Raw genomic sequence first — 72,089 nt, 5'->3', positions numbered from 1 at the left:
GTTTTATTATTAAGATTCAGATTAGCATAGCCACTTTATTTATTTATTAAACACACTAAGCAAAAGATATATATATAAGCACAAAATCTTTATTTGGTTTTTCATAGTTTATGTATTTTAATATTCTAATATAATATAAGTATAAAGATAGGTAGAAATACTTAGCGAGATAAATGGGGGTGCTCTCCCCCAAGCTGAATTTTGACGTAATTTCTCTTGATGTAGCTAGCAGGTGGCAGAGGTGTATTTGAAAGTCAGCAGCATTCTGACAGCGATTAGAATGTCCTCCGTCTGCTATTCTTAAATTCTGTGGAGCTCAAATAGACAACAAAGCTTGTGGAACTAATTAAGTGTTAGCATAAATATCTAGCCTTCATCACGTTGAGCTTCCTCAATAAATATTACTCCCTGTTTTTATATTTTTATTTTATAAAGTAGAAAAGAAATATTTATTTTATTTTTATGCCACCACAGTGATGGTACTTATGGGTTTTATGTCACTCGTATACTCACATGGGGCTTAGTATTTTTTAACATTTTTATTTTCTTTTCAAGATAGCATGATTAACTAATAATCTATTTAAGGAAAGTAAATAATTAAATGGAAAAGGGAATGCAGAAAGGATAAATATGGATAACTACCAATCTTACCTTTTGGCGAGGGTTCAATGTTTTAAGTCTTCTTGTCAAGACTTCTCATCGTGTTCATTCTTCAGGTGCGTCATTTGATTCAGGTGCGGACCTTGACGTCTGCACCTTTTAATATAGTGTCACCCATGTTCTTCGTTTGCCCAGCAGTTCGAAGTGCGGTGTTAGCAGTATCTTGCTCAGTGTGTTTGTGCTCGTAGTGTACCTGCTCATAGAGACAAGGCAGAGATCAAGTGCATGGGCCCTGTTGGTGGAAAACACCAACAGAACCAAAAGTGTATTTGTTCTTCTCTAACCTTAAGCATAGTGAGCAAGACAAGTTGACGGATGATAAGTTCATGAGTGTAGCACTTATAACATTTGTCAGATCAGATCGCTCAACCTTATGGAAAGATAATCTATCTATGCATATGTCTTTTTCTTTATATCTCTCAATGATTGAATGTGTAACATTTTAGCTCATATGATTAGGAGTGTGGGATCATGGAGGTAGTACTAAGAACAAGGATTAAAGGACTAAACATGTTGAATCAGTTGGGTTGGTTAATCTAGAGTTGTAAATCATACACGTTTGTCTCTTTTATTTATATGAACGCCAGAACCAAGGAGAAGCTTATAAAAGTGATAGTCAAGTACCTTAAGATGTTACCTTGCTCGAAGAGTGATGGTACAGTATCATCTTGTGGAAGCTTTCCTTTCTTAGCGGTTGTGCGTCGTGTTTGTGGCACCCTCCATGGATCATCTCTCTATGATGAATGAGCTATGTCCTTCTTGTGCAAATTGTTAAACTTCATGTGTCACTCTCTTCGTCTCTGATGTGAGTTTATCTCAGGACTTCCCAAATCGACATTGAAAGTTTTTCTGCAGGGGTTAGTCCGACAAAATATACCAATATCTACTCAAGCAGTTTTTTTAGTTCAATAACCAAACTAGACTCCATGTCTAATCAGATTAAGGAAGGCTATTTAACCTAAGCACCATGCTTAATTTAAATGCCAATGGAAGTATGGCGAGTACTTCCAAACCAACACTTGCTAGTAAATAGACAAAGGTAGCATAACAGCGTTTATAGAGATCAACTCAAGTGGAGATGAAGTAGTGTGATTAGTATTTAACAAATTGAGCATGTATCAAAGGTAGGGACAACCAGCATAGCAATATGGCAAAGGATGTTTTTATGTAAAGTACTCCCCCAAGCTTGAATTTTGCAAAATTCAAGTTTGGATGAATTTAATTCGATGTTGTATGATGATTGGTTGGACATACCTTGTGCTTGTCATTCATCTGATCTTCTTGCTCCAATCTTAGAAAGGTTAGTGACAAGAATACCCGAATGAATTTTTTTTTACAATTATCCTTATATGCTCAATACACAAGGTAATGTTGCAAATAATTAAAGGCTCATGTTACGATCTGATCAATGCTTATTTTAAGACACTAAGCTTGTCCTTGGGAAACCATCAGTTTATGTTGGCGAAGTGGTTTCCCGTCCGACGCCAACCTATATCTAGATCAACTCAACGAGATCTGCAATATTTATTATAGACATATGCATTGACAACCGCCCTTTTAAAGTTTTTATAAATAGAAAGGAAGAGGGGGTTGGAAATCTCAAGTGTGGTGATGTCGGAGAGACCAATAGATTGGGAAGATGTTGCATATGAGCATGCAGTAAACGAAGTGGCTATGAAATAAATTCCATGCTCATTAATGTTATCTTCGTCTCTAATCTGAATGTTCGGAGTTTCTCCTGGATTGGTCTCACCTATGTCCTCTTCTGTAGTTGGATGAATCTCATCTTCAAAGGGAGTCAAGAACTCACCATTTGAAATTGAGCCAAAGTCAGAACCCATTAAGGCTTCTTCCTTATCCATCCATTCTACACATTCTAGCCATTTAGAACTTGTGATCAAAATAGGGGAGGTGTTAGAATTTTCTATATGGCTTAGCTCTCCTTCTATGGCATTACTTGACATGCCATCCTTATGGTCTTCATGACTCCTATGGTTTGGTCGTCTTGGTGAATTGCTAGGATCATCATGAGACTGAAAAGAAGAGGGATAAGAGGGATCTCTAAGGTCAAGGATGGATTTAGAACTTGTGAACATGGAAGGGGAGTAGATAGAATTGTCTATATGGCTTAGCTCTCCTTCACTTGATATGTCATCCTCGACTTCTTCATGATAGGAACCAGGACATTCTCTAAGAGAAACATTATTGCAATGATTTGAATTATCCCTGCTTGAAGGTCTCTTATAGAACCAGAAGTCTAAACCATCAGCATCTAAAAGATTTAAGGTCGGAATTCCTTCCTCCCTTGGAGAATTTTGGGGTATTGATGGTTTAGGATCGATAGCTAAAGTTTGGGATTGAAGTGGTTGTGATCTGGCTATCGAAACTTCTTCTTCTTGTCTAGGAACAGGTTCCTTCTCTTTCTCAGGGATATAAAAGCTAGGAGACTTTCTGCTCATTAAATCAATCAAATTCCAAGCTTCACTAGCGGATAGGTGGTGGAAAGATCCTCCAGAGGCCGCATGAAGGGTTTGCTTATTTTTCCTACTAAGGCCCTCAAAAAAGTGAATTAGAAGAACTTCTTCTGGAATAGAAAGTTTTGGGCCAGTGAGAGTAAGGTTAATAAAGCGGTCCCATGATTTGCCAAGAGATTCTTCTTCCAGTTGTCTAAAAGAAAGAATCTCACGCCGAAGTTCCACCACTTTGGAGATTGGAAAATATTTAGAAAGAAAACTACTATATAACTCCTTCCAATCTCCATGAACACTCCTTACTTTGAGTTTATACCAATGTCTAGTTTTTCCCGTTAAAGAGAACGGAAAGAGCTTCCATTTTAGGGTCTCATTGGACATGCCTTCTATGCGAAGGAGGTCACAGACTCGATAAAACTCTCTTAGGTGTGTGTATGGGTTTTCCTCACCTTTTCCTGAGAAAGGTTGTTTTTGAATAAATTCTATGTATTCGGGGTCTATCTCAAAACTAGATGCTATGATAGGCTTTGAAGATTTTGGTGGTTCGAGATGTGTGCCCACAGGTCTATGAAATTCATAGATAGACAAGTTTGAATTCATAATAGACCAGGGATCAAGGATTAGATAAGCAGAGATGAGGCAAAGGATAAAAGGAAAATATTTTTTATTTATTTTTTTTTATAAAATGATTAAACTAGTTCGTAGTCAACTCAGCAACCGTTTCCCCGGCAACGGCGCCAAAAATGCTTGTTGACACTTGCTAACACCACTTGAATACTAGGTTGTCATCCCCAGCGTGGCACTAGAGTGTACTATGGTATTTATACGCACACAGATAATCCGCAAGCGCACGGATACCGTTGAAGCTTTTACCCGGTTAAAGGTTTTATCGTATCCACAGGGAAACGGGAGAACTGATCTACGCTCTAACTTAACCAAGATAAGTAAATAGGTGTGAATAGGAAAGATGGTAGAATAAGAACAATATTAAAGGTAAGATAACAGTGAGTGATAATATGGGAATAGAGAGTAGAGCAATTCTAGTATATGGGCGATGGTAGCAGAATATAGAGGATAACTATGGTTTCTCTACTTCAAAGGGGTATGTCTATGTCTGGGACGAACCACGTGATAAGAGTACACCACAAAGGATGCTTATCCATAGGCCGATAAACCCTACCCGTCCTGCTAACGAGAGGTGGACTACAGGGGACCAACGTAACTGTCACCTACACGGCCTACCACACGATCTAGCTAGTCAGGGGATATCCACAAGTAATCTAGGTCTAAGCACCACGCTTACACCTATACTACAACTCTAACCTATAGGGTCCTATAGATTAGAAGTACTCAAAAGAGTTGTGAACCAGAACATACATGATTAGTAATTGCATAATGAATTAGAAGTAGATTACCAGAGTCATCCCATGAGCAAGGTTGATTAGAGCTTGATCAAGGCGAAGTACAACCGGAGGAAGAACCGACAGGCCGGCCTCTCCTCTAATCCTCCTTCGCTCTCCATCTCGCTACTATCTAGATCTACTCTAGTTTAGAGAAGAGAGGAGCGCTCTCATCTCTAAACCCTAGCTTTTGCTCTGTCTATGAATAATGAATAATGATCAAGGGGTGCCTCCTCCAGGGGCCAGGGGGTCTAGTTTTATAGTCCCCTCAAGTGAACCTGGGCCGTCGGATCAAACCGACATTGATTGAACGGTTATTCTTGATCCTTTAGGTCGGTGGAGCACAATCCGCGAGATTGAGCGTGATTGGCCGAAAAAGGTGGGCGGGCGCCCTAAGGACTTGGGCGGGCGCCCTGTCCCTGACTCCGTTCGGTCTCTGCTTCCTTCCCGTGGCTTCTGGAGTCTTCTAGATGTAAGATAATTGCGCGGCACGTTGATATCTCTATGTAATCCCGACGTGTGGGCCTTTCTTCCTTATTTCCTGATAACCCCCTGCAGAAATAGACAAACACCAAAACTCGTGGAATTCTGTCAGATAAAACCCTAAGTCTCGATGTTGATTTCATTTGGATCCTTTTCTTTGTTTATTTGATAGTTAAATTTGATACTTAAGGACCGTCAACACTAGACAGGGGATATCTATGAGTACCCTAGCCCAAACACCACGTTTACGCTAGCAATGATTACTCTAAACTCAACCGGAAGAGATTAAAGTAAACTCATAAACCAAAGAACAATAAGAACAAAGAACTTACTAGAATTTAGAAGTCGAAATACTGAAGAATCCTAGGAGCAAGCCTCGGGTTAGGAGACTTGATCCCGCAGGTACAACCTTAGAGTAGACACCGATAGGCTGGGCTTCCTCCGATCCACACCTCCACTCTATCTCTCTCAATCTAGTAGAACTAATTCTACTCTCACATTGGATGCTAAGCCCTATGAGGTTGGAACCGTAGAGGGACCTCTCTCTCTGAATCCTCTCTGGAAAAATATGCTAATGAATAATGGGATTGCCCTCCTCCAGGGGCCAGGGGTCCTGCTTATATAGTCCCCTCTAGTGAATCTGGGCCGTCGGATCAAACCGACATTAATCGCATGGTTTTCCTTAATCCTTTAGGTCAGTGTAGCATAATCCGCGAAACGGGACCTGATTGGTCTCTGTAGCAGGGCGGGCGCCCTTCCCCTGGGCCCGCTCGGACTCCCGTTCGTTCTCGTGGCTTTTGGAGTCTTCTAGATAATAGAAAATTGCGCGGCATGTTAATATCTCTATGTAAACCCGACATGTGGGCCCTTCCTCCATATTTCCTGATAACCCCCTGTGGAAATAGACAAACACCAAAACTCATGGAATTCTGTCACATAAAACCCTAAGTCTGGGTGTTGGTTGCATTTGGATCCTTTTCTTTATTTATTTGATGATTATATTTGGTACTTAAGGACCGCCAACAACTCCCCCAAACTTACCACTTGCTCATCCCTGAGCAAGGATGGACTCAAGAGTTTCTACAGTGGTTTTATGCCTTAAAAGTACACATGCGTTCAAGCAAGATCTCATCTCTAAGCTAGAGTAAACTGTTAAGACTTAAAACTTACTCATTTTACCTTTCACCATGGGGCTTGCAACCGTCACTTGTGTCTTGAGCAGTTAAAAGATAGAACAGTCTAGTCAAGCACCATGTCTCTTGTTCTTTAATCAGCTATAGCTCTGGAGTTTTTGCAGATTTTCAAATAAAACTCAGTGATTCCTTGTATGACTCTCTCAATTCTCTCTTTTGTGGTATTTCTGGATCCTCACCAAGGCAGTGATGATATATGCCTTCTCTCAAAGTATGTAGTATTTGTGGTATGAGGCATAGTGATATTGCCTTCTCTCTCATCCTACTCTAATGAGGTTTTAATATCTGGAGCTCATAGGTGGGAGATAAAGCATACATACTTACAAGACATTTATTGCATAGTCAAACCATGGATCCAGAGAAACAAGTCAATAAGTCAAATCAAGATGTGCATGTGTGGCGAATGAATGGTGTATGGTGATAATAATGGTGAAAGTCTAATTCTACTTTTGCTCTTTTAAGAGGATACATACCTTCCTTGCACTTTGAAGCTTTTTGAGGAGAATGAGATGCCCTATTTTTTTTTCTTTTCTCTCAGGTGGGTATCTTGTACCCCTAATTCTACTGTCGGACACTTGTCCATTTTTACCTCTTGTCTCACTTTTTCTTTTCTTCGAGGTTTCGGGCAGTTGCCCCTTTTTATTTCGTCGTATTCATCATATTTTTTAGAGCACTCACCCTCCTGGAATAATGTAGCAAGTGGTAGTAACCAAGATAACTCGAGCATTTATTTCATAGGGAAAAACAGAAACAGGAGAATGTTTTTGGCTATTCTCTCCCGGATTAGGAGTAGAATACTTTTGGGTGGCTCTGGAGATGGAACTGAGTGGATGTATGTGGATGCGTACTTTCGGAGTAGAAGTAGCATGTATGAGTGAACGTGCAAGTGGATCTTGATTTTAACCGCATGACAAGCTCCTAAGGGTCTACATAGCTTGACCACACTCAATGCTCATAAGCAGTAAAAAGTAAAAGTATGGTTCTTAGTCTAATAAGCATGTATGTATGGCTGTGATAGGAATTTAAACTCTTATCATACAAGAACTCATCATGTGTTATTTTAAAGATTTTCAAAGATAAAATTCTCCAGAATTCTAGCATCTCTAGGAACAGATAAACAGCAGCTCAACCTTCCCATATCATATCCGTTAACGACTTAGACTTTAGATCAAGTACTCTTCCCACAAGTTCAGGTTTAGAGCAGGTTTAAATTATAATAGTTATGCCTAAACTTAAGAGAGAGCTCAAACTTGAAAACTAGGTACATGGCAGAGCAACTATTTATCATATCCATGTAAGAGTTTATCATTTAAGTTCAGTTTGGCCTAGACACTTTATTTATTTATTTAGCAAACTAAGCAAAGATATATATATATATAAGCACAAAATTTTTATTTGGGTTTTCATGATTATGCATCTTTTTATTATTTGAGTAAAGTATAAACGCGAGTAGAAACACTTAGCTAGATAAATGGGGATGCTCTCCCCCAAGCTGGATTTTGACGTAATTTCTTCTGATGTAGCTAGCAGGTGACGGAGGTGTATTTGAATGTCGGTAACACCCTAACAGCGATTATTATATCCTCCGCCGGCTAGTCTTCTTTGATCATTGAATTCTGTGGAGCTCAAATAGACAACAAAGCTTTGTGGAATTGGTTAAGTGTTAGCATAAAATCTCTTAGCCTTTATCATATTGAGATTCCTCCTAATAAATTTTATTTATTTAGCAGGATCATGCACTTATTATTTTTATATTTTTATTGTAAGATGAAAACATATTTATTTTATGCCACCACAGTCAATATACCTATGGGTTTTAAACCACAAGTCTACTCACATGGGGCTTTAGATTTTATGATGCAGTGCGACGAACAAATATTTTTGTTTTCTTTTCTAATGCTAATGTGGAAAAGTAAATATGCTAATGCAAGTGATGGAATAAAAAGGAAAAGGAATACAGAAAAGATAAATATGGATAAATACCGATTTTACCTTCCGACAAGGATGCTTCTGGACAAGACTTCTTAATGTGCTCATCCTTTAGGTGCATCATTTGATTAGGTGTGGGCCTTGATATCTGCACCTCTTGATACGGTGTCACCCATGTTCTTTGTTTGTCCAGCAGTTCGAGGTGCGGCATTGGCAGCATCCTGCTCAGTGTGTTTGTGCTCGTAGATCCAAGTCCTTCACTTGGTAGAATCTGGGAGTTGTAAAACTCCTTCAGGTTTTGCTCAAAGTGTACCTTCTCATAGAGACAAGGCAGAGATCAAGTGCATGGGCCCTGTTGGTGAAAAACACCAACAAAACCAAAAGTGTATTTGTTCTTCTCTAACCTTAAGCATAGTGAGCAAGACAAAGTTGATGGATAATAAGATCATGAGTGTAGCATTTAAAACATTTATCAGATCAAATCGCTCGACCTAATGGAAAGATAATCTATCTATATTTATGTTTTTTTATATCTTCCAAAGATTGAATGTGCAACATTTTAGCTTATATGATTAGGAGTGTGGGATCACGAATGTAGTACTAAGAACAAAGATTAAAGGACTAAACATGTTGAATTAATTGGGTTGGTTAATTTATGTTTGTCTCTTTATTCATGTGAACGCTAGAACCAAGGAGAAGCTTATAAAAGTGATAGTCAAGTACCTTAGATGTTACCTTACTTGAAGAGTGATGGTACAGTATCACCTTATGGAAGCTTTTCTTTCTTAGCGGTTGTGCACCGTGTTTGTGGCACTCTTTGTTTCATTCCATGGATCATCTCTCTATGATGAATGAGCTATGTCTTCCTTGTGCAAATCGTTAAACTTCATGTGTCTCCTTTGTCTCCAATGTGAGTTTGTATCTCAGGACTTCCCAGGTTGATATTGAAAGTTTTCCTACAGGGGTTAGTCCGACAAAATATACCAATGTCTACTCAAGAAGTTTTTAGTTCAACCAAACTAGACTCCATGTCTAATCAGATTAAGGAAGGCTATTTAACCTAAGCACCATGCTTAATTTAAATGCCAACGGAAGTATGTCGAGTACTTCCAAACCAACACTTGCTTGTGAATAGACAAAGGTAGCATGACAACATTTATAGAGATCTACTCAGGTGGAGATGAAAAATAAGTTTAGTGTTTAGAAAAATTGAGCATGCCTCAAAAGTAGGGACAACCAACATAGCAACATGGCAAAGGATGTTCTTATGTAAGGTATTTCCCCCAAGCTTGAATTTTGCAAAATTCAAGATTGGATGAATTTAATTCAATGTTGCATGATAATTGGTTGGGCATACCTTGCGCTTGTCATTCCTCTGATCATCTTGCTCCAATCCTAGAAAGATTAGTGACATGAATACCCGAAGGAATATTTCTACAATTATCTTTATATGCTCAATACACAAGGCAATGTTGCAAATAATTAAAAGTTCATGTTACGATCTGATAAGTGCTTATTTTAGGACACTAAGATTGTCCTTGGGAAACCATCAAATTATGTTGGTGAAGTGGTTCCCCTCCAACACCAACCTAAGCGTGCCTACATCAAGATCGACTCAACGATATCTGCAATATTTATTATAGACATATGCATCGATAACCACCCCTTTAAAGTTTTTACAAATAGAAAGGAAGAGGGGGTTAGAGATCTCAAATGTGGTAAGGTTGGAGAGACCAATTGATTGGGGAGATGTTTTATACGAGCAAGGACTTGGTGAGATATTTATGAAATAACTTCCATGCTCACTGTTGTTTCTCTCATTCTCAAACTCCAAGGATGATTCTTCATGAATGCTTAAAATTCCTCTAGGATTGTCTCTCAAGTTTGTTTTATCCATCCATTCAATGATGATAGCACATAGATTTTTAATGCCCTCTAGCCATTGATGTTGCTCTTCTCGATCCTCCTTGTGGTCTTGGTGAGTCTTATGCATGGGATGTCTGGAGAGATTCATAGGATCATCGGGAGGTTCAAGAGAAAGAGCATAGTAGAAATTATTAGGCTCAAGGACGGGTTTAAAGATAGGTTCGAATGAGTCATCAAAAGTGGGCGTAGAAGGGGAGAAGATGAGATTGTCTTCTAAATGGCTTCGCTCTCCTTCTATTGCATCACTTAAGATGCCATCCTTGAGTCTTTCTAGATGTCCATCAAAGGGATTGGATTTGATATGCTTTCTAAGAGATCCCTTCTTAGGAAGGTTCAGACTATATGCACTCAAAGGTCTCTTATGAAGCGGTAAGTTTAAGCTCATCCCAAAATGAATTTCCAAAGGTAGAATTTCTTCTTCCCTTAGATGATTTTGGAGCATTACTAGTTTGGGTTGGATAGCCAAATCATGGGATTGAAATGTTTGGAAATCGGCTATTGAAACTTCCTTTCCTCGTCTGGGATATGATTCCTTCTCTATCTCTAGGATTTTTTTATGAAGACTAGTGCAAGAAGGATGTCCACGAATGAAGACATACCTTGCTTTACTAACAGATAAAGAAAGAAAAACTCTACCAAAGGTTATATGATTAAGACCAATGTGAAAATATCGAGGAAAAACATGGTCTTGTAGGGCTAGGTCTAAACCAGAATTTATAGAAAGATTAAAAGATTCCCTAGGTGTAGCTAAAAGTTCATTATCTTCTTGATTAAAAGATAGGACCTCGGCTATAGAAAAGGGTTGGTTTTGACCTATTGCAATCAACTTCGGACACATATCATAATTAGGGGCAAAGAAAGGACTTGTTGACTCCCATGGTCTATTGCTGGTCTCCGAAGGTGCAAAAAATTCAATAATAGGTGTGGAATTTGAGTTATCCATGGAAAAAATAAAAAGATAAAAGAATAAAAGTATAATACAAGATAATAGCAAGACTAAAAGTTATCTCAGCAAACCGTCTTTCTCCCCGGCAACGGCGCCAAAAATGCTTGTTGATATTTGGTAACACCATCAGGAAATGATCTGCAAGCGCACGGATATCGGTGAGCACTTCACCCGGGAGGTTATCCAGAGTATCGTATTTATATTTTTACCACTGGGAGAAAGCATGCATCTGACTAACCAAATCTATTGCTACTACCCTTTAGGCTACAAACAATGTGATTCGATGTGAGCGATGTATAGAGAAGACTACAACCGCACTCTCGTTCTAACCTTGGTAAGGATGATCTACTGTTCTATTGGGGAGGCTTACAGAATCTAGACACCACAAAGGATGCTCGACCCGCATCTATAAACCCTATCGATCCTGCTAACCGGATGTGGGCTACAAAGGTAGCTCGGAAATGTCACGTTCCTCGCTACTACCACGGTCTGGCTAGACAGGGGATATCTATGAGTACCCTAGCCCAAACACCACGTTTACACTAACAATGATTACTCTAAACTCAACCGGAAGAGATCAAAGTAAACTCATAAACCAAAGAACAACAAGAACAAATAACTTACTAGAATTTAGAAGTCGAAATACTGAAGAATCCTAGGAGCAAGCCTCGGGTTAGGAGACTTGATCCCGCAGGTACAACCTCGGAGTAGACACCGATAGGCCGGGCTTCCTCTGATCTACACCTCCACTCTATCTCTCTCAATCTAGTAGAACTAATTCTACTCTCACATTGGATGCTAAGCCCTATGTGTGGGGGGATAGACCCCTATACCCTTACGGCTAGACTTGGGCCAGGAGGCTTGGCCCATTACGAGACGAGTTCAAGGCTTGATCCGACAACCTGGAGTTTTGCGCAAGGAAACAAGATGTGGAGATCAAGCAGGATTCTAGTCGGTTAGAATAGGAATTGACATCGAATTATCCATGGCAATTGTAACCGACTAGGATTAGTTTCCAGATCTGTAACCCTGCCCTTCAGACTATATAAGGAGAGGCAAGGGACCCCCCTAGGACATCATATTCTCTCAACACAAATCAATACAACCAGACGCAGGACGTAGGTATTACGCCAACTCGGCGGCCGAACCTGGATAAAAAGCTTGTCCGTGTCTTGCGTCACCATCGAGTTCGTAGTTTGCGCACCGTCTACCGATAAACTACTACCGAGGGTATACCCCAAGGTAGACTGCCGACTAGCTTTCGTCGACAGTGGCGCGCCAGGTAGGGGGTGTGCGTGCAACTTTTCCGGCGAACAAGATGGTCACGATCCCAGCTTCCGCGACCGTGCCCGAAGGCCTCACGTTCACCGTCGGCCAGATCACGTGGACGACGTGCAGCGGCGGCTTCGCGACCACGGTTCCGAAAGAGATCCAGATCCAATCTGAGATCACGCCGTCTCCGACCACACGCATGACGGCACCAAGCTCCCGACCACCGTTCCCACTCTACAAGGGAAAGGAGATCGACTGCTCGGACCTCCTCCAAGCGCTCGATCGCGCTGACTCCAAGCTACTCGAAGTCTCCCAACTAATAGATGGAGTTCTGCGCCGGCCCGACCAAGCTGCTCGAGCGGATTTTTCGAAATCCCGCCGGCCAACTCGTGTCGCCACACACGAACGGCTGGGAGCGTCCCTGACGATAACCTCAACCCCCTCAGGACGATCCGTCGAGCTCAAAAAGGAAGACTATCCTTGCGGCCTGAACAACTCGGCCTCTGTTTACTCACAGCATGTCCAATCCGTTTTCAGCAAGGCGGGTTGGTCGCCGACAAGGAACAATCGTCACCATGTCAACATGGTGACAATCCGAGAGCTACGGGACGACCAGGTTTCCAGCACCAACTCAAGCACCGGCTCCGTCCCCACCGAGGTTATAAACACCGAAGACGAGGGCTACGACCTGGATTTTCCTTCACACCCTCCGGGTTTCGACCGATTCCCGATATTCCCCCCCCCCCGGCGAGGGGATATTGTGTTCAATGTCAGCGCCGACGAACCGGCTGTTGACGGAGAAACAGATGACCAGAGGCAACTCCGCGAACAGCGTAACGCCGATCGCGCCCGACGGCGTGCGGACGAGCAACAACAGATGCCACCAAGTAACCTCAACGATGCCTTTGACATGGTCGGGGACCAGCCGGTCTACAAAACGCCAAGCGCCAACGTGGCTGTCGCCATGGCCAACCTGGATCGGCTTCCTGACACCCCCGAATGCCAGGGAGTCCGGACCAGCATCCGAGCACACCTGATCGCCGCAATGGGACAGACAGCCACTCTGCTCAAGAGAGTCCAAGACGTCTCTTATACGGAAGCCGCCTCCGACCAGACTAATCGTAGCCAGGTCTCACCCAGCAGGCGTCACCGTAGCCGCTCCCCCGACAACCGTCGAGGGGACTCGCGGCGCGACGATGGTGGTCGGGACGCCGATGGCCGCCGCAAGCAAATTCATGGCGTACGCGGCCAAGAAGAAGATCAACACAGGGATCTCCGCCACAACATCCCTCCCAAAGATGCCCGGGACCGCATCAACAGGCGCGCCGCAGAGAGAGCAGTCCACGAAAACCTGCGCCGCATCGAGTACGATGCGACCCACGGTCCTCCGGGCCTAAGACAGTTCTCCTCACACCTCCGCCAGGTCGTGTGGCCCCGCAATTTCAAGCTCGAAAAACTTAAAAAATACGACGGCAAGGAAAATCCAGAAAACTGGATCACTCTCTATGAAATCGCCGTCCGATCAGCGGCAGGAGATGAGCACGTCATGGCTAACTACTTCCCCGTAGTCCTCGACCAGGCTGGTCATCAGTGGCTTCTCGGCTTGCCCGAGGACTCCTTCGACTCTTGGGAAGAGCTACGCCAGGCTTTCATCGACAACTTCATCGCCACATGCGAGCAGCCCGGAAACAAGTATGACCTTGAAAGGATAAGAGACAGGAAGAATGAACCTCTGCGCGATTACATCCGACGATTCTCGGATATGCGCCTCAAAATCCCGAAGATTTCTCATGACGAGGCCATATCAGCCTTTATCAAGGGCTTGCGTTTCCATGAAGCGCTGAGGAACAAGCTGTTGCGTAAGCGCCCATCAACGGTAGCAGAGCTCCTCGCCACGGCTAAAAATTATGCCGATGCTGATGACGCAGAAAAACTAATCCGAGACGATGCGAGAGGCCCCGACCAGCCTTCCCGGCGAGATGACGGTCGTGGTCGCTACGACAACAGAAATCACCGCCGCTCCGACAACCGCGATCACCGAGAGGGTTGGGATCGGCGGCGCGACAGCCGCGACGACTTCAGAGGAAAGCGCCCTCGCGAATACGACCACGAAGTAAATACGGTCAAACGTCCCAATGGACGATGGGACTACCAAGACGACTACAACAAAACGTTGAAGGGACCGTGCCAGCTACACCCAAAGTCTAACCATACCATGGAAGAGTGCCGCGTCCTCAAAAGTATCTATACACGGCGGGCCGCCCAAGAGGACTCCGCCAAGAAAAATAACAAGCGCGACGGGCACGACCACGAAGATGAGGATGAGGACCAAGACAGGGACCCCCGACACCAATACGTCAGCCCCACCGACGTGGTCCACTCCATTTTCGGGGGCAAGGTCTCCACTGAGTCCAAGCGAGAAAGAAAGCTGTTAAAGAGAGCCTGCCTCAACATAGACAGCACGGACGGGCTGATCGCAGATCCGAAATTTCCCGCGTGGTCCCACAGGGAGATCTCGTTCAGCAGGAAGGACCAGTGGGCCGCTATCCCAGAGCCGGGTCGTTTCCCACTGATTCTTGATCCCTGCATCAACAGCATCAGATTCGAGCGCGTGCTCGTGGACGGGGGAAGCTCCATCGACATCCTCTTCCGCAACAGCCTGCCCGCCCTCAAGATATCACCGACACAACTAAAACCTTACGACGCCCAATTCTGGGGGGTTTTGCCAGGTCAAAGTTTGGTGCCCCTCGGACAGATAACATTGCCTGTCCAATTCGGCACACCCGATCACTTCCGGACGGAGTTCATCAACTTCGTAGTCGCGGATTTCGACGGGACCTATCACGCCATACTGGGCCGCCCATCGCTGACAAAGTTCATGGCAGTCCCGCACTACTCATACCTAGTCCTTAAGATGCCCACGGAGAAGGGTGTCCTAACCGTCAGAGGCAACGTCTACACCGCGTACACCTGCGAAGAAGAAAGCTTCAAGATCACCGAGGCAATCGACCTCTCAATCCGCATGGCGGAAACAGCAAACCAAGCCGCACAGCTGCCTCCCGACCAGCTCCGATTACCTGAGCAGGAGACAGCCAGAAAGAACTCGAAATCCAAGGAGTACAAAGAAGTGCAGCTGGTCGAAGGCAACCCCGAGAAGACAGCCCTCATCGGGGCTAACCTGGATCCAAAATAGGAAGATGCGCTCGTCAGGTTTCTAAGGGACAACGTGAGCGTTTTCGCATGGAAACCCGCAGACATGCCTGGTGTCCCACGAAACCTGATCGAGCACTCCTTAAATGTCTCGAAGACCGCAAGACCAATCAAGCAAAAACTGCGACGGTTCGCTCGTGACAAAAAGGAGGCTATTAGGACAGAAATAACACGGCTTCTAGCAGCCGGATTCATAAAAGAAGTGTATCACCCCGATTGGCTCGCCAATCCGGTTCTTGTACGCAAAAAGAATAATGAATGGAGAATGTGCGTTGATTACACCGATCTCAACAAACACTGTCCTAAAGATCCTTTTGGTCTTCCTCGCATCGACGAGGTGGTCGACTCAACGGCCGGATGCGAACTCCTCTCCTTTCTAGATTGCTACTCTGGTTATCACCAGATCTCGCTAAAGGAAGAAGATCAGATCAAAACATCCTTCATCACACCCTTCGGCGCATACTGCTACACTACCATGTCTTTCGGACTTAAAAACGCCGGGGCCACTTATCAAAGGGCCATCCAGCAATGCCTCCACGACGAGATTCGCGATGACCTCGTCGAGGCCTATGTGGACGACGTGGTCGTAAAAACAAGGGACGCGAGCACCCTAATCGACAACTTAGACCGAACCTTCAAGGCACTCAATAGGTACAAGTGGAAGCTCAACCCCAAGAAATGCATTTTCGGTGTTCCTTCCGGTCTACTGCTCGGCAACGTCGTCAGTCGCGACGGCATACGACCAAACCCTTCAAAAGTCAAAGCCGTACTCGACATGCGACCACCGAAAAACGTCAAGGATATTCAGAAGCTAACCGGATGCATGGCCGCCCTCAGTCGTTTCATCTCAAGGCTGGGAGAAAAAGGCCTCCCTTTCTTCAAACTATTGAAAGCGTCAGAAAAATTTTCTTGGACAGAGGAAGCCGACGCTGCGTTCACTCAGCTTAAGACCTTCCTCACTTCACCACCTGTCCTCACAGCGCCTCAGCCCAATGAAGACCTACTCCTTTATATTGCTGCAACCGACAGGGTTGTTTCCACGGCAATAGTGGTCGAGCGAGATGAACCAGGTCACGTCTTCAAGGTCCAGAGACCCGTTTACTTCATAAGCGAAGTCTTAAACGAGTCCAAGGCCAGGTACCCACAAATACAGAAGCTTATATACGCCATCCTGATAACGTCAAGAAAGCTGAAGCACTACTTCGACGGCCATCGAGTCCTGGTGACAACCAGCTTTCCTCTCGGGGACATCCTGCGCAATAAAGACGCCAATGGCAGAATCGTGAAATGGGCAATGGAATTATGTCCATTTTCCCTGGAGTTCCAGAGTCGCACCACTGTCAAGTCTCAAGCCCTGGTCGATTTCATTGCCGAATGGACGGATCTCAACGAGCCTTCCGTTCCCGATGTCTCAGACCACTGGTCAATGTTCTTCGACGGGTCCTTGAACATCAACGGTGCAGGCGCTGGGATATTGTTCGTATCACCCAACAAGGACAAACTCCGTTACGTCCTTCGGATCCTTTTTCCGGCGTCAAACAACGTCGCCGAATACGAAGCATGCTTGCATGGCATACGACTAGCCGTTGAACTGGGGGTCAAGCGCCTCTATGTCTACGGCGACTCCGCTTTGGTCATCAACCAGCTCAACAAGGAGTGGGACGCAACCCACGAGAAGATGGATCTCTATTGCAAAGAAATTCGCAAATGGGAAACTAACTTCTATGGCATAGAGTACATCCACGTGGTCCGGGATAAGAACCAAGCAGCAGATGCGTTGTCAAAGTTAGGCTCATCTCGGGCCCAAATCCCGTGGGGTATTTTCGTCCAGGACATCCATGAGCCGAGCGTAAGCTCCCCCCTGGTCGACAAGCAACCCACCGAGGCAATGGTCATAGATGACGCCACTCCGACAACCGGTGGACGTGACTGGCGTACCCCGTTCATCAAATACATATCAGACGGGACAGGCTTTCAGGACAAAACAGAGAACGAGCGCCTCATCCGACGATCAAAGAACTACATCCTGGTCGACGGAAAACTCATGCGGAAAAACGCAAGCTCCGAAGTACTGCTCAAGTGCATACCCCAAGATGATGGTATCAAGCTCTTGGAGGACATACACGCTGGATCCTGCGGCAATCACGCCGCATCTAGAACGCTGGTCGGAAAGGCTTTCCGAGCAGGTTTTTATTGGCCAACCGCGGTCGGCGACGCAGAAAAACTGGTTCGGCATTGCGAAGGATGTCAGTTTTTCGCTAAGAGGACCCACGTACCTGCCCATGAAATTCAAACCATCCCGTCGTCTTGGCCCTTTGCTTGCTGGGGGCTTGACATGATCGGACCATTTAAACCAGCCCCGGGCAATTTCAAGTTTGTCTTCGTGTTAATCGACAAGTTCTCCAAGTGGATTGAATACATGCCCCTGGTCAAGGCAACCTCCGAGAAGGCTGTGGAGTTCCTCAATCAAATCATACACAGATTCGGCATCCCGAACAGCATAATCACCGACCTGGGCACTCAGTTTACTGGCACCACTTTTTGGGATTTCTGCGATGACAGAGGCATAGTCATAAAATATGTGTCAGTGGCACATCCACGTGCCAACGGTCAAGTCGAACGTGCTAACGGAATGATCGTTGACGCCCTAAAGAAAAGGCTGTACACCGAAAACGACAGAGCACCCGGTCGATGGATGAAAGAATTGCCGGCAGTGGTCTGGGGCCTCCGAACCCAGACCAGTCGAAACACAGGGGTGTCTCCCTACTTCATGGTGTACGGTGCAGAGGCGGTCCTGCCGTCTGACATACACTTTGGATCTCCTAGAATCGAGCACTTCGACCAGGCGACCGCCGACAACGCCAGAGAACTCGAAATCAATTGCATGGAGGAAAAGCGTTTAGTTTCATGTCTCCGAACAGCAAAATATCTCGCGGCAGTCAGGCGATACTACAACAGGAACGTCAAGGACCGTTCCTTCGTGGTCGGCGATCTGGTGCTTCGATGGAAAACAAGCCAGGAGGGAATGCACAAGCTATCCACTCCCTGGGAAGGACCCTTCGTGATGACCGAGGTCACACGACCTACGTCCTACAGATTGGCATACCCAGACGGAACACGAGTGCCTAACTCTTGGCACATCGACAAACTGCGACGTTTCTATCCATAAAGTTTTAATGACTTTCTTTTGTAAGTATCTTATAATTTTTGATAATGAAATTCTCTATTTTTTGCCTATACCTTGTCACACACAGCACTCGGCAAAACTCCTGCAATGGATGCTCTTAGCGACAACCAAGACAAATACGGTGACACGTCACTCAGATATTCTTACAGCGCTCAAAACAACAGTCATGACAAAAAGTAAACTTTATTACAAACTTTACATACAAAGTTTACAATAAATACCCTGACGGGCAGACACTAGTCTATTCCTACAGACTACTTTATTGGCCTAGCTGCTCGGGCTGATCACCCGCCTGGCCCTGCTGCCCGGACGAAGGGGTCGGGGCCACCGGCGCCTGGCTGGTCGAGACCGCAGGCGTCGACCGCCCATCTCCCGCAACGGACGCGCCCGACAACTCCCTGGCCGACCTATCTGAACTCGGCTGGTCTGGAGGAGTGGCCGTTCCGCACAGATTGATGTCGCCGATCACTGTCGACGACAAGTCCAGCAGACTACCCCGAAGCTCGTCCGCGTCCTGCGGGCCGACTTCCTTCGGGTACCCCTTCTCCAGCCTGCTCAAGTCGACCAGGGGGTAGTGGGCGCGCACCATGCTGAGGACGTGCGCGCCGGCAAACTCCCCGGCGTCCTTCACAAACTGCTGGAGCCAGTCCCACGCCCGTTGCGCCTTCTCGACCGGGGTCAACTGCGGCGCGCGGGGCTGGCTCTCCGGGAGCTCGGGACTGATCAGGTCTAGGACCGGGGACACTCCTTTCCAGATCCTGCAACAGTTGACCTTCCAGGAGTCCCGGTCCTTGATCAGATCATCCAGGTGCTTTTTGGCGTTCACCTTGAGCACTGCAAACGAAACGAAGCGTTATTTTCGGCATAACAAAGGGGCAGGCAGCAACCAACAAGGCGGCACCCAGATAGCTCCCGGTCTTTTCGACCCAATTCCTCTCCTGCTCGCCGCCCGGACTCCAGCGCACCGGCGAGCTGTTGGCTGAGCTGCTCCTTCTCTTGTCGGAGGCTCGCCACCTCCTCCTCCAAGTCTGCGTGAATCCTAAACTGGTCCGCAAAGCAAACTATACAAGTACGTGAAGCTGCTTGGAGCGTGTGACTAACCTTCTTGCAGCCGGTACTGGTCGGCCAAACGACGAGCGAGGTCGAGACGACGCTCCTTTTCGGCACTCATCTCGACCACCTTCTCCCCGACCTCCGACCGCAACCGGTCTACCTCCACGGCAAGGGCCTTGTTCTCGGCCATGACGCCTTCTATCTGGTCAAAGCACCGTTTCCGGTACTTCGCCGTTTTCATTGCGCCCTACAAAGCAAGCATATAACGACCATGCAAGACAAGGCAAAAGAATGTACAGCAGTACAAAAAGCCGCTTACCTTGACTTCGTCGACGAGGCGCTTGGCCGCGCGCTCCACCCTGGCGGCCTCTTCGGTCTCGGCGAGCTCCTCATGCCCGATAAAGTGATCCCCGCGTTGGCGCCACACATACACGTGTTGGCGGCCATCACGGGGACGACCCTCAATCTCTTCCACCTCATCATCGGAGGCCGCCCGGGTTTCCTCCTCCTGTGCTGCGTCACCCCCGGTGGTGGTCCCAGGTATTACTGGCCGTTGGACCAGACCTGGGGAGCCCGCAGCCGAAGAGGCTCCTGCTCGGGACGGCGTGGGGACTTCACTCCCCCCGGCAGGAGGGGCGGTCGGAGATCTTCCCTTCTCTGAGGAGTCAGTTGGGGGAGCCTCTCCAGCCCTGGTCGGGCTGCTTGTCGTAGTCGGTGCCGCGCTCGGGAGCCCCTCGGTGCTCCCAGGCGCGACTGCAGCTGTTGGCTGCTCTGTGGTCTGGGGGGCCGCATCCCCAGAACCGCGGGCAGGCTCGCCCGTTCCCTGGCTGGCAGTTTGGCCGGGGTCGACATCCGATGCCGCACTACAGGAACAAAAGTTAAATTTCAAAAAAAAAAGTCAAAGAGGAGTCCAAAATACGTAAGTCGAACACTTACAGGTCTGACCGACGGTGGGTCGCGGTGAACCTCCTCCTCGCCCGGCCGGTCGGCACCTGTGCCCCCATCTCGACAGCTTGTGGGGCAGCGGCGCCGCTGGCCACTTGATCAGTGGTGACCGGCGCATTGTCTGGGCGGCTCCGAGGCCGTCGGACCAACGACGGCGCAGCCTCCTCGTCATCGTCGTCGTCGACGATCCGCACGAGCCGACGACGCTTCGGTGCTTGGCTGCTCTCCGCCGGTAGATCTGCCGGCAGCTCCGGTGTCGGCAAGGGATCTGCCGGCAATGGCCTTTTCCCCGCTACCCTCTCCTCGGAGGTCGGGACGAGGCGGGCTTGGTCTTCCTCACTGCTGGTGTAATGAGTACACCGAGCAGCGTCCTCCTCTGGCGGGACCTCTCCCGTAGGATTTTCCATCCCCGGTGCCAGTGATACATACACTGTGCACCGGTCGACATCGCCGATCTGCAAAAGCAACAGAGATGAGTCAACTGCAGACGATATACGAATGCTAAAACAGAATCTGCTACATACCTTTGGTGCTGGTCGTCCTAACTTGAAGGCTTGCACCCGATCACTGCCACGGATGAAGCCCCCATCCGCGAAGTTAAACAGCTCGTTCAACAGCTGTTGTACCTCCGCTTTCTCCAAGATCTCCGACCGCATCCTGGTCGGGTCTGCGCTTCTGGCATACTCGTACGCCGAGTGCACCCTCTTCTGGCAGGGCATCACCCGGCGGCAAATGAAGTTGCCGACCACGCCAAGCCCGTCCAGGCGCGACCAGTCGATCAGCTTCATGAGATCCGCCACTGGACCGTCGAACTCCGGGCGGTCGGTCCAGCTCGTCCTCTTCTCAGGAATGTATCCCACGTCGCAGAACGTGGAGCTGCCCGGTTCCTCCCTGATGTAGAACCACTTCCTGTACCATTCGGTCAAGGAAGTGTTCCATGGGCAGTGCAGGTAGCGATTCTTCATTCCATCACGAAGGTTGAGGTATACTCCACCTGCAACCTTGGAGCCTCCAACTGCTCCCTTCTTCCTCAAGCAGAAAAGATACCGAAAAAGATCGAAGTGCGGCTCTATGGCAACATAGGCCTCGCACAGGTGGATAAAGGTGGAAATGAGGAGAATTGAGTTCGGGTGCAGATTGCAAATCCCGATCTCATAATACAAAAGAAGACCTTGAAGAAAAGGATGAACAGGAACACCAAAACCCCTCTTAATGAAATCTTCAAATACGACGATCTCACCGGCGCGAGGGTCGGGGTAGCTCTCCCCCTCCGGTGCCCTCCAGCCGCCGAGCTCCGGGCCGTGCAGAAGCCCCATATCGACGAGGTCACCAAGAGATTTTGTGGTGCTACGAGACTTCTTCCACTCCTTGGCCATCAGTTCGGCCCTCTTCCTGGAGTCGCTCTTCGCCATTAGAGGTGCGAATGTGGGCTTGAGTTAGGAAGATGCAGGAGATTGGAGAAGATGAGAGCGGAAGGTTTGAAGGCAATGGCAGGGTAAGCGGTACAGGCGGACCTATTAGGCTCTTATAAGCCCGCAACTCCACCTCTCCCACTTCCTGTATTCTCGGGAAGTGGGCAGGCCATGCGGCGGACGCGGCGTTTCGGTTTACAATGATTATAGACAATTAATGCGGTGGAGTTTTCGTACCAATTGATGGTTTCCTTTTCTCAAACCATGCAAAGGGCGGCTGTACAGTTGTCAGGTGCAACTTTTCATGCATCCGTCTGACACCCCGTCAGGAGGCCTCGTCACGTCAACTTTAACTGGAAAGATCTTTTCAAAAATAAGAAGACACATACGCCAGTGAGTCAACAATCCGGGGACTGCACCGACCACCGAGCACTCGACGCTCGGGGACTGGTCGCCCAGTCTATCAGCTCGGAACTTCAAGGACTGCACCGACCACCGAGCACTCGACGCTTGGGGACTGGTCGCCCAGTCTATCAGCTCAAAGCTTTAAAGCATGCACCGACCACCGAGCACTCGACGCTCGGGGACTGGTCGTACGGTATAGCAACATATAATTCCAAGGAGCACACTTAGTGCTTGGGGACTGGTCGATTGGTCTTTTCATTTGCAGACGAGCATGACATGCTCGGGGACTGGTAAATTCACTTTTGACCTTGCTACAAGGCTCATACTTCGCCTTCCAGCAAGCTCGGGGACTACATCAGTACGATGCATCTAGCGATGCATCTCAGTCTCAAAACTACTTTGGGGAATTTTCTTTTGACCCTGGCACCACGTGCCTACGTCACCTACTACCAGGCTCGGGGACTAAGTGGGCACACTTCACCTAGCGGTGAATTTGCTTGCTTTTTTGATGTTTATACCTTTCAAAAAAGTAAAGTGGGCACACTTCACAAAGAAAGAAATCTTTTTTAATTTAGAGCACCATGCATTCTTCGAACAACTCGCTTCTTCGATGTCAATGTTGATCAACTGTTTTTTGAGTTGGTCAAAATACTGTTGCAACTGTTTGGACGACTTTCCTGCTTATTGAAGACGTCAAGCCTCACTGATCGAAGAAGCTCAAGACGGCGTGTTACATCACAATACATGGTGCTCGGGGACTAGCTGTGGGGGGATAGACCCCTATACCCTTACGGCTAGACTTGGGCCAGGAGGCTTGGCCCATTACGAGACGAGTTCAAGGCTTGATCCGACAACCTGGAGTTTCGCGCAAGGAAACAAGATGTGGAGATCAAGCAGGATTCTAGTCGGTTAGAATAGGAATTGACATCGAATTATCCATGGCAATTGTAACCGACTAGGATTAGTTTCCAGATCTGTAACCCTGCCCTTCAGACTATATAAGGAGAGGCAAGGGACCCCCCTAGGACATCATATTCTCTCAACACAAATCAATACAACCAGACGCAGGACGTAGGTATTACGCCAACTCGGCGGCCGAACCTGGATAAAAAGCTTGTCCGTGTCTTGCGTCACCATCGAGTTCGTAGTTTGCGCACCGTCTACCGATAAACTACTACCGAGGGTATACCCCAAGGTAGACTGCCGACTAGCTTTCGTCGACACTATGAGGTTAGAACCCTAGAGGGACCTCTCTCTCTGAATCCTCTCTGGAAAATATGCTAATGAATAATGGGATTGCCCTCCTCCAGGGGCCAGGGGTCCTGCTTATATAGTCCCCTCAAGTGAATCTGGGCCGTCGGATCAAACTGACATTAATCGTACGGTTTTCCTTAATCCTTTAGGTCAGTGGAGCATAATCCGCGAAACGGGACCTGATTGGTCTCTGTAGGAGGGCGGGCGCCCAAGGGCGGAGGGCAGGCGCCCTGCCCTCGGGCCCGCTCGGCCTCTCGATCGTTCTCGTGGCTTCTGGAGTCTTCTAGATGATAGAAAATTGTGCGGCACGTTAATATCTCTATGTAAACCCGACATGTGGGCCTTTCCTCCATGTTTCCTGATAACCCCCTACAGAAATAGACAAACACCAAAACTCGTGGAATTCTGTTAGATAAAACCCTAAGTCTGGGTGTTGGTTGCGTTTGGATCCTTTTCTATATTTATTAGATGATTATATTTGGTACTTAAGGACCGTCAACAGTTATGGCCCGATGAAACCTGATATGGTTATTGATGATTAATTTAATCAAGTGTGTGGACTAGTACAGGTGCTAATCTAGTGGGCAGGTTAATACTTTGTTAACTTGATGCTTAAATAAAAATTGGATACGCTCTAAGACAACATTTATGCAAATTTGATGTCAAGCAAAACTCACTTATATAATCCTTGTATGATCCTTGGTGTCTTTATTTTTGGCTCCACGGGTAAGTCTAGCTGAGTACATCTCGTACTCAGGGTTTATTTCCACTTGTTGCAGATAACACATTTTATGATGGTTGGTGTAAGACCTATCTTCACCTTGCTAGGGATGAGGATTGAACCGTTGGGTACGGTTCTCTCAGTCTTCGTACTTGACTTGCTTTTGTGGATGTGATCAGACCCTGGCTGTAATATGAAAACTTTTGATTATGGTTTGCAAAACTATGTTGCTTCTGCTACTTTGAACTTGGTTTGTAATAATTAAAGTGAATTCCGATGTCTGTGTGCTTCGACAGACTTATGTGAACTGATGTAACAATCGATGTATTATGCTGAACTTTTTACGATCATGGCATGTTGCTCAGTTGATTTGAAATCCTTCAAGATTTCGGTTGACTACCGGGATTATATGAGATCAAGTTTAGAAACTTGATTTCTTCGGCGATCGTTTACACTTGAGCTCTTATAATTTGATCGGTTCTGTGACAGCTGGTACCGGAGTAGGTTCAACACTAAGTACTTCGTTTGTGTATTTAAAATAAAAGAATTTTCAAAGAAAAATTTTGAAAACTCCACTTAAAGTGTGCTAGTGATCAAATCCTCCTTGCCCATATAAGGATATTAGGTGGCTATCTAAGTGCTGACTTGGGGGGTTTTTAATTATGTATCTACAGCATTGCTAAGGTATGGATGAGTGATGACCGCACTATACTACCATGTGGTCAAATGGTAGAGATAGCTTTCATATATGAAATAGCCATATATGTCGCTAGATTTAAATTATGCAATGTCACACTTACGCCTATGTTTGTGGGAGCTGTGAGAGCATGATCATCCAAACAGCGATCTAGGGGAGTGTTCGTGGTGGTTTCTGGGGTTGTTGCATGTCTAAACCATGTAACCACAAACGAAACTTAATTGGGGAGTAATTAATTCCTAGGTAGATGTAGTGTCATTGCTTGCACATGCTGGGCTATGTGTAACCAATGTGCACTTAGTTTATTGCTTTCTTGAGTGATACTTTGGGAATTGTTGGGCTGCAATGAAGTTTGTGCACGTACTATAACAGCGCACCGTGTATATCGTTAGTTAACGTATTGAGAGACGAATGTATGCCACCGTATATCCATTAGAATTACAAATCTCTTCTAAGTTTGTGAGGATGTACGGAATGTGTATGCATCATCTAGCATTCATACATACATTTTGTTTTACTTCTCTTACACTTGTCGTCCCTTTTTAATTAATGAACATCTCTTAAATAGTTCTTTCTCACCCAATAATTATTCCTTTCTATAGATAGATGTGCCCGCATCTCCTCTCCCAAGCGACACCTTTCTGAGTGAGTTTGGTACTCCTACCCTGTTGTGGAGTGTGTTACAGTTAGTGGGGTACCTGGAGCCACCTTAGTACTCTTGGATGGAGATAGACATGTAGGGAGGCTTGTGTTGGTTCACTATGCGTGGAGTTATTCCACCACATGAGAACAAGCCCGTGTGGTCTAGTTGGAACTGCAATACTGATGGGCAGAACCCTTGGGAAGCTGCATAGGTGGCGGCCTAGGCTGCTTAATATCTGTCAGAGATTTGGTGATGAGCTGACAGGAGGGCTAGCAGCCTCCATTCCCTATGCTGATCTGACAGCTGTGAAGTGGAACCAAGCTGAGGGTTGTGCGTTGGTCCAAGGTCGTGGTGAGCGAGCTGAAAGCTCCAGCCCGACCATGAGTGCTATAATAGCAATGCTCAAGATATTTTGTCAGCGGGAGGACACCTATGTTCAGGTGATGATAGCTGTTCATCAGGTCCAAGAGATAAAGTGGAAGGCTGAAAAGTGTGCTCGCAAGTTTCGTAAGTAAGCTAGGCTGCTTGGGCAAGCCCAGAGCATTATAAGCCTCCTACCTATTTTACCAAGTTTGAGTAATATGTTAATATCTATTGTTGCATTAAGTATAGGAGTTGGTATGAAACTCTTACTGCATTTTATCTTACCTTGTCCAGATACACCACCCTACCCTGGTATAGAGTTAGGATCAAGTAGCAGCTTAGCCCCGCTTTATTCGGTAGAAGTCGGGTGATGTCCTGTCACCTGCGAGCTTTAGGGTGTTGTATTGGGTCAAGGTTGGCTATATTTGCTATCATGGAAAAGAACCTAGTTAAAATGAATTAAAACCGGGCAAAGTTTTGCAAGGTGGTAGTAACTCCACTTATATAAGCCTTGCATGATCCTTGGTGTCTTTATTTTTGGTTCGACGGGTAAGTCTAGCTGAGTACAATCTCATACTTAGGGTTTATTTCCACTTGTTGCAGATGACATATTTTATGATGGTTGCTGCAAGACCTATCTTCACCCTACTAGGGATGAGTATTAAACCGTTGGTCATGGTTCTTTCAGTCTTCGTATCTGACTTGCTTTTGTGGATGTGATTAGACCCTGGCTGTAATATGAAAACTTGTGATGATGGTTTCTAAAACTATGTTGCTTCTACTACTTTGGACTTCGTTTGTAATAACTAAAGTGAACTTTGATGTGTGTGTGCTTCGGTAGACTTATGTGAACTGATGTAATAATCGATGTATTGTGCTGAACTTATTACAATCTTGGTATGTTGCTCAGTTGGTTTGAAATCCTTCGAGATTTTGGTTGACTAACAGAATTATATGGGATCAAGTTTGGAAACTTGATTGCTTCAGCGATCGTTTCGACACTTGAGCTCTTATAATTTGGTCGGTTCTCTGACAGTTTGTGTTCCCTTAGTGGGAGATTTTTCAACAACCAAATCATTAGAAGGATTTGTTTGAACTTTGGATTCGGTTGCATGTATCTCCTCTTGTTGGTCAAGGCTTGGCTTGACTTCTTTTTCCTCTTTAGGAAACTCATCATAATGCCAGTATAGGGAGTGTTTTCAAGGATTTTCTCTAGGATAGCTTTCCCCTCACTAAAGGACATTGTATGAACGAGCCTCTAGAAGATGTGTCAATGTGGAGAGCAGCTTCTTTGCTAAGACCATGATAGAAATGACTTAGAAAGACATGGTCAAGCAAAGAGAGGTCAGGGCTGATGTTCTTAAGACTTGTGAACCTAGCCTAGGCTGCTCTTTGAGTCTTCTTATTCTTCTGTTCAAAATTAATAATTACTTGGTTAGGTGGGAATAAAGCGAGACCAAATTTGACTCAAAGTTCATCCCAATTTCCATTTACCCCTCCTATGGTATGAGCGTGTCATTGCTTCGCTCTCCCTGCAAGAGAGAATGAAAACAACTTCCATTTAAGGGTCTCTTGTGCTATGCCAACAATGGTGAGGCAAGAACACAAGTGCTCAAATTCCCTAAGGTGGGTGTACAATTTCATCTTTTAGCCCAGAGAAGGATTGCGCCCGCACCATGGCTATAAAGCCAGGTTTGAGTCCAAAGTTGGAAGCTATGATTGGCTTTGATGATTGTGGTAAGAACTTGCCCTTTGGTGCAGAAAATTTATGAATAAGAGTAGAATCTATATGGTTGGTGGTGGTTGATGTTTGTGCTGAGGTGAGAATAGTGGTAAAAGAAAAAGGATACAAAGACGAACTTATTTCTAAACTAGCACAACTACTGTTCCCCGACAACGGCGCTAGAAAGCTTGTTGGGTATTTTAAACGCATATAGAAAAAATACGCAAGCGCACGAATACTGATATAGCTTTCACCCAGGAGTATTCTAGAGTATTGATTTCTACAGGGAGCGTGAAGTGTACTAGAGAATCAAGACTGTTCAAGGATGAAGATAAGAGAAGAAAGATATATATATATATTTTAGTGGGTGGAGAGGAACCTTCTAGAGTTTTCTAAGTTGATTGGGTGATCAAGATCAGGTTTATTGTACTATACTTATTGTGGAGCAGTAGGTTCTTTCCAACTCTCGAAAAAAGACTAGGAAGAAGATAATTTGAAGAAGGCTACCTAAAAGCTCTACAAAACACCAACCTGAACGTGGTGGAATACAAAGACCTAACAGGACTGTCACCCTTAGGGCTATCACAACTACCCATGGGATTGGACGCAAACTCAGGTAAACTATAGCCTAGACACCATGTCTACGCCAGTGTTTACTACTCTAATTATCATAAATAACTAGAGCACTCAATACAAATGGAGATCAAGTAAGTATAATAAAGTAAGAATGAAATAAAGAACTAAACATAGAAATAATAATTAAAGAATCTAGAGATTGCTGAGCGACAAACCAGATGCTGCAAAAGTACAATGTTGAGAAAGATCTGACAGATCCGGCTCCTCCTCAGCTTTCTCCTCCTCTCTCCCTTTACAACTTAATAAACTAGACTACAACTAGATGAACTAGAGCTAGAACTAGAAGAACTAGAGGGACCTCTACTTCTGTACCTGATGAAACCCTAATTTCTGCTCAAGATGTAGCTAATGAAGGAGATGCGTCTGAGGGGGTCTACCTCTGCTTATATAGCCCTCTAGAAAGCACCACAGCCCTTAGATCAAACCGACCTTGATAGATGGTCAAGATTACTCCTCAAAGGCGGTGGAGGCAGGATCCACGAGACTCCCCCTGATTGGTGAAGCTGTTGTGAGCTGTGTGGCTGTGTCAAACATGCCCTTAATGCTCCATGCATGTGCCACAAGATTCTACGTAATAGAAAACCTTAAAAACTTTTTGGATTTTGAATGTAACTAAACATGGGACAAGGCCTTAACCGTGAAAAGCCAAGGGTTAATTTGAAATATTCTATTACAAATATCACACTTTGAAAATATACAATTACTATTCATTGTATTAGAAACGTACCATTACAATTTTACAAGTCTTTGAAATATACCATTACCTATCCCTTCACTCATTTCTGAAATTTTAGACTAAGTTGCCCTCTTCTCCTTCCTTGCTCCTTCTCTGTTTTACGAGCTGGACACCGTCTAAGCTTGGCCCGAAGCATGAAACACTGCAGCTCGTTCATGTGCACCAGCCTCACATAGCACCTCGCTTGCCAACCCACCAATGTAGCCGCGCCAGCCCACCAGCCCCACGCCTCTCAGGGTCCACCAGTTCACTATGCATTTGCAACATGCTGGCACGTCCATCTTCCCCTAGACAGCGTGCTCTAGCTCAATGCACAACATAGAGCCTCTAGAGAAAGAAGCAGCCGTACCTCTAGCTATGCTGGTCGTGAGGCAGAAGCACGAGCTTGTGGGCACATCGTGGTGCATGTTATGGATATTTTATTCAGGGTTGAAGAAGCATCTAGGCCCCTAATGAGTTTTAGTGATTAATGACAATGTTGATTATTGTGACTAACGTGTGTTTTGCAGAGGCAAAGTCATTATGTCAGGTCCTGGTAATAGGTACTCGATGGACAGGGACGTACATGCCTACTTAATAGTGAAAATCGTTTCGGTTTTCAAAGGATGGTTGGACATCGTCAAGACTAGTCTAGGTCTAAGTGCCATATGGTGAAGAAGGGTACTTAGAGTAGTTTAGGACTTTGTTTTCCTTTGACCGTACTATTAAGAGGGGCTTTGATCTAGTAGCTTGACTTAGGCAAGGTTTTAGGTTTAGGTGTGGTGCACAGTTGGTAAACCTAGCACTCGGCAGCTCAGAGATAGTCCTTAGATCGAGAGGAACAAACTTTATTTTGGAAAGATTGCGTTTCGATGAAGTTTGGGTGCCTAAGTAGGCACCGGACGCTCTATGAGTGCGTCCGGTGAGGTCGACTACAGTCAGAGTGACTGGGTGCCTAGGGTTAGGCACCGAACGCTAGCACCGGACTCACCAGGTAGCGCCTGGTCCAATACCCAGGGAGGTCCAAAGGTGACCTAGGCAACGGACGCTAGCACCAGACTCACCGGGTAGCGTCCGGTCCTAAACTTAGGGAGGGTGTAAGATTCACCCTTACACCGGACGGTGTCACCGGACGCTCAGAGGTAGCGTCCGGTGCTCTGTCAGAAGCAAGTATAGTTTGCCATTGAGTGTCACTGGACGCTCGGTACAGAGCGTCCAGTGCAACATCAACAGCGTCCGGTGCTCCCATTTTTAGTGTAAAATGGTTGGTCAGCCCTTGGACTTGATGGAGAGTATTTATACTCCTCCACCTCGTCCATGGGAGGTCTCTTGCCCATTTGATCAGTTGAGAATCACCTTGTGGTGCAAGAGAGCAGCAAGAGCCTAGAGAGGATTGAGATTTGAGAGATTTCTTGTGAGAATCCTTCTCTAGTGGAATTCCAAAAGTCAAGTGTGCATCCACCACTCTCTAGTGCCTTATTTGGGTCAAGTGAGAGTTCTTTGCTTGTTACTCTTGGTGATCTCCATCACCTAGATGGTTCGGTGGTGATTGGAGGCACGAAGACCGCCCGGAGTTCTTGTGGTTGGCTCATGTCAAGCTTGTGAGCGGTTTTGGGCGATTCAACGCGACGGAGTGTCAAAGAATCAGCCCGTAGAGAGCACTTGGTCCTTGCGTGGACCAAGGGGGAGCAAGACCCTTGCGCTGGTGCTCCAACGAGGACTACTGGAGAGTGGCGACTCTCCAATACCTCGGCAAAACATCACCAAGCATTTCCTTGCCCTACTCCTTTACTTTCTAGCATTTACTTTGTGCAATTACTTTGAGATTTTACATTCCTAGAATTGCCATGCTAGAATAGGATTGAAACTAGGTTGCAAAACTTTTATCCGGTAGCTCTCTAGTCACACTAGGCACAAGGGGTTGAATTGGAGCTTATAGGTTGCTTAAATTTTTAGAGAAGCCCAATTCACCCCCTCTCTTGGGCATCTCGATCCTTTTAGGGGTGATCTTATCTCCTCGGATTCTCTCATGGGAGATCTATTCTAACAGTCAGAAGACCGAGACTTCCTCACGACCCCATACGTGCCCATGAAGACCGGTTCCACCTCAGTGTATCTCCCATGACTCATCGTGGGCTTCGAGCTTACTTGGGGGGAGAGTTTCCCCTCCCCTACGACTTGTATAAATACCGTGATTAATGAATAAAGAAACACACTGAGTTCATTTACTTCCTCTCTGTTCTCGTACTTTCACATTCCACTCGTAACACGTTATCAGCACATTGCTCTTCCCAGCCCCTAGAGGGGAATAGCTCGGTTGGAAAGAACATCGTCGAGGGATCGACCTTCACCCCAGGGCTTCACCCCGAGGTAAAAACATGTCGTTCTCTCGCCATAATTCTGCCTCAATGGCTTCACTCATCCAACAAGTTGTCTGCATGGCGATGAACCGTGCCCGGACCTTGGGCATACACTTCGGCAACAACCGCCTTCAGGCAGAACTACTGGAGGACATCCGGGAACTCCTCAGAGTGTCTCGCGGCTATCGCCTTCGGGGCGAACGCCGTGACCTCGACAGGAATCCCAGGCATTTTCCTGTACGACGTCGTTTTGGGGGACACCGATGTGCAAACGTCGCTCCTCCGTCGCGGCATTCGGTGGTGTCGTCCGTAGCTCCGCCCGCAGCGCCATCCGCGGCTCCGCCTGTGGCACCACCGTCGAGGGCATCGACTCAACCGGCACCTCCAGCATCGGTCCTCGCCTTGCCGGCTCCACCCCGGCCAAGGTGCCTACTCCACGGCGACGGTCCGTGCCCACCACCGCCACCATCCATGGTGGCCAGCCAATGGCTGTCTCTAGGCATAGAGCCGCTGTTGCCGATACGGTACCCGACGCCAACGCCGTCTCCCGAGCGGGCTGCGTATAGTCCGCCTCCATGCCGTGCATCTCCACCAACCATCACGGCGCGGATGTCGGCACCGACTCGGCTGTCAGCGTACTTTGTCGACCCTGCGCTCGCTGCACCACCACCGCCGCCGCCAACTCCTCCACCGCGTCTCCGCCGCACGTGGATCAGCGTCCCCCATGGGACTTCGGCTTGGGGACGCACTCTTCTGGCTTGAGAACGTCACTAGGAGAGAGAGGGAGGAGGAGGCGCTGCCCGTGGCTACGTCCGGCCCTCAGCTGGACACCGCTGCGACTCCGCCCGGCCCTCGCAGGGCACGCTGTGGTTGCTCGGCCCTCGCGCGCACCAACAGCGGCTCGCACGACTAGCTTCCACGCAGCATCGACCTGGCCGTACGCTCGGCGCGGCGCGCCCCGACGCGGCGGCGCCTGCCCGCCTCATGGCCTCGTGGTAGCGCGCGCAGCGTTCGACGGCCCCAGCGCGACGCCCGCCCCGGCTCGTCGTGGCACCACGACGCGGTCCGCCCCGGCTCGTCGCGGCACCACAACGTGGTCGCGGCCTCCCCTACGCGGCTCGGTCGCGCCCCCAGCGCGGCGCGGCTCCTCCCGGCCGGCCTCGGCGCGGCCTCGCCCAGCCCGTCCGCGGCCTCGGCCCTGGTGGCGCGACACCTTGCGCCGTGGCCACGGCCGCCCAACGTCGTGTGCCCGGCGTGCATCCGTGCTGCGCGCGCCCGCACGCGCCCCGATCGTGCAGCCCCTCACTCCATTGCCGTGTCCCCACGCGGCACGGCGAAGTGGGGCCCGTGTGCCCACGCGACATGACGGTGGTGAGCCTCCCTGGGAACCGCCTTGGGGGCCTCTGGCAGCAGCTTGGGGGCAGAGCCCCTGGCGGCGGCAGTTGGGGCTGGGGTTAGGGTTTGGAAACCCTAGCCCCTAGCCTTATATATGGCCCACCTCCCCCTACCCCATTTGGGCCAAAATAACGGTCTAGGCCTAGGTTGGGGCCTGCGAGCTTCAGCCTGGGCTAGTTATTATTGTCTTTTTTATTTTATGAATTAGCTAATTATTTCATTTCTTTATTTACATAGCATTTTTCATTCTCTAAAATTACATCACTTATAGTCTAATTTTTCTATAAATTTTAGACACTAATGTATATATTGCATTGTAAATATTTTTACATTTCGCATTCATATTATGAATGAAAAATTTCTTGCATATCGAACATGTTTTGTCTTTACAATTCCCTCACATGTACATATGTAAATATTTTATTTATGGTCAATTTTTCTCCCTATTTGGAACACCCTTTTTTGCTAGATGTATTTTATTATTATTTTGGCAACCATAAGGTAGTGCTCATACTACTGCGGGATTTATTCCTCAAAGTGCTATCCCAAATTTAATAATAAACATACAAGGACTAAATCCCAACGTGAAAAATATAAAACAGTCTACACCTCCATGGTGACTACCTATGTTCCACAAAATGAGAAATCAAAATACCACAAAACATATCCAAGTTTACCTTGTTTCACATAAACAAGTTTTACCTTGTTATTTACATACGCAATTTTACATTGCTTTACAAACGCAATTTTACATTGTTGTCATATACGCAATTTACATTGTTATATAAATTTGCAATTACATTCTTGTTAATTTTACAACCCCGCAATTAATTAAATTTATACAAATAAATATGTAGGCAATGGCCACCAAAGAGTTCGATGCCTAAGTTTCTTCTAAGAAGGAATTTACTGAGCTAGCTCTTGATGGACACAACTTCCCTACATGGCCGATGGATCTCAAAGTGAGTCTATCGTTACGCGGAATGTACAAGGCAATTGACACTCCCAAACAGGGAGATGTTCCATTGTCTGAATCATCCAAGTACCATGCCTTATACATAATAAGGAACCACATCCATACAGATCTCAAAGCTGAATATCTGATGGAAGAGGACCCATGGGCTATCTAGCTTGCTTTGCAACAGTGGTATGAGCAACAAAAGGCTATTATTCTCCCGGAGGCCACTCATGAGTGGAACCACCTCCGCATTCAAGATTTCAAATCTGTGAATGAGTATAACCATGCCATGCACAAACTCAGTTCCAAACTAAAATTTTATGAAAAGGAGCCATCTGATGTGGAGAAAATTGAAAAGACTTTGTCTACCATGCTTCCTGCTCAAATGATTCTCCAACAGTAATACTGTGAGAGGGGATTCACAGTTTATTCTGATCTCATTAAAACATTACTTCAGGCTGAGAGGCACAATGAGCTCCTCATATGGAACTTCAATCAAGGCCTTGTCGGTGCCAAGCCCTTGCCTGAAGTACATGCAAATGTTTAGAAACAGACACCCAAGGATGCCAACAAGAACGGCAATCCTAGATCCTCCAAAGGCAAAAACAAGCGCAAGGGACCCCGTAAGCCTCGAGGTGCTAAGGGCCAAGGCAACAACTCTAAGTCAAAAGACAAGTCCTCAACTTGTACAAGTGTGGTTGCTACAACCACCTGACTAAGAAATGCCGCACCCCTAAGCACCTTGTGGAACTGTACTTGCATTCCGTGGGACGAGGACGCTCCAACCAAGGACGCTCCAATCAAGGTGGACAACCGTCTGAAGCACACTTCAACGATCTGGTAGCCCCAGGATGTTCCAACCCCACCCAGCGGGACCGAGCAACACAATGGCGCCTCCTCCATCTCATGGCATGGCAAATGACTCCAGCAACAACATGGTCATCGAATACACTTCTAATGATCTGTTTGGCGACTACAACTAGATTGATAGTCATTTAAGATTTAGTTTCGTAATTCGCCTTCGCGATTGTAATAATTGACAATTTGTTTTTGCTGCACTCTATTTGATGTTCATTGACTTATGCACAATTTAATATCAATAAATGTTTATATTCCATATATATTCATGTTGAGAATTTCATTCTCTATTATATTCTCTATTTTCATAGATTGTACGGGAGTCAATCCGATGGATGAGAAAATGTGCCTAGTGGATAGTGGCACCACTAACTCTATACTCAGGAAAATAAAATATTTCCAAACTCTCACAAAGAGCAAAGGAAATGTTTTAACAATCGCTGAACGTGATGCCGTAATAGCAGGTTCTGGAAGAGCCATTATTACGCTCCCTTTGGGTACGACGATTGCAATCGAGGATGCACTTCTGTATCCCGATTCAACTCGTACCTTATTGAGTTATAGAGATATCCGCAAAAATGGGTATCATATCGAAACCCATCACCAAAATAATGAGGTGTTCCTCCTCATTACAAAGGATAATAGATATGGCAGAGATACTCTCGAAAGAATTCCCTCAACTTCGTCTAGATTGTACGATTCATACATAGAACCCATACAACATGTTGCGTACAAAGTAATTTTTCAGAATGTCAATGTATTCCAAACTTGGCATGATCGCCTTGGTCACCCTGGTATAGGGATGATGAGAAAAATTACTAGCAATTCTATTGGTCACTCGCTAACCAATGTAAAATTTCCCCAATACTCAGATTATACTTGCACCTCATGTGCAACAGGGAAATTATTTTTGAAGCCCTCTTCCCTCAAAATAAAAGTTGAACCACTCAACTTCCTTGAACGCATTCAAGGGGACATATGTGGTCCGATAAATCCTTTATCGGGATCGTTCAGGTACTTCATGGTTCTAATATACGCATCCACATGTTGGTCTCATGTGTCTCTGCTATCGACACAAAATCATGCTTTTGCCAAAATTATTGTGCAAGTTATCAAACTTAAAGTGCAACATCGTGAACATAAAAAAATCCATTAAGATGGATAACACTGCTGAATTTTCCTCTTGTGCCTTCAATGACTATTGTATGGCCTTAGGAATACAAGTACAACATTCTGTCCCATATGTCCACACATAAAATGGGTTAGCCGAGTCTCTCATCAAGAGAATCAAGCTCATCGCTAGACCGCTATTGCAGAATTACACGCTGCTGAACTGATTCAATTGCGACCAACTGCATACCATGCAACGTCCCCGTTGCAACTAGTACATGGAAATCCCCCAAGCATTTCCCATCTGCAAAAGTTCGGTTGCGCTATATACATATCGATCTCACCAACGAAGCGTACAACAATGGGCCCCCATAGAAAACTGGGGATCTATGTGGGATACAAATCTCCATTGATCATAAAGTATCTGGAGCCTACCACAGGGGACCTCTTTACGGCCCGGTACGCTAATTGTATCTTCAATGAAGATCATTTTCCGGCATTAGGAGGAGACTTACCACATCACAAACAATGCCAGGAAATCAATTGGGATGCCCGAGACATACCCAACTCAGATCCACGTACTTCAGAGTCTGAACTCCAAGTTTAGAAAATCATAAATTTGCAACACATTGCAAACAACATGCCAGACGCATTTACTTGATTATAAGGGTGTTACAAAATCCTATAATCCAACGAGAAATGTACTGGAAAGAGTAGAGGTACCAAACAAAACTACTCAACTCCCTAGTAAGAGGGGGAGAAGTATGGCTATCTCCACGGATACAGCTTCTAGCAAGCAAAGGGAACGGAAGACCAAATCTTCCGACCCAGTAAATGCAGCTCAACCTCATGTTGAGAAACACCCAGTGGAGGTTCAACCTTCACATCCCACATCAACAGTGCACGCAATTACTGATACTGGGACATCAGAATACCCTGATGCGACCATTTTAGGAAATGATGATGCATCGGAAAGGGTCTATGAAATTTCCATCAACTATGCAGAAACTGGAGAGTCATTTGATAGAAAGACTACAATTTTCGACTCATATTTCTCCGCAATGATTGCTGAAATCCTTGCATATGATCCAGATCCAAAGACCATGGCGGAGTGCAAAACGCGCTTGGACTGGAACTAATGGAAGGATGCAATCCAAGCAGAAACATCCTCGCTCACAAAAAGACAAGTATTCTCACAAGTAATACCTACACCTCCACAAGTATTCCTTGTGGGATTCAAGTGGGTTTTCGTCCAAAAGCAGAACGAGAACAATGAGGTGGTGAGATACAAAGCGAGGCTCGTAGCACAAGGGTTCACGCAAAGACCCGACATTGACTTCAATGAAACATACTCTCCAGTCATGGGTGGAATAACATTCTGATACTTAATCTCTCTGGCCATACAAAATCGTCTATCTATGCAGTTGATGGACATAGTGACTGCATATCTCTATGGGTCACTCGATTCAGACATATACATGAAGGTTCCTGACGGAATCCCAATACCGAATCATAACACAAATCACAACATGTGTAAAGCTACAGAAATCACTCTAAGGCTTAAAACAGTCGGGAAGAATGTGGTATAACCAACTCAGTGAGTACCTTCTGCAGAAGGGCTACTCTAACAGTGATGATTGCCCATGTGTCCTCATCAAGAAATCCCAAATGGGATTCTGCGTCATATTGGTGTATGTTGATGATTTAAATATCATCGGCCACAAACAAGATATTGATGAGTCATGCAAACATCTTAAGACGTAGTTTGAGTTGAAGGATTTGGGTAAAACCAAATTCTGCTTAGGCCTACAGCTTGAGCATCTTTCAACTGGAATCTTTGTGCATCAATATGCATATGTCCAGAAAGTATTAGAGAGATTCAATATGGACAAAGCATATCCTTCCAAAACACCTATGGTCGTTCGGTCTTTAGGACTAAACACTGATCCATTTAGACCACAAGATGAGGGGGAGGAAATCCTAGGACCTCATGTCCCATACCTTAGTACCGTTGGAGCACTGATGTACCTTGCCAATAGCACCAGGCCTGACATCGCTTTCGCAGTGAATTTGCTAGCAAGGCACAGTGCCGCTCCTACCAAGAGACATTGGACAGGAGTAAAATAGATCCTCAGATATGTTAATGGCACAAGGGATCTTGGATTATTCTTCCAAAGAAGAACAAGTTCTGAGATGATGGATACACCGATGCTGGATATCAATCAGACCCCACCGGTTTCATATTCTTACAAAATGGAACCGCCATATCATGGACATCATCCAAGCAAACCTTGGCAAACAACGTCCACGAATCATTCTGAAATAGTCACACTATATTAGGCCTCACGTGAATGCGTTTGGCTTCGCAAAATGATCAACCACATACAACAGTCGTGTGGTCTTAAAGCTATCACAGCTCCAACCATTATCTATGAAGATAATGCGGCTTGTGTTACACAGATGGAGACAGACTATATCAAGAGCAATATCAACAAAGATATCTCTCCAAAGTTGTTCTATCCTCATGAATTACAACAAAATGGGGAGATTGATATCTTGAAAACTAAATCATGCGACAATCTCGCTGATCTATTCACTAAGTCCCTACCAATTTCCTCATTTGAAAAATATGTCAAAGGAATTGGTATGCGATGACTTAAGGATTTACAAAGTTCAGGGGGAGAAATCTCCTAGACATTGGCCTATCTACACCGTCATATTATACTCTTTTCTCTCTATGAGTTGGTTTTCTCATATTAGTTTACAATGAGGCAATCATTAAGTGCTATAACTTTCTCCTTCTTTTCCTAAACAGTTTTTAAGGAGTTTTACTATAGCACATATACACACGTATTTTTTCTCGTTTTTATCCTACAGGAATTTTTGGAGGAGCAATACGATTCATTGATCTCAATAAGTGATTCGATCAAGGGGGAGTGTTACAGATATTTTATCCGGGGTGATCTCATCTCCTCAGATTCTCTCACGGGAGATCTATCCTAACAGTCAGAAGATGAGACTTCCCCCACGACCCTGTACGTGCCCGTGAAGACCGGTTCCACCTCCGTGACATCTCCCACGACTCATCGTGGGTTTCGAGCTTACTTGGGGGGAGAGTTTCCCCTCCTCTACAACTTGTATAAATACCGTGATCAATAAATAAAGAAACACACCGAGTTCATTTACTTTCTTTCCGTTCTCGTACTTTCGCATTCCATTCATAACAGTGCACATTCGGCTTCATCGGGCACTCTCCTATGGCCACGTCATGGAAAGCATCGGCGAGCCGGTCCTTGGCCACCACCAGGAGGCGGAACAAGTGGAGAAAGAAGTTCTAAGCGTGTTTAGAGCATCTCTAAATGCTTTGGCAAATTGACTTGGCATTTGTTGCTATTTGCAAACTCACATAATAAAATACAAAGGATAAAAATAGACCATCTCTAAGGGAATTGACATTTGGACTTGGCAAAGGATAAAAATAGAAGGTCTCCAGACGCGCGCGCTTTCCTCGCGCGTGATTTTGCTCGCGCGATCGGGTTTGCAAAGTCGTCCACAGCTTGGCATTTTTGCCAAGTTTGCTCCCTCATTTGCCAAGTTGCCCAAATTATAAACTCCAAATGCAAAACCGTTGAATACCTCTTTTAGAGCTTTTTGACAAATTATTCAAATACCTTTGAGATGCTGTTCGGCAGACCAAGCTTTTATAGATTTGCAGTAGCTATAGCGACATTAATAGGTACTGCGTATTTGGGCTAGGCTCATGTACCCACACACCACGGTGTGATCGGCTTGTAGAAAATGAAAGAGGGAGGAAGGAGGGAGAAGACAGCAGTTTGATAAAAAAAAATTAGATAACTAAACTGAAAGATTATGTAATAGTATATTTTAGAGATTTATGAAATTATAATGACACACTTCTAATATCATAAATAGTAATAGTATTTCTCCAAACTTAGAATTCTAAGGCCCTTTTAGTTCTTCACCTAAAAAATTTTTATCCATCCCATCGAATCTTTGGACATATGCATGAAACACTAAATGTAGATAAAAAATAAACTAATTATACAGTTTAGTTGAAAATCGCGAGACGAATCTTTTAAGCCTAGTTAGTCCATGATTAGCCTTAAGTGCTACAGTAACCCGCATGTGCTAATGATAGATTAATTATACTTAATAGATTTGTCTTGCAGTTTCCAGACGAGCTATATAATTTGTTTTTTATTAGTTTTTAAAATTTCCTCCCAATATCTTTCCAACACATCCGATGTAACAGCAAAAAATTTTTCAAACTTCAATCTAAACAGGGCCTAATGGCACCGATTAACCCAAAAGCCAACCAGGGAATGCAAAATCCCGTCTGTGCGCCGTTGGGCTCATCGCCCAGTCGCCTCCACCACCAGTCCTCGTCTGTCCTCCTAATCCTCACCAAACGCCAGAAAGCAAAATCTCGCCTCGCTGCCGTCGGGCTCATCGCCGTCGCGGTGCGTGGGTGACCGCGATGGATCCGAGCCGTCCTCTGCTTCGGCGCGGCGCCATCCTCTCCTCTTCCGTCCAAGCTGCAACCGCCCTCCTCCTAGTCATCGTCCTCCTCGTCACGCTCCTCCGCCTCCCCCTCTCCGCCTCCCCACACGCCGCCGCCACCGCCACCATCACCGACCAGCATCAGGAGCAGACCTGCGATCCTACCTCCCCGCTCGACTGCGCCGACCCGCGCTTGTTCCATCTCATGATGCGCAGCGCCATCGAAGCCTTCCCGGCCGTCCATTTCGCTCGCTTCGGCCGCCCCGTCCCCGGTGATCCCCCATCCTCCTCTTGCGACATGGCCTGGCGCGCCCGCTCAGACTCCGATTCCCCCTCCAAGGCCACTACCAAGGACTACCGCCGCTTCGCCATTGCCCGCGACCCCCACACATGCGCCTATTCCGTCCTCTCAATCGGCGATTACCATTCCGGCCCCAATGCTCGCAAGCCCCGCCGCGGCGCCACTAATGCCACCATCGCCACTCCGCCACCGCCTGCGCTCTCCCGCTCCCAGTTCGTCCAGGGCGCGTACCTCGCTTACCTCGGCGGCGGCGACCGCTGCAAGCCCATGCCACACTACCTGCGCAGCCTCCTCTGCGCCCTCGCCGAGGCTCGCTACCTAAACCGCACCCTCGTCCTCGATCTCACACTCTGCCTCGCTGCCTCCTATGCCGCCCCCGGGACGGGCGGAATGCCTGAGGAAGGCAAGCGCCTTGCCTTCTACATCGACGTTGAGCACCTACAATCCCAGGTCCCCATCATTGAGGAGAGACAGTTCTGGGCGGACTGGGACAGTTGGGGGGTGCAGGGCCAACTCCGGGCACGCCTCATTGAGGACACCAAGCTTGTACCTATAAAGTTCTCCAAGGTGAGGGACACCCTCATCGTCAGGAAATTCGGAGATGTCGAGCCCGGGAACTACTGGTACAATGTCTGTGAGGGTGAGGCGAAGGATTTGCTACGCCCATTGCACTCAGTGATGCGCTGGGCACCAAGCTTGATGCACATTGTTGATGATATCATCTCAAGGATGCAACCAGCCTTTGATTCGGTCCATATGAATGCCAAGGGTGTGGACCTCGGACAGAGGGTTCAGGAAGTTCTTGGTGGAGGGCGGCAGGTGTATATTGCAGGGGAGGGGGTCAACAGTGCACTGCTGGAGTCATTCAAGGCAGAGTGTAAGTGTATTGTACATTATCTGGATGAATTTGAGGATCTGTGGGGGACAGACACCAAGTGGTTCTTGGAGATGAAGAGGCTCAATGGTGGTGTTCCTGTGGAGTTTGATGGGTACATGCGTGAGGTTGTTGATAGAGAGGTCTTCCTCAAGGGGAAGAAGAAGGTGGAGGTGCTCCGGTGATTTGTTTTCTTCTCTCACCTATATAATTTGTTGTTTGCTGATACATCCTAGAGAAATTGTTGAAAAGAATGAGCGTGCTTTTGTCAAGCTAGTCTTGTAAACCTCACTATATCTGGATTTAGTTCTCAGACTCATCTGTATGGGATTTATTTTGTTAGCCACTATGACTTCTGTGGAAATTTTGGTAACAATCAATATATGTATAGTTTTGTGCTTCTGATAGCACCGGTTCCATTTAATTTACCAGTTTCTTAACACTGGTTTCTGCTCAGTTATGTAAGAAGGATTATAATGTTTATTTTGCTATTTACTTCATTTTTTAATGTCTATCTTTTCGTTGGGGTTTTCCACTACACTAACACATGGTTATCATTTTTGTTTCATTTGCATGGGTGTTTTGGCTGCTGGGCATCTCTGTCGTTGAGCTTTGAGTTTTGCACCGGCAGAAGTACAGTTCTGAATCCTGTATCTGTGAACAAAATCCTGCTATGTATATGAAAATAAGGATACCTTTGTGAGCATTTTCTTGCTAGCTAAAGTTATATCCCTTTCTTACACTCCTTCAAAATATAATGACTTATGAGTTTAGCCTAAAATCAGGCTATTCTGGGTTTGACTAAATTCATAGAGAAGTGTATTAACATCTATCACATCAAAACAGTGAAATATGAAAATCTATTTCATAATGGACCTATTTGTACATTGTTCCTTTTGGAATTGTAATATTATTGTTTGTTTTTATAAACTTGGTTAGCTTAAGGTAGTTTGACTTAGGTCAAACTCAAAAGTCCATGTACTTTGGGTGGAGGGAGTATTACTTGAGTGCTGGAAACTGAAATGTTTCATTTGGACAATCTGGAGTTGATCCACTTGGGGTGGAGGGAGCATTGCTTAAGTTCATGTAAAGGTTTCACTGTTTGCTCTACCATCAACCTGACACTGATAACTGAGAAGCTAAGAAACAGAAAGATCTGCTGTGATATCTCAGTACTAAACTACTTGCATGCATTTCGTTCTATGGAACATTCTCTGACCATGAATTTCTTTCCATGTGCCTTTCAGGTATAAGGTATGTTATACATTATGACTAGCATATTTCATGTTTACCACTATTAGTTGCCTACCTGATAGAGTAAATACGGTAGGGTATGGGCAACTATGGTTGAGCATGTGTATTCCAGTGGCTATATGCTAGTTTGTTTTGATATAGAGTTATAGACATAACTTTGCAATCGATAGACAGCTTCTGTTAGACACTGCTAAATGTCTTATAACAGACCCTTTTTTTTATGTATATAGTTTTGCTTGATGACACAAAGTATTGCTTGAAAATTGAGCTTCTACTAAACTTACTCACCATACAATAACTGTTGCAGAAATGGATTTCTGTGGACTTTGCCGAGATATGCTTCAAAGAGTTTGGTAATCGACTGAAACACTCAATAACACTACAGTAATGTAGAGGCAGTTTGGTGTATGAAGAAACATGCAAGGTCAATGGTGGATTTTCGTGGTACTATGAACTCTCGCAGTTCATTCAAGGATGATGAATCAATCAAAAGTTTGTGATGGCAGAAAAATTGTCTGAAAAGAAAAAACAGGCACTTGATGAAAAGCCATTTATAAAAGGTGAGATGTAGGAATTGGAAACAAGATGGAAAAATATTTACTACTTGACAGCGGTACACCGCAGATCTGGATACAAACAGGAACCAATGAGCAGGTACAATAAGTAAAGCACAACTGAAGATTGAAAGCACTTGCATGTACTACTAGAGGATGAGATGGAGGAATTGCAGCACATGCAACTACTACTAGTAATTTATATCAATGGACTGTAACCTGTATAATAGTATTGATGACTCAAACCTAACAGCAGCGCAACCAATTGTGTGCATAATTTCTGCTCCTGAGCAGTACAGCCTCGGGAGGAAATTTGCTGCCCCATAGGGCTTTATTGGTGCTGGCAAGGTACTCAATCCTGTTTCCGGCAAAAAAGGAGGGCTTAGTAATAGTTTCCAGGTCATGAACTTCCTCAGTGATGGACGTTTATGTCAGGCTATTCTGCATGACAATGCTAGCTTCTGACTGCTTTGGTTAGCCGTATTGGAAGAGGAAACTCTTCCAGGAGCAGGAGAATGAAGGGAAAACTGAATCACTGCTATTACTGCTGCAGTGTTGGTGCCAGTGTAAACAATTTTCCTGATATCATAATCATAGCACAGTATTTTGGTGACAATAGACATTGATCACAGTGGTACAGAAATTGACATCTTATTATTACCTTGGCCAGAGATCCAATACAATTGCACACTTCTAAGTTCTAACAACTGCTGAACTATCAAGATAGAAAAAATAGAGGGAAAACATTAGGATACTGCCTCTGTTACACTGCTTTGGCACTGATATAAGTTTCTTTGACTAAGGGTGCACACTGGATTATGACACGAGCTCCAGATGCTAGCCTGCGATGATTAAAACAAGGTTAACTCCTTACACTAAGGGAAACAGAAAAAAAAATATATTGGCTTCCTGAACAAACTGCAATTCATGAGAACATTACTCACCTTTCTTCAATCTTGATCACTTTCTCCCTGTCGTCACGGAATGATACTACTCTTGAAGGTCGTGATGATGGATCGATCATCCTTTTGCTCGTACTTCTTGACAATATTTTGGATTCTTGTTCACCACCTACATCTGTGGTTATGGTTACCAATGTCCCACTTGTGGGTTGCTGAAATGGTGCCACCCTGATTTTTTGTGTGGTAAGTTTACTTCTGTCCTCCAAATTATTCAAATTTGCTGTGGAGACTTCTTTCTCAGAAACACTGCAACATATTCCTTCTACATTTACATTCTATGCAGATGTACTGTAGGCAGAAAGCTAATTTTGTACAGAGAGATCATGTTGAAGGCGACAGGCATTAAGATAGTGATGGGCATGAGGGAATTTGTTTGTTTATAAGACTATCAGCTAGTGAAGTAGAAGAATGGGCATAAGTTTCTCGCTTGCATCAGATTGAGCTGGTTGTTCATCAGAAAGGATAGTGAAGAACAGGAAAAAGGAAGTAGAAAGTTACCTGTTATGGTCACAATATGAGGAGGGCCTAATAATGGTGGACATCACTTTGCCTGACTCACACCTGTTATCTGTGGTTTGAAGCAGTCTTTCTCTGCACTGGCCGCAGTCTCCTGAGTCTGAAACTCCTCTGGCTCCATCAGCACTTCTAGGACGCATGATGAGGGTGCCAAGGGGAGACAAGACTGGAGATGAAGGCAGGAACTCAACATGTTGGGTCAAGTACCGGGGCTTGTGCGTTGTTCGCATGAGACCGCAGGCAGGGAGATGCTGCCTTGCAGACATGGTCGACCCACAAGCCACGAGTCGCATCAGCAGGTTGGCAGGGTTCAGCTTAGTGGCCAATGACTGCACTGCTTCCTTGTCATCGTCCTCTTCTAGGATCCTCTTAGCAGTGGCACCCCTTCTGCCAAGAGCCTCAGCCCTTATCAGGGACTCCAAGGTCCCAGTCCTACCACTTCTGCCAGAGGAGAAAGATCCTGCATTTCCTGGTTGCTTGTCGTTGGTAGGTATGGTTGCCTTGGCTGGTGTGCTATCAGTAGTGCAACTAGTGTCCTTGTGAAGCTCGTTCCCTGTTGATGTTCCTTGGGTCTGTGTCGCCAAGTCTTGTGCTGCTGCGATGACAGAGCTGCACCCTGGCATCCTCTGCTTGTTGTGAAGCACAGGGCTAGATGGAATGGGAGAGCTCGCGCCACTTGAGGATCCTTTTGTTGTTGGCTTATTAGGGGAGGAGGGGCAGCCTGAACAGCTTGAACGGGCTGATGTTGTCTCATCTCCATCCCCAATGGTGCAACAAGATGATGGTGATATGGATGATAGTGCTGTCTGTGACCCTTGGTGCAGAGCTAGAGGTGGTGCTTCATCCTCAATCTCGACCTTAACCGTGGGAGGAGATGATGATGATGAATTAGCAGTCCAGCCTTCTTGCGAATGAGTTGGTGACTCTTCATCAGGATTCGGCTTGACACGTGGGACCTTTGGAATAATGGTTGTGTCAACATTTGGCTGGTCATGATCTGAAGCAAGAGAAAACAATATGGAGGCATGCAATAAGTAAGTAAATCCAATAATTTCTTAGCCAAGAAGATCAGATGGAGGCATGCAATAAGTAAGTAAATCCAATAATTTGTTAGTCAAGAAGATCAGCTTGGCCATACATGCTGACTAACTGAGTGGTGGCAATTGGCCACAATGCAGAACATATATTATGTATATAACATACCTTTTGGTGGTGGTGCAGCTACAACTATAGGTGGTGTTGAGTGGCGGAGAGGCAAGAGGGATCCCTTGAGGACATACTCGCTTTCCTGGGCGGGGAGCAGCATATCACCCTCCATCACATCATGCCACACGAATCCGGTCTTGTACCTCCTGAATTGTATTGCATATTTCAGTTGCCAGAAGCAAGGAAGCAAATGATCTGGATGGTTAAGTTACCTTTTGCAGGACCAGGAATACATGGTGGCCATGCCCTTCCCTCGCAGCGCGTCCAGCCGGTAGATCACATCTCTGAGGTAGAGGGCTTGATTTGGGGAGGCGAGCTGCATCTCCATCATGTGTGGGTGCTCCAGGTGACGTCCGCTGCGGCACAGGTAGTACACCACCGTCACAGGCACACCACCTTCACCTGGGCTGCTGCAGCGCCTCCTTGGTGCCATTCCCTCCATCTTTGCCACTTCCTCCTCCGATGACATGGTGACTTCTCTGCCGTTCCCTCTATACTGGCTGATCCAAGCAACTTGGAAGCAAGCGCTTAATTGCAGAAACAGAATGGTGCTACCTATCTGCAGCAGGAAATGGCAATGATGGTTCCTCACCTTGTGTTTAAAAGAAGCAAGGGGTGGTGAAGAAGCTAGCGAAAGGGATGAGATTGACAGGAGAGTCTGGAGGCGTGGGGCAGACACTTATGTATGTAAACACGTTGTTGCCTGCCTTTTTTACCCTTGCTTCTCATAGAGGTGGTTTTGATTTTTTTTTGCAGTGCAGCATGATTAGAGGCTGGGCTTCGCTTGTAGGAGTAGTAGAGCAGCAGCAGCCAGAAGGAGGCATGCATACGGGTGAGCTAGCTGCTGCAGTGCTGGTTGCTACCAGCACTCACTTGGATCTCACTGGTGTTACTGCTTGCTGGCCTGTCCTCACAGGCATACAGCGCAGGTACGAGAAAGTAATAACGAGAGCAGGACTATAGGAGTATAGTACACTAGTGCAGTACAGTTTGGGTTAGTTGGGAGGCTATACATTGGATTATATTTACTTACCGAGTGTTGAGCAAATTTAATACTAGTATAGCCTGTATAGGCAGTAGTTTACTCCATCCATCCTGGCATCCTCCGTGCAGTGAGTCGAGCTGCTTTTCTTGAGCTTCCCTGCCTTTGCATCTCTCCCTAAAGCCTCGCTTTATTTCTTTCCTACCTTTTGCCTCACTGCTCACATGATATGAGACGCAGTGTAGTAGAATATCAATGGTGCCATCTTATTCTCTATCTTTTTTTATTAGGAAGATAATAATAAAATAAAAAGAAAGAAAGGGGTTGCCACCTTGCTACTTGCTTATGTACATCCCAATGGTAATGGGGGCCCTCTTCTCCTTGAGATTTGATTGCTGTATCACTGACAGACACGCACGCAGCTACCTACAGTACGTGGTGTTGGAAGAGGAGAGCTGCTCTGCCTCTGCAGTCTGCATCTGGATATTGGCGGTTGGCATCAGATTCAGCATGAGTTCATGAGTTGTGTCGTAGTAGACCTTGGTGGTTGCGTGTGGGCATATATGCATGCCGTGCAAGCAAGACAGACACTAGCCGGTGCCAACCAAACACAATCAGCAACCATCGACCATGGCACCATCGTACGTATGATGTTCGGTGTAGCTGCCTGCAGGTAACGCGGTGCGGCAAATGTAAAAGGGGGAATTGCTTCGAGTCCGTGATGTACGAGGATTGCACCTAGCTAGCCAGCTAGGTAGGTACGGACGTTTCACTTGATTGCTTTCCTTTGATTTCACGTATCCTCTTCTTGTTTCATGCATTCCTTTTTTTTAATGATTTTTCCCAAGCATTATTAATCTTCTGCTCCTAACGCACCTCTTTGAGCCATGGACCGCCTAGTCTGGGCTGGTCGATCACCCAGATGTCTGGGCAGGCCGACTCGTCGTCAACTCGTTTCAAGAGTTTATCAATATATTAGCACAAGTGCTTGTGCGTCACAACAGATTATTATTTTCATCAAGTTTTCGGCGGTGGACCGGCTCGTTGGCGAGCTCTGGGGCACGCTTGGAAGGCATGGTTTGTGGAGGCACACACGGATGGCGGTAGAGGCATAGGGTGCTGGCACCAGTTGTGTGGAAGCCCAGCTCCCAGCTCCATGTCTATGTGGGTCAACCATGGCGCACCTTGCCTTGACCAACGTTGTTGTTGGTGCGCTCCTCAACGTCAAGGCCTGCCTCCCGGTCACTATCATTGTTCCTAGGACAATGGTGCGTTGTCCTCCACGCTCGGTAGCCTGACCCGGCTCTACAACAAGTGTGGAGGTGTAACGGAGAGCAGGGCCTCAGCTACCGTGAGCACGCTATCAAGGGAACCATCCATGTGCTCGATCATGCAGCTCTTTTTTTTTTTTGCGACAAGATCATGCAGCTTTGATGTCACGGAGGAACGAGGAAGTGGAAGCCGTTGGTCTACCACTCCCTGATCCCTCCGGTATTAGGCAGGGTCCTCAGTTAGGTCCTAGAGATGGTGAAGGCGCGCGACTTCGTCCTTGTCGATGAGGTATGCACTATGTCAAAAAAACACTCAACATATGAATGTTCAGGTGTATCACACACATGCTAGCACCCGTTTGTAATACGACATCTGTAATAAGGCTTACTACAGACACGCAAAAGCAAGCGTCTGTAGTAAGAATACAACTACAGACGTGTGTACCCATAGGAGACTGATTAAAATAGAACACACATCTATGCAAATGACACTTAGACATGTATACTACACACGGGTCTATAGTATGGATACCACTACATATGCGTTCTTTAAGCGTGTCTGTTTTAATGAACATCTTTGTGCTCTACGTACTTTTGAAGGTAGGTTCCTACTACAGATGCCAATGGTAAACATGTTTGTCTGAAAGAACATAGTACCGACGCGTGTACAGTATATGCGTCTGTAGTTGTGATGCTAAAACATATGTTGTTATTATATGTCTGTAGTGAGAAGCACACTATAGACTCCTATTTTGTCAGCACATCTATAGTATGTTTCTTACCATAGACGCGTCTAGGCCACAGGCCCATCGGTAGTAAGAAAAATACTACATACGCGTTTCATGCCTACAAGTTTGTAGCCTACAATACACAAATTGTTCATTAGACAATACACAGATTGTATCTCATCTCTAATTGTATCTTATATAGTTCATCATAAGTTTTTTGTCGAGTAACTCACATCTCTTTCCAAATGCAGAGACGGAATGAACATATATATACTCGACACGTTATCATGGTCAACTATCACTAGCATGAAAGCCACCTTCTTTGTTGATGATCTGCTCCATAATAAACCTAGTGATCTCCTCTCTAAGGCCTGTTGGTTGATTTCAGGTGTCATCGTTTCATAATCCTATAATTGCCAAAGCGCATTATCAATAAAGACAAAACACACAATGAATATGGCTGAAGGCCAATGCCTGAGGCATATGGAATGCTACTCATATGCATCATCAGTGCATCACATCACTTGCTAAATTGCCGACACAAAGTTAGTATGTAATAGCAGGTAGGTAATGCTCCAATGAGCACCCAACACAAGCACTCAATTCCATTAATTACAGCCTAAGGGATCAATGCATTTCAAGTAGATCACAGTAGCTGAGCGCCCGGTTGTACCTTATGGTCTTCACAATTATTGACGGTAATTAACTTCAATTTTTAACTATCAATTAACCCAGTAAGAGATCTAAAACAATGTGTAAAGTAGGGTTATAGGGGTTTATTTCTAATGAGTTCCGCAAGTTGTATTGTTCTCATCCAAGTAAAGAATCTGAGCACACCATCAAAGAGAGCTTGTCAAGACGATTGAGATGGACATATCATTTGCCAAATTTGGAGCACCGGAGAGAAAGTCTTTGATGAATACGACTCAGAAGACTATAAAAGACCCTAAAACCATCATCATAACAATACCAGGGACTAAACCAACAAGACTCCATAGCTTTATGAAATAATATTTTCTAGGGATTTATCCAGAAGTTGGGAAAGAAAAGAATCCATCCACGACACGACACATTACGCGAACGGATCAGAAAGTGCCTCTAGAAAGACGTGGAAGACACCCGAAGGTACGGGAACAAAGCGGAAGCCTGACAGCTGACAGGTGGCTGGCCTGGTCCCACTGCCAAGTGGGCCTCCCTTCGCATGGCTGTCTCCAACCGACCTCTACGACGCAGCTTGACCATTGTTTCATGTCAGTTTGATCCAAGGGCCGCGGTTCACCCCACCGGGGTATATAAGCAGAGGCAGACCCCCTTGAGCTATCTCTCATATCCATTAATTCATTTAATCCACCATCGTTCAATTCAGAGGTGTCCCTTAAAAGGATAACCTAGAGCTCCACTAACTAGGGCATACCTAGAACATAAGAATAAGAATTAGAGAAAATAAGCAATGCTTGGATTCCGGATCTAGTCACAAGGAGGCTAAGTACAACCTTGTACTTCTCTCTTGTATTCAACATTATTAATCTATTTGTGCTATTTGTCTTCTAGTTCATTGTGTTCATCTTCTAGTTCATCTATTGTTCTTCTAGTTCATCATCTAGATCGTGTAGTCATCGTGTTCTTATTCTAGTTCATCTAGTTCGTCGTCTAGTTCATGTGTTCCTATAGTTCTTGTTCTAGTTCGTGTGTGAGTCAAAATACTTGATATGACTTGTTATAATTCTATATTCATAATTATAATGTTCATTGCCTATGTTGATTATATGTTTAATATAGTTGGAGTAGTTTTGTGTTTATACCCTTATTCGTATAGCACTTATTCTGATGACCAAGGGGTGGGTGGTAGATATTGTGTAAGCGTGGTGCTTATACGTTGTTTATCTACGAATGCACCCTATATTCCAAGCCATGTGGTAGATCGTAAAGGTGACTATTATAGCTTCATTGAGTCCTCTGTAGTCTACTCCCCGAATGTAGGACAAGTAAGGCTTACTTGTGGGGTAATGTCTTGCTCTATTCCTAACCCATCTTAGCAATGTCTCTTGAGTATGAATGCGAGGTTATCCTGGCCATAATTTCTAGATGTAATTGAACTAAACAATGTAGCTCAATGACCTATACTTAGAATAACCCTATGAGTCACTCTCTATTTTCTAGTTCTTTCGATAGTCACGCCCAAGTACGAAAATGCTCACTGAAACCCCTTTTAGGATTGCTTTGATATATTATTAATTATCCTTTATTATGATATTATTGATCCTTGTTTTGAGTTTGATCTAGTGGAACTCTGATCACAAGTGTAAGTTGTAGCTTTTATTCTTTATACCTCCAAGTGTCTTCCTAGTGGTAAAATTATAAATAACGATACCTACAACTTTCCTCAGTGAAATGCTATAAGAAGTGTATTTTATCTATGCGCTTGTGGATAACCTTTATTCTTTTTCTATAGTGCTATGATTATAAGTACAACCACATCTTTTGGTGTTGTGTTGGGGATGGCAACCTGGCTTAAGAAATGCTAAGAGATGTCATGAATATTTCTAATGCCTTTGCTAGGAAAGGGTTTGACCCTCCTATTTATAATTGTGTTAGAGATGTCAACAAGCATTTGTGACGTCGTTGTCGGAGAAGGCAAAGGAGGTTTAGAATAGATTTATTTTGAAATTGTAGGAATAATCTTACACATGTGATAATCAAGCCGCACTATTGATCTTTTACTCAAATAGGCTTACCCTGTCTTTTGTCTAGTTGTGAATATCTTATTACAGGGTAATGTATGTCTGGTTTTATTTATCCGACAAACTACGTTGAGGATCTAGAAGAAATAATTAGAAAATCTAGAGCCTAGCTCAGGATGAAGAAATCCCGAACCACTTTGTCAAAAGAAGACCAGCCAAGAATGAGTTTGATGCCAGTGTTCAAAGCCATGGCTTTCAAGACTCTGCATGAATTCTCCGCTCCAACCACTGCCAACATCAGGATTTGTCCAGTAGTCAATGTGAGAGATGAAGGATTCGAGCTCAAGCTAGCTTTGATCAACATGGTGCAAGCCAACTAATTTTATGGGAAAGCACATGAGGATTCAAGTGCCCATCTCCAACACTTCTTAGAGATTTGCAGCACCTTCACCATCAAAGGAGTTGAAAGAGATGCCATACTACTCTGCCTTTTCCCATTCTCACTCTTGGGAAGGGCGAAGCATGGTTCTACACCAACATAGAGAAAACACTACATGGAATATCTGCTCCACTGCTTTTCTAGCAAAGTTCTTTCCTGTAGGCAAAACAAATGTCCTCCATGCAAAGATCTCAACTTTTCAATAGCAGTACGATGGATCTATCCCTGAGGCATGGGAGTGCTTTTAAGATTACATATCAGAATGCCCTCACCATGGGATGGAGGATTGACTACTCATGTAGAAATTCTATCATGGGCTCACCACAAGTGCTCGTGAGAATATAGATGCAGCTGCTGGAGGATCATTCTTGTCGATGCGTCCAACTACATCATGGCATTGCTCATCCTAGGACCAAAGTCTCTAGGCAAGGAATTTGGCATATTTTTATAACCTCTTATTGAGGATTTGTTAAAACTTCGGGAGGGTGTCAAAACTTATGATGAGTTCAATGGTTCAAAGTTTGACCTTCGTGCTGTAGTTCTATGGTGCATCCATGATTATCTAGCTTTGGGTGTATTGTCAGGGAGAATTACTAAATGATACTATGCATGTATCCATTGTAATAGAGACCCATTGTGAAGGAGTCTTAGGAGGAAGATATGTTACATTGGACACTGTCGCTACCTTCCAAAAAATCACAAGTGGTGAAGAAGCTTGGTCTTTGATGGACAACATGAAAACCATGGTGAGCCAGAAAAGTTGAGTATGGAGGAGACATTGGAGTATCTAGAGAAGGTAAAAGATGTGTGTCCTAGTAAGCCCATTGTCGATGCTAAAGGTACAAAGAAAAGGAAGCGTGGACAGAAGGATGTTGAACCAAAGTTGTTTACCCGCAAGTCTGCTCTATGGAAACTACCTTATTGGAAACACTTGAAGTTGCCACATAATCTTGATGTCATGCATATACAGGAGAATATATGTGATGCCCTTTTAGGTATAATACTCTATCTTGAGGGCAAGAATAAGGATACAGTTAATGCGAGACTTGATCTACAGGATATGGGCATACGACCAGACTTGCAATTAAAACAAGATGATGACAATTCAGTTTCCATGCCAGTAGCATGGTATTTCTTAGAGAAAGAAGAAAAGGAAACATTTTGTCAATTTCTGAAAGGTATTCAGTTTCCATATGGATATGCTTCCAACCTGGCAAGATGCATTAGTGCAGATGGTTCCAAGGTGCAGGGCATAAAACCCATGATTTCCATGTCCTTCTTCAAAGAATTTTACCAGACGATCTCTGGGGACAAGTGCACAAGGACATATATGAAGCAATAGTAGAGTTGGGTAAATTTTTCCATGAGATTTGTAGTAGGAAACTAAAGGTTGATGTAGTCAAACATCTGAAAGCAGAAATTCCAGTGATCCTATGCAAGCTAGAAAAAATATTTCCTCTTGCATTTTTTGATGTGATGGTCCACTTGGCTGTCCATCTACCAGATGAAGCACTCTTAAGAGGTCCTGTGCAATATGGATGGATGTACCCGATCGAACATCAAATGGGCACTTTGAAAGGGTATGTGAGGAATAGGGCTAGACCTAAAGGATCCATCGCTGAGGCATACATAGCTAATGAGGCCTTGACCTTTTGTTCAAGATACATGGAAGATGTGAGCTGCAACATCTGCTTCAGAAACTCTTGCCTTCTCCACCATTGGGGCAATATTGCTTTAGGAATTCAGGAACTCAGCTACTAGTGTCTGCTTGGGCAGTAGAGATGCAAAACAGGGGAATGCTTGATAGCATCTAGCCCAGTCAGTGACATCAAGAAACTAAACAAGGCCAACAAACTAAGCAGAGACACAAAGGTTGTGCTGATGAGTCCATGATAACTGTGGTGCAATGAAGAAGATGATGAATATGACTTGCTGCCGCATCCTTTGGCCCTCGCTTCGCCTGCTCCTAGTCCACCTAGTGTAGCAAAAGAGCAGTGGCCACCAATTGAGGGTGTAGTGGGACCTAGTAGGGGTTGGGGATCTCCTCTGCGCTCCATCCCACCGCTGCTACCCCGGGCAACCCTAACCTAGCTGAATCATGGATAGAGAAGGATTTAGGTAGGGAGGGAGAGAGTGAGGGAACATACGCATTGGCCATCAGAAATCAGAGATGGTCACGCGACTCATCGTTGCACAATGGTGGCATGGCCACTCAGTGACAATGAGCGAGAGCACGATTTGGGCGGGGTGGCGGCAGACTGCCGAGCAAGCAGGACAAGGTTTGCTTTTTTAATTTCATGTTACCAGACTTTGAACCCTGCTTGCGACTCACATACTCTCTAACATACATAGTAAGAGGGGGAGGGCGTGGGAGGGGGAGGCCGCATGGGTGAGCGGGTAAGAGGCCTCGCATCAAACTTTGTCTCTTAGCCCTTGGATCCTGAAAGGTTCTTATTTTGTTTTGGTAATTGAGTGACAACCTTAGGTGGACTAATATGTATTTATATGAGATACACAGGAGATTAGTCCATAAGTAAATATGTGATGATGGAGGAACTCATTGCATATGAGACATGACATGGAGTCATCTAACCAAGGTGGAGAAGATCAAGATGAGGCTTGGCTCGACGAACCGGTTGCAAGTGTGAAGGATAAGTCAGAGGCTTTGAAGCGAGGGACCGCGTGTGACGGTGAAGCGTGAGCAAGACTTGGCGTCGATGGACTGAGGCAACAGTGAAGAACAAATGAGGTCAAGATCGATGAACCAATATGGTCATGTGATGATATAAAGTGGATCATATCATTTGGTGATTGGTTGGTGCATGTGTTGCATCAACATTGGAGGTGATGGAATGGAATGCGCAAGCAAAGGTATATTTGTAGGGCATTTCATTTCACCGGTCATAGGTGTGTAGAGAAGTTTATGACTGAGCTTAGGATAGATGGTCGTACTATGAAGAGGGGCAAACTTGTTTGCATATCGGCCATCTAGTGTCACTTCAATGATCTAACTTTGCATACATGTTAGGATCGAGTGGCATGGCAAGTTGAGAGGTTACTCCTTTGGGAAAATATTTGTGAAAATGCTAACACAATTGCACATGGTGATTTTCACATGGTGGTGTTGGCATATTTGCAAAGGAGGTGATTTTTGAGGGGTAGAGAGGGGTTTGGGATCCTCTCTCCCTCCCACCGAGCTTGCTTAGTGGCATTTAGTGTTTTTGTAGAAATGAAATGCCTATTTTCCACCGCGTTGGATGCGGATTTGAAGAGGAGGCGAAGTCGTGGGTTGAGAAATACTCATCAGATGTTGGACCTACGTCTCATGCAATGTTGGTAGAACTACGCGATGGGTCGTTGACGCGTGTGACACTTAGGCGTTGGCACGTCCGACGCACATGGCGTTTCTCAAGGTTTCATGAAGTGTACACGTCGGACACTGAGGTGCATCCGATGGCATACACTAGGATGCATTTGATGCATCTTCAAATGGTTTGAGAGCTCTCTGGACTGCGTCCAATGAGAGGTAAGCGCGTCTAGTGTGTGGTGGAACCTAGCGCATCAGCAATCGAGAGTTGCTAGCAAACTAGCATCGATGACTCACGTTTAACTGAGGGCACATGGAAGCAATCGAGAGTTGCTGGCAAAGTAGCATCGAACGTTGAGGCATGTCTAATGCCTTGCTGTCAGCGTGTCTAACGCCCCTGACTAGGGTATCAGCCACGATTGAGATTAAGCACCTTAGGGGACTTTGTGTCCTTGCTTGATAGTGCTTAGGACCCCTCTAACTCACTTGTGCTTGCAAGAGTGAGAATCAATAGTGAGTGAGCGATTCTAGTGCGATTGCATTGGGAGATTGCATAGATTAACCCATGTATTCATGTTGCAAGTCGGTAGTGCTTGTTACTCTTGGAGGTTGCTATCTCCTAAATGGCTTGTGACTCCGTTGAAGCATGCAAGAAGATTGTGCGGTGCTGAGGAGGAGGATTTGTGAGGCGTATGGTATTCACTCCGTGGGAATCGTGAAGAGCAACTCTAGTAGAGCGAGATGTGAAGGGCAACAAGTAGTCCAGCTGGGTCAAGTGCTAGAGCTTGTGGTAAGCACTCCACGTAGGAGAGTGTGACTTGCAGGTCACCGCTAGCAACACTACTAAATTTTGACCATGGTTCAACGCCCAAAAAGTGTTGCAATAGGCCCAAAATAGTTGCAATAGCAGAAATAGTAACACTTTTTTTTGTTGGGAGGCATTGCAGGCGCTTGCGTGGGTAAAGCTTTGGACAATGCTTTTTTGGGAAGCGTTGCAAATTGTGTTTTGGTTGCAACACTGAGGCATTGCAACATAAGGTTTTGCTATGGTTGTAGGTGTGGCAAAAACAACTAGGGCAATGCATTAGGCATTGCTAGACCTTGCAATGGTAACTTGTCCCTATCGTAGCAAATGGTGCAGTAGCAATGATGAACGTGTGTTGCAAGACAATATATTGCCACACATAACACGTGTGGCAACAAGGATTATGTCGCAACATTAAGTAGTGGCAACATGTGCAATTGCCACGCCTAAGGTTTGATTGCTATAAGGTGCCCCTCTATTGCATTGCATAATGAGTGTGGCAACAAGACCTATGTGGCAACACCAAGAAGTGGTGGCAACATGTGTAATTGCCACAATCGTATAGTCGTGGCTATGAGGTTTAGCCTCTATTGCATTGCATAATGAGTGTGGCAACAACACCTATGTGGCAACACCAAGAAGCAGTGGCAACATGGGCAATTGCCACGTTCGCATTGTCGTTGCTATATGGTATAGTCGCTATTGCTACATGGATTGTTCATTGCTATATGATATATTACCATAGAAAATTTGGTTGCCAATTGCCACTTGCGCAATGATTTTGCTTTGGTGCCACCAGACAATATTGCAACACTGTTAATTAATTGGAAACTCAATAGATATCAACAAACCATTTGAATAAAACCATCAAACCAAAATACTAACTTGTTTAATTTGTTCACATCTAGAATTAAATAATCCATGTTCAAACTTAGGTTACACACACATTATTGAAACAAAGATATCCAAAACATTTGTTCCTATGCCAAAACATATAAGATGCCTACACATCACTACAGGCGATCCTATCACTTGTATGCTCCACTCAAACTCTAGCTTCGTCACTTGCATTTTCCATAGCCTAAACCTGGATACTCCCTATTGCATCACTCAACATAGCACCTTAGCCTGCACCTGACACTCCGCTGCCTCACTTGCATAGCTCGCACACAAATATCAATAGACTTAATTAGCAAAAGATGCAAGGCTACAAATTTTTAGCTACTCAAAAGTCATATTTGAGTAGCTAAAAGTTTGCAATTAAGTACAGAGCTGGCAGTAGTGAACAACATGTTCTAGTTAAGACATAGTAGAAGCATAGCTAAAGCCTATTAAGGATGAAATGGACATACAAAGCACCTACAACATGTTCTAGTCAAGACATAGTAGAAGAAATAGCTAAGGCCTATTAAGGATGAAGTGAACGTACAAAGCACCTAGTAATATTATTATTACTATACATATTCAAGAAAAGCATATTTGTATGCATGATTCAGAACCCACTGAGCTTAGTGATTGCACAAGTTGAATTATATCAAAGAGAGGCTAGTAATTTACAGGTCACAATAGTATGAATTGCATTATACTGATGAGAACCAATACTTATAAATCAAGATATTTGCATGTTCCCATTTAGTAGAAGTGGAACATTTGTGTCTTGTGTTTTGTGTCTTGTGAAAATATGGAGAAATTATTCCCAGACATGAGGGATTAAAATTCTCATCATTAATCAGTAGCTGCAACTTCGGCAAGGCCTCCTTAGTGGGCACTGTAGCAGCAGCAGATGGCTGCTGCAGCCAAACTGTCCCATCTTAATAATGTTGTTGCTTACTAAACAATTTCTAAATCAATAAAACAATACTCCAACAAAGATTAACCTTCATGATCTCTGCAGTTACTAGTTGATGTTATCCATAAAATAAATAGCAAAGATATAAACAAGAGATAAAGTCACTAGTACAGAGAGGTACTATACAGGCGGTTCGCAACCTCTTTGTACAGGCGGATTGACGAACCGCCAGTGGCTATAGGCCTGTGGAAATAAATGTTTCCACAGGCGGTTAAGAACCGCCTGTAGAAATGCATTTCTACAGGCGGTACGGTTATGTGAACCGCCTGTAGAAATGCATTTCTATAGGCGGTTCTCATAAACACACCGCCTGTGGTAAGATTTTCCAATTTAACCCAATTTCAAAATTTTCTCTGCAAACCCTATTTTTAGTATTAGTATTGAAACTATGTTAGGCTAGAGGATTCAACCAATGCAACATGCAATATATTTATATATACCATTACTTTGTATATAAAATTATATTAATTACAAACATCACACATCAAGTTTTTTGTTTATAGACATATGAGGTTTCACATATGAAACCTCTGCTCTAATAACCCGATCGAGATAGCTTTACTAATATCTCTTAGCGCTCTAAACTCAGGCTTTGCTAGGATGCTGGTCGGGTCGTGATATTTCCCTTCGGTGGGAATGACTTCTCTCAAGAGGAAAGTGCAGAGGTCCTCAACTATGTTGTATAGAACAACTTGAGTCACGCTCTTCGCCTTTTCCAACTCATGTTGCTGCGGAGGAAGTTAGAACATCATAAATTTATAGTTCATAACAAATGCTTCGCAACAAAAAATGACACAATTATATAAACGACTATTAGAGCATTACCTTAGAAGGGTTAGTTACATATTTTCCGGTCTCTCTCACGAACTCGCAGACGTAGAATCCACAGTGGACCGATCCGACTGGTTGCTTATGGCACTGATGTATGACAAAAAAGTGGATATTTATTAGTTGCAACATCGTCATATGCATATTATATTTATAAAAGACAGCTTGTGATATTTTGGTACGTACCGGCCATTTATAAAATAATCTCAATGGTTGCCACGGTTCTGATGAATCGCACCTTCCATCTTTGATCCTATAGTACCTATAGGCCCTATAGTATCGAATACACAATCCTCAAGTTATTCTGAAACTCTTATAAAATACGGTATGAATATTTAATTTACTCAGCTTACCGTTCCAAGTGTGTCATGAATTTTGCATAACTTGAAGGATCATAGTCTGCAGAGTCTAGGACTAGCACACATCCTAGACGAGGATTAATGAGGAGGCAGATCCAGTGGTCCCTGAGAGAATCGAATTTATGATGCAAGTGCCCATTGAAATTACTAATACGACGATGAATACAAACTGACACTTACCCAAAATTGTATGGGGCCACAACACATTCTCGATCTTGATACTTGAGCAGTGCCAAGGCTATGTAGAGGTCGTACTTACATTCATAATCTAGTCGATTTTCATCTATTATCTTCTTACGCTCAGCGGGATCCAAACCTTGTAAGGAGTCGTGTTTGTCTCCAATTCTGAAGTTGTGTTGCTCCTTGCATATCTTCATCGGGCTCAGATACGCAACCGTTTTACTGGCAGACCTATCCGGATCCGAACCGTACTGCATCTCTTGTTGTTCAAAATTCATTGTGCAAGGAGCACTTGTATGTTAGATGTTGAAAGTTGATGCAACTCATGAATAATAACACAAGATAGTACGAGTGACACTTACAATGCAAACATGGTTACCAGCTGCACGTCTAGTCTCCGGAGGTTCATCATTAGCCACATGTCCTCAAAGGTAACGATTGCCTTTGTACGCTCACCGTTGAATGCTTTTGGTGGTATAATCACATTGGTCGTGTCAATGCCTACAGAAGCTGCTCTCATATACCAGTCATGCATCCTTTTTATACTAGCTGGGAGCTTTTTGAGTTTGTCCCAACTAGGTAGTGGTCTGCCTGGCTCATATTTAGTAGGGACAAATTTGTAATCATCCTTCATTGGTGGCTTAATATTGACAATACGTGTTTCAAAGCTTTTCGGCGCCTCCTTCTCATGCTCTGCTAAGTCAACAAGTTTTGAAGTGCGGCTCCTTGCAATTTCGGACAAAAATAGGGCCGTACCATCGGCCTTCTTCTTTGGCTCGTACGGGGAAACTAATTTTGGGATCGAGAATTTTATTTTATTTGGTTGTGGTGGTGTCTTATCATCATTTTTGGGTGGCGGTGGTGTGGAAGATTGTGGTGTTGAAGCATGAGGTTTAGGTGATGGTGGGGGAGTGGGTTTTGATGGTGGTGGGGATGGTGGTTGAGGGATTATTGGTGATGGTGGTGGGGATGGTGGTTGAGGGATTATTGGTGATGGTGGCGGTGGGGATTGTGGATGCAAGATTGGAGAGGTTGGTGGAGTGGGAAGAGATGTGGGATGGGACGACTCCTGAGTCTGCGGCACTTCTCGGGGTGATGGTTCTGGTAGCTGAGATAGCAGGACGTCCTGTCGAGGCCAAAGAATAAAATTCTTGATAGCTTGTCCCAGTTTCTCAATGCCCTCGGGACCGGGAATGTCTAGCATGTCGTCCTCATATCCTTGAACAACTGTCAACACTTCCACCCTGGAGTAGTCCTCAGAGATCTCACTACTATGGAATTGACACCTCGGGATCGCAAGTCCTGTGGCTACTTCCTTTGTACGGTTATTGTTAAAACCATACCTTATGACTAGGGAGCAAGGCACAGGACTATCGATCTCATGAACTGGATAGCGGACCTTGTCTCCGGTAGACGCAATACAACTTGGGACGACTGGAGCTTGTTCTGTTGTTGTCGGGGCGACGACTAGCTGCATTTGAGGAGGCTGCTGGCCACTTAATTGGCTAGACATTGCGGTCGCCAATCGCTGCATCAACTCAGGAGGAGGATTGGAGAGGATTTTAGACATCACCTCTTTGACTTCTCTCTTAGCCTCCTCTTTAAAATAATTAGACATTTCTTCCTTTTAGCGATCCCATTTCCTATACATTGCTTCCCACTCTGGTCCGAATCCTTCTTTCCATCCTTCTTTGGATGAGATGCCTCGTACACGACTAGGATGCTCTGGGTTACCCAAAGCAACTGTAAGGACATCTTTCTCCCTTTGAGGCTTAAATTCGCCCGCTTGCTGCTTAGCTGCCACCGCGAAAATATTCTTCGCTACCTCTTCGACCATTGGGTCAGAAAATGATAAGCCAGACTTGGCTTCCTTTACCGGTACACGAGCACGAACCCACCTCGAGCCCCTGCGACCAAGTTGGTCAGGGAGCGCTGGCACACCCTTAGCTCTCTGCGCTTCATCCTCTTGCTCCCATTGGGCAAGCTTGCGCTGATAACCACCTGTGCCTAGGCGGTGGTGGTACTTGTTCATTTTTGCGAGCTCGGATTTGGATTCACTCAAAGCTTTGAACTCCTCGGTACTCCTCTGCTCTAGAAACACCGCCCACTGACCGACAGAGATTTTATACCTCTTTGTCGGGTCCAACCCTTTCTTTGCCCACTTAGAATTCAACTCGGACTTGTAATTCGTAAACATGATTCCCCACTGCTTCAATGTGTACTCCTTTACTAGGTCTTGTGAACCCTGAGGTAAAACAAACCTTATAAGTAGCTTGTCCCACATTCTTCTGATTTCATTTTGGTCCACTTTTGCCCACTCCCTGACTGTGATGTCAAGATGGTCCCTAACTAAGAATCCAAGTGCGTTACGCCACTTAGGTAAGGCCTCTGGAGGAGCTAGGGGTTGTCCTGTCGCGCTCACATCTGTAATTCTAAACGTTACTTTTGGAAACTGATTCAATCCTCTATCACCTCATTTCCTTTTGAAAACTACTTAGCATATGCATAATGTATATACATAGACACTTAAACTTAAAGTAAATATTAATTATTTATTATTTTTATACATACATATATATATATATAATTGCATTGTAAATAATTGCATTATAAATAATTGCATTATAAAAAACAAATAATAACTACTTAGCATATGCATAATGTATATACATAGACACTTAAATTAAAAGTAAATATTAATTGTTTATTATTTTTATACATACATATATATATAATTGCATTGTAAATAATTACGTTATAAATAATTGCATTACAAAAAACAAATTATACATCATAAAATAATTAATAATTTATTTAGGACAATTATTTAGGACAATTAATAATTATTTAGGACAATTAATAATTATAAGAAAAATAAAACATCATATACATTTATTTTGGACAATTAATAATTAATAATTATTTAGGACAATTAATAATTATTTAGGACAATCAATAATTAATAATACATCATATAAATTTATTTAGGACAATTAATAATTATTTAGGACAATTATACATCATATAAGAAAAATAAAAAATAAGAAAAATAAAAAAACTGGCCGCCGGTGGGCCGGCCCAGCTAGGTAGGCGGCCCACCGGCCCCTGCCTCTCCCCCTCGCCCTCTCCACCAGCCGCAGCAAGCACGCCGCCGCCGCCTCGGTTGAGGAGCCCCGACACTCCCCTGAGGCGGCTGCGCGCAGCCCCCGAGGTTTCCCCGCGTGGAGCCGCAGCCGCAGCCGCAGCCCTGCCCTCGACGACGGCCGTTCAGCCGCCTCTAGCCGCATCGCCGGCGGCGAGCAGCGGTCGCACGCGCGGTGCCTCCCTCTCCCCGACCCCGTGCGCTTCCGCGGCGACCGAGCGAGCTTACCTCGACGGGAACGACGACGGGTGACAGATGCTCGACGGAGAACGACGGGCGACGAATCTGGATGCTCGACGGAAAATTTCAGTAGCCTGCCGGCGTGGATTCGAACTTCTAGCGCGCCTTCAGACTTAGAAAATTTCGGGGGTCTGCGCGCGGCCTTTATATGACCTCCATTTCTACAAGCGGTTGGAATTGACCACCGCCTGTAGAAATGCTTTCTACAGGCGGTGGTCAATGCCAACCGCCTGTAGAAAACTATTTCTACTAGCGGTTGGCATTGACCACCGCCTGTAGAAATATCTCTATACAGGCGGTGGTCAATACCACCCGCGTGTAGAAAGAATTTTGTAATTTTTTTATTATTATTGTTTTCTATATTTTTGGTACTATTTTTTATTGCATATTGATATTATAATATAATAATATTTTAACATAATTATTTCTATATTCTATATTTGTAACATAATTATATTGTTTATATATTATTTGTATAATGGTATTATAATATAATTATATTGTTTTACACCTATATATTATTTTTATATTATTTTAAATTTCAAATGCATATTGCATATTGTATGAAAGGTAGAGCTTGATGAGCTCTAACTCCTCTGTATTCAAAACCTTTTCATTTGAGGTCTTTTAGTGCCTAGTTTGACCAAGTCAAATTTTAAAATTTCAAATTTCCACAGCTACACGCACGTTTTCGAAACCCGAGACGTCCCCAACTCGAAAAGTCATGAATACAAAGTTTGTTCCACTCATCAAGATATACATTTCATACATAGGACATTTTTGCATTTGACAAAGCGTTTGAAAAGTGTAGTTCAAAATCCACAAGTCTCACATATAGTTTCATAAAATTTGTGTGAGATCAAGACTTTGTGACTAGAGTTTACCAATCCTTTCCCAAATGCCAAAATATCCTACGTATGGAATGTGTATCTTGAGGAGCTCTAACACGCATGTATTCAAAAGTTTATCATTTGAGGTCATTTAGTGCCTAGTTTGACCAAGTCAAATTTTGGATTTTTTTCTGAAAAGTCACTTTGACCGGACCCTTGGTAGTCTGAGATACAAAAGTCATGAATACAAAGTTTGTCTAGCTCATCAAGATACACATTGTGTGTAATGGTCAACTTTTCATCTGAGAGAGTTTGGACCACTCAAATTTTGAAATTTCAAATTTCCACACCTACACACACATTTTCGAAACCCGAGACGTCCCCAACTCGAAAAGTCATGAATACAAAGTTTGTTCCACTCATCAAGATATACATTTCATACATCGAACATTTTTGAGATTCACATACATTTCTTACATAGGCCGCTACTAGGACATTTGACCAGAGTTTACATGATGAATCACAGATACAATCTAGGCCGCTACTATTCTTCCTTGTCCATCAGGGCGCACCCATGGCAAAGAACTCTGTGGGATGCTTCGCTCAATATTTTTTATCTTCACAGGATGGTCCACAAAGAGGGACATATCACTGAACTGGTTAAAATCCTCCGGATCCGATACACCGTCAACTCCAACTGCTTGTTGCTTTCCTGGAAAAACTACATGCTTCGGTTTGTCGGTACTTTTCTTCTCATTCTTAGAAAGGATCTGTTCAACATAGAAAACCTGTGCAGCACGATTAGCAAGGATCCACGGGTCATCTTTATATCCCACCTTACTTAGATCAAGAACTCTGACCCCATAATTATCCACTGTGACATTTTTATCTTCAACCCATTGACATCAAAACAAAGGGATCTGAAATGTACCATAGTCTAGTTCCCATATGTCCTCGATGAAGCCAAAATATGTAATAATATCACCAGTTTTATCATCTATGGCCTCGCATCGAACACCGCTATTTTGTGTCATGCTCTTTTGGTCCTTGGACTTGGTATGAAATGTGAATCCACTTATGTCATAGGTTTGCCATGTTATGACTTGGCGTGATGGTCCAGATGCCAAAGCCTTGATGGTTTGTCTCAATTGTTTCCCCATTTGGAATGTCCTACTCCCTTAGCCATGTGTACATCTGTTTCTTGTGTTCCTTCATTACCCAATCCTCTGTTTGCCTAGGATTATGTTCTCGAAGCTCATTCATGTGTTGTTCAATCAAATGCTCCATTATCGAGAGCTGATGTAAGATGTTGTGATGTGCCTCAAGTACTGTATTGTAATCTGGTGGGATGAATAATTTCCGTCCAATCCTCCCACATCCATGTAGCCTACCTCATGTCTTGACGGAGGCAAACCTATTGCAACCTGGTCTTTTAGGACATTATTGCAGAATGGTCCTCCGGACTCAATCGCCTCTTCGGTACAATACCCCTCTATCATGGACGCCTCAGGACGAGCACGAGTTGATACATAGCCATTTAGTATTGACATAAAACGCTTATACGTCCACATTTCATGCAGGTACATGGGACCCAGTGCCTATATTTGTGGAACCAAGTGCACCACAAGGTGCACCATGATATCAAAGAATGATGGGGGAAACACATCTCAAACCGTGACACTGTTTTCACTGCGAATTCCTGAATGGATTCTAACTCATCACGGTCAATTACCTTTTGTGTGATCTTGTTGAAAAAGTAGCACAATCGTGTGACTGCCATCTTTAAGAATACTAGATTTATACCCTTATTGCAATAGGGAGGAAAGTAGTCAGCATGACATGACAATCATGTGAGTTGTAGTTGGTGAGTGCTAGGTCTTTCATTGACACAAAACTCCGTATGCTAGAGCAGAATCCAGATGAGACTTTCAATTTCTTCAACCACTCACACATCTATGTTGACGTTGTAGCTTGCTGCTGGGAGATGGTACTTCCCATTTTCTTGAGGAACAGGATGAAGCTCTTTTTTTATGCCTAACTGCACCATGTAAAAGCATGAATTGAGTCCTTCCTTTGTCTTGGTCTTGATGTCTAGCAATGTGCCAGTTAGACTTTTGAACAAATTCTTCTGGACGTACATACCATCGATCGTGTGTCGTACATCCAAGTCTTTCTAGTATGGCAAATACTCGAAGAAAATGGACTTCTTGAATGTTGCCCCTGGAGTTGATTTGACATCCTTTCTTGTTTTTTCATCCTTTGTCTTCTTTCCAAACACAAATTTAATGTTGCTCACTATTTTGAAAACTCTATGGCCTTTGCTATTACCTAATGGTGCATCTGAGTTCCTTTCATCATTATAGTCAAAGTACTTATCCATCTTTTTCAGACGGTACGTGTGTCCTTTCGATAAGAAGTGTCTGTGCCTCATGTACACTATCTTCTTAGATGCATTAAGGGACACGTAATGGGTTCCATCTATGCACACCATGCAACCAACCTTTCCCTTGAATTGCCCTAATAAAATAAAGAGAGCAGTGTAATCGTTGATCGTAACAAAAATAATTGCTCTTAGCGTTAATGAATCTTTGCGATACTCGTCCAACATTTGAACACCTTGTTCCCATAACATTTTCATCTCCTCCATCAATGGCTCCAAAAAAACATCCATGTCAACTCTAGGTTGGACTGGTCCAGAGATAAGTATGGTTAGAAAAAGGTATTTTCACTTCTGCATCCACCATGGAGGGAGGTTGTAGATGGTGAGAATCACCGGCCATGTGCTATGCTTGCTGCTTCTCTCAGGAAATGGATTCATTCCATCTGTACACAGTGCGAACCTAACATTCCTTGGTTCGCTAGCAAAGTCTCGGTGGTTGTCATTGAAATCTTGCCACTGCTTTCCATCGGCTGGATGGCGAAGCTTGCCATCATTTTTGTGCTCATCAGAAGCATGCCAACTCATAACTTTTGCATCCTTAGGGTTAGCAAACAAACTCCTCAGTCGATCTACCACTAGAAGGTACCATATCACTAAAGCAGGAATCCTTTTCTGCGCATAATAGTCAACCTCTTCTTTATCTTTGCTCATGGGTTTTGAACTCTGTTGGGTGTTCTTTTGGGCCTTCTTTCGCTTCTTCCCTGCTTTACACATGGAGGCAGCACAATCCTCTCGATAGTCTTTGTTTGTCTTGTACCGACTTGCACCACACTTTGGACAACTATCCAAGTCCTTGTAATCATTACCTCGGTACAGGATACAATGATTTCTACAGACATGGATCTTCTCGACACCCATAGTCAGCGGACTGATCAGCTTCTTTGCATAGTACGTGTTAGCAGGCACTTTGTTCTCCTTTGGAAGCATATCACCGATAATACTTAAGAACGCATCGAATCCAGCATCAGACAAACCATACCTAGCTTTTGCCATCAACAGTTTTAGCACAGCTCGCAACATTGTGTACTCTTTGGTACAACCTTTAGACTCATCATACAAAGGCTCTTCTACTGCCTTCTTCAAGGCCTCCATCCCGTCCATTAATAACATTGATGGTTCAGTATGACGATGCAACATTGCCTCCAAGAATTCTACATCTTCCGCAGTCGTATCATTTGGTAAGACATGAGTTCTTGCACCATCATTTCCCCCAACAAATCCACCAGCGGTAACATTTGGCACAACATGTTCACTCTAGGGTGTGTCGTGGAAAAACTGATCAGCAGGCATGCCTGGACCATCGGTGTCGATGTGTGCTGGGTCCCCAACTGTATTAGGCGCTGAGCTACCCTCTCCATGCTTTGTCCAAATCAAGTAATCCTTCATAAATCCTCGGCAGACTAGATGAGAAATGATTACTTCAGTATCTTCAAATAGAAGAATATTTCTGCAGTCGTAGCATGGACAATATATATGCTTCATCTTTGTTCTCAAAGCATGGTTCTTAGCGGCATCAACAAACCTATGCACCTCGGGTATATACGATGGATCTAGTCTTGATAAGTTATACATCCATAAGGACCTCTCCATCATGACCTGTTGAAAAATTAGTAAATTAATTGAAATATTGTCTAGAAATATTTGTTATCAAAAATAAAAGAACACCTAACAATTAGATCAAATTGAAAAAGTAAAACAAGTATCAAAAATAAAGACAAAACCCTAAGTAATAATTCAAAAAAGAACACCTAACAACTAAATCAAATTGACAAGGTACAAAAACACTGTTGATTGAAACTAAATATATATATCTTTATATCACTAAAATAAATTTGAGAAGGAAACATGGAAATGGTGAGAGGAGAGGCAATATCTTAACCAACCTCATACATGAAAAATGCTTATTGCATAATTAAATCAAATTTACATAAAAAATAACCTCCTAAACAATATAATTTAAAAAACTAAAAAGAAAAGTTATCTTTCTCTCTCTTCCCAAGCATGAAAACACCATTCATGGAAACTACTACATATATATTTCTTGGATTCACTAATTAGAGAAGGAACTATAAAAAAAGAAGAGAGGAGAGACATCATCTAACCATCTTAAGACCCCTCATTTGAGCAAATATAGACCATACCTAGCTATTCTACTCTTTCCCTCTCATGGTGAAACCCTAGATCCAAAAAGTAGCTCAAGTTGAGCAAGAGGGCACAAAAAGAGGCATTAGAGGTGTCGAGGGTATCAGTAAGGGGTATCCTAACTGATGCACATAACGAGAATTGTCTGTACGCAGGTCGAGGCCCTCAACTCGACGATCTGATCGGTCACATGCACAATCATCGACGACCTCAGCCTCGAAGATGGAAGAGGCGTCAAGCGAATCGATCAGGGCTCGAGCGCCAGCTACCGTCGAATACGGAAACAGGCTCGAGCGAACCAGGAGGCGTCGAGCGCAAGGACGCCGCCCGCCACCTGACACGCGCACGGGAACCAGGCATTTAATGCGCCTGTCGCGTTCTCACCTAACACGCCAGTCACGGGAAGCGTGATAGGGAACAGGCACCCGTCCCATCATCCTTTTTGCAGCCTTCCCCGCCAAACAACTCAGAGCGTGCTAGGACGCGGGAAGCAGGGATGGAACATCTAATCAGAACCCCCTCGAGACATCCAAGGTCAACGCTTGGGACGACAAGGCGCAACACGGCGCCTAACCCTCGACCAGATACGTTCCCTTCTAGGAGAAGGGTTGGGTGTCGACTGACAGCACTGCAACCACTCCGCCGGATCTGCCGCTATACCGTACAGGCATGCAACCGATGAACCAGTCCAAGACGACGCGCAGGGCGGGATACAGGGGCACGCGCAATCATCATCAAGCTACCAAGACGAGACGGCTCGAGACCACGCCGGTACGGAGGCCTCGAGTAGGTCCGCGCGCCGTACCCCTATCGACCCCTACTTAGATACCTACATATGTACCCTGGTCTTCCCCTTGGAACTATAAAAGGGGAAGCCCGGGAGCGACCACAAAAGGACATCACCCACGCAACGCTATATTCACACGCAGTAGAGTTTCCATGCTACGCCTCACTCCATTCCACGCCTGTATTCACCCCTGTACAAGCACTTAGGTGCAAGATAATACAAATTCTCCCCTCCCCGCTGGACGTAGGGCCTTCTCTTGCCCAAACCAGGATAAATCTTTGTGTCTTTTTGCATCACCATCTGGGAAAGGGAAGCACGCATACAAATTCACTCGTTGGTGTGACCCCCCGTGGGGAAAACACCGACAGTTGGCGTGCCAGGTAGGGGTCCTGCGTGTTTTTCGTCAATTTCCCACTCCTTTCCAGATGGCCACCCTCGCTTCGCCGATTCCGCGCTCCACGGTGATTTGGTTTGGGAGTCTTGAGTTCATGTCGACTGGCTCCGGCTATGACATGGTCTTGCTCTTGATCAAAGGACCGGGAGGAGCCCGCGTTGCGCCAGCGCGGTTGAGGGCCCCGAGACGCCCTCGACACCACGCCTCCCCGCCCAAGAAGAGGCGTGGACTGCACCATCGTCACCCCTCTGCCTCGTCACGACTGGCAGTTCACGCTAGGCAGGAGGTGACACAGGAGCCGGCAGCGCCGCGTGCTGGAACCGTGGGCATGCCGGCCCAGCATCACACGACGACAAGAGGTGACGCGCCCCGCGCGCTCTCCCCCATCGCTAGGTTACTTCCACATGGGTTGTTCACCCCAAGAAGGGCGCTGCCATTCGGATTGGATAACGCCGCGGCGTCACTCGCCAGGGCGATATGCCCAGACGCCCAGACGTATGTAGAGAGACCAATGGTCCTCCCACGTGACTCTGAAGCACAGCAGCCGACGTCCGAGCTGCCAGATTTCTCCCAGGTACGAGGCCTCCGACGCCTAGGCCCTGGGCGATACACGATCACCTCGCTCAGGCAGCGGCTGCTGGAGGAGGGACGTGGATGTTTCTACGCCGCCGAGCCGGACTCCGACTCCGAGACCGATAGCTACGACCCTACTAGGGAATGCTATCACGTCGACGGGGCGGTAGAAACTACCGACGAAACGCAGGATGCGGCTACCGGCGGTCGAGCCCCTGCAGCAAGAGAAGACCCCAGGACACCTGGGAACGACGGACAGGTCGACCCACTTCCACAGGAAGACAGGGCCGCGCAACTTGCGTAGCTACGAGAGCTCAAGACAAAGCTTGACGAGGATCATGAGCGCCTCGTCCTGCTCGAGCAAGACCTGCCTTACCCGCCTGGCGGAAGTGTCCATAGACGTGCTCGAGAGGTACACCGACAAATCGTCGGAGACGCAGAGCCAGAGCAGCACGTCAGCCGTTTCCCTCGAGCAGGCCAGAATGTAGTGGCAGCGACAATGCTGCTGCGCAACATGCCAGAACCATCGAACTCCCAAGCTCGACGCATTCGAGACGAGGTACAGACTCTGCTCCAGGTGGCGGCAGTTCAACAAGCCGAAAGCTCGGCTTCTCGACGACGAGGAGCTGCCATTGAAAAGCGCGATGAGCCACCCCAAAACGAAAAGGAGGTGTCAGTCCATCAGCAGCCACCCCCTCGAGGAAGAAAGACCACGCTCGTTCTCCCCGTCGACAATCAGCGTCGACACGACGCGCGACGTGACATTGAAGAGAATCGACGCCGTCGGTACGGGGACGTGGAAGAGCGCGGTTACAGCGCCCATCGCGGTGGGAGGTACGACAGTGATGAAGATCGGATGGCCCCAGAGCCACCAGGTCCACAGGTATTCAGCAGGGCAATCCGTAGCACGCCGCTGCCCAGCCCGTTCCGACCCCAGACCAGCATCGCGAAGTACAACGGAGAGACCAAACCAGAGCTGTGGCTGGCAGACTTCAGGCTGGCCTGTCAGCTGGGAGGTGCTCGAGGAGACTCGAAGAGCTCCCGGCCGATCAGATCCATGACTGGGTCGATCTGGTTAGAGTTTTCGAAGGTAATTTCAAAGGGACCTACATACGGCCTGGGAACTAGTGGGACCTCAGCAAGTGCAAGCAGAAGTCAGGAGAAACTCTTTGAGAGTACGCTCGACGCTTCTCAAAGCAACGCACCAAGCTGCCGCACATCCCCGATCACGACGTCATCCTGAACTTTGTCTCTGGTACCACCAGTCGAGACTTGGTACGTGAATTAGGCCGGAATCGCCCTCAGACCGTCGACGAGCTGATGGATGTGGTGGCCAACTACGCGGCGGGAGAAGAAGCGGTCGGCGCCTTCTTCAGCTGTGAAGGAAGGAAGGGCAAGCAGCCCGCCGACGATGACGAAGGCCCCAGTCGAGGTCCCAAGAAGAACAAGAAGAAGAAAAAGACACGACCATTCCAACGGGAAGACCTCGACGACGATATCGTCGCCGCCGTGGAGCGCAAAAAGCCTCAAGGCCCCCCAGATGGGGCATCTTCGATAAGATGCTAGAAGAGCCGTGCCCTTACCATAAGGGAGGGGCGAACCACAAGCTCAAGGACTGTCGTATGCTGAGAAAGCATTTCGATGGTCCGGGGTTCAGGAAAAATGAACGCGACGACCCAAAGAAGGAGAAGGACGACGAAAAGGAGGATAACAAAGACGACGATGGTTTCCCCGCCGTCCACGACTGCTACATGATCTACGGTGGGCCCTCGACGCAGCTGACTGTAAGGCAGCACAAGATGGAATGACGTGAAGTCTTCGCGGCAAGGATGGCGGTGCCCCAGTATCTCTGCTGGTCGAGCACCCCCATCACCTTCGACCGAGAGGACCACCCTGACAAAGTAGTTGCCCCTGGCGTCTACCCACTCGTTGTCGACCCCATCATCGTCAACACCCGGCTCTCAAAGGTACTGATGGACGGTGGCAGCAGCCTCAACAT

The 72,089-nt window shown here is 45.4% G+C and overlaps 2 protein-coding genes and 1 long non-coding RNA gene across 4 annotated transcripts; 2 read left to right on the top strand and 1 right to left on the bottom strand.

Moving 5' to 3' along the window:
• Window positions 40,311-42,045, top strand: LOC8062570. The gene has a single exon (XM_002461966.2). The coding sequence runs from the start codon at window positions 40,424-40,426 to the stop codon at window positions 41,804-41,806; it is 1,383 nt and encodes a 460-aa protein (XP_002462011.1). The 5' UTR covers window positions 40,311-40,423; the 3' UTR covers window positions 41,807-42,045.
• Window positions 43,998-46,612, bottom strand: LOC8062569. The gene is made up of 5 exons (XM_021453260.1): window positions 46,326-46,612; window positions 46,111-46,259; window positions 44,890-45,904; window positions 44,374-44,637; window positions 43,998-44,271 (listed from the first exon to the last, which is right to left on the bottom strand). Exons 1-5 carry the CDS (start codon window positions 46,580-46,582, stop codon window positions 44,193-44,195), a joined length of 1,764 nt encoding a protein of 587 aa, XP_021308935.1. The 5' UTR covers window positions 46,583-46,612; the 3' UTR covers window positions 43,998-44,192.
• Window positions 44,435-47,908, top strand: LOC110432558. 2 transcript variants are annotated; one of them, XR_002449984.1, is made up of 5 exons: window positions 44,435-44,574; window positions 44,675-45,996; window positions 46,129-46,247; window positions 46,335-46,796; window positions 46,870-47,202. It is a non-coding gene; the product is annotated as an uncharacterized LOC110432558 (long non-coding RNA). The 2 variants fall into 2 exon arrangements; XR_002449983.1 differs by lacking the exon at window positions 44,435-44,574 and adding an exon at window positions 47,506-47,908 and having other exon boundaries at window positions 45,762-45,996; window positions 46,129-46,796; window positions 46,870-47,042.

This window comes from Sorghum bicolor, chromosome 2, assembly GCF_000003195.3.
Source record: "Sorghum bicolor cultivar BTx623 chromosome 2, Sorghum_bicolor_NCBIv3, whole genome shotgun sequence".
Lineage (NCBI taxonomy): Eukaryota > Viridiplantae > Streptophyta > Magnoliopsida > Poales > Poaceae > Sorghum > Sorghum bicolor.
This window is presented reverse-complemented; position numbering and strand designations above follow the sequence as displayed.

Excerpts from the sequence above, each read along its gene's own strand:
- LOC8062569 (XM_021453260.1), bottom strand. The coding sequence starts at position 46,582 with ATGTCATCGGAGGAGGAAGTGGCAAAGATGGAGGGAATGGCACCAAGG. Across the intron at positions 45,905-46,110 it reads AGCTGCACCACCACCAAAAG|ATCATGACCAGCCAAATGTT; the intron begins GTATGTTATATA and ends CTCTTGCTTCAG. Across the intron at positions 44,272-44,373 it reads GTGATCAAGATTGAAGAAAG|GCTAGCATCTGGAGCTCGTG; the intron begins GTGAGTAATGTT and ends TAATCATCGCAG.
- LOC8062570 (XM_002461966.2), top strand. The coding sequence starts at position 40,424 with ATGGATCCGAGCCGTCCTCTGCTTCGGCGCGGCGCCATCCTCTCCTCT.